Source organism: Coloeus monedula (genome assembly GCF_965178545.1).
Source record: "Coloeus monedula genome assembly, chromosome: 17".
Taxonomy (NCBI): domain Eukaryota; kingdom Metazoa; phylum Chordata; class Aves; order Passeriformes; family Corvidae; genus Coloeus; species Coloeus monedula.
In genome coordinates this window covers 3,928,962-3,986,680 of record NC_138797.1, presented here as the reverse complement: position 1 = coordinate 3,986,680, position 57,719 = coordinate 3,928,962, and the positions used below count along the sequence as shown (strand labels likewise).

At 45.9% G+C, this 57,719-nt stretch overlaps 2 protein-coding genes across 3 annotated transcripts; one reads left to right on the top strand and one right to left on the bottom strand.

Moving 5' to 3' along the window:
- Window positions 1–232: 232 nt before the first annotated feature.
- On the bottom strand, window positions 233–9,221 carry ACTR5 (actin related protein 5). Of its 2 annotated transcripts, none has more exons than XM_082292727.1 (9): window positions 8,832–9,221; window positions 7,890–8,119; window positions 6,895–7,064; window positions 5,889–6,106; window positions 5,370–5,552; window positions 3,311–3,433; window positions 2,635–2,774; window positions 1,614–1,746; window positions 233–1,139 (listed from the first exon to the last, which is right to left on the bottom strand). In XM_082292727.1, exons 1-9 carry the CDS (start codon window positions 9,213–9,215, stop codon window positions 888–890), a joined length of 1,833 nt encoding a protein of 610 aa, XP_082148853.1. In that variant the 5' UTR covers window positions 9,216–9,221; the 3' UTR covers window positions 233–887. The 2 variants fall into 2 exon arrangements, with proteins under 2 accessions (XP_082148853.1, XP_082148854.1); XM_082292728.1 differs by having other exon boundaries at window positions 961–1,139; window positions 1,614–1,765.
- A 20,288-nt stretch (window positions 9,222–29,509) lies between these two features.
- ARHGAP40 (Rho GTPase activating protein 40) lies at window positions 29,510–51,948 on the top strand (the record flags this gene model as incomplete). The annotated part of the gene is made up of 15 exons (XM_082292598.1): window positions 29,510–29,628; window positions 38,789–38,991; window positions 44,005–44,225; window positions 44,769–44,844; window positions 45,641–45,792; window positions 46,404–46,569; window positions 46,916–47,007; window positions 47,125–47,202; window positions 47,460–47,619; window positions 48,300–48,382; window positions 48,928–49,134; window positions 49,404–49,544; window positions 50,461–50,621; window positions 51,444–51,499; window positions 51,842–51,948. The coding sequence occupies exons 1-15, from the start codon at window positions 29,519–29,521 to the stop codon at window positions 51,946–51,948; spliced, it is 2,013 nt and encodes a 670-aa protein (XP_082148724.1). The 5' UTR covers window positions 29,510–29,518.
- Between the last annotated feature and the right edge of the window lie 5,771 nt (window positions 51,949–57,719).

Here is a 57,719-nt window from a genome sequence, read left to right as displayed (position 1 = left end):
TAGGTTCAGCATTCAGTATGGATTATTCTTTTGAGAAAGCAACAAGTTGATCAGTGTAACAGCTGAATCCCCAGTCGAATTTAAGCTGGAACGTATTGTACAGCAGGACAGCAGCCTGGCTGCAAACCTGTGTTTTTAAGCAAGGTACAACCAATCAAATCCATCCTTATTGCTCTAAAGAGGTGAAATCACTGAAACAGGTAAGTTAGTGGTAAAGCAAAAAGCTCTGCTTTATTGCTAAAACAACTTTTGATCCAAAAGTCCCATCAAAGAGCTGCCCTGCTCAGCGTGGAGAACCACTCAAGGGCTGCACAAAGCTCGCAGCGCCTCTGGACTGTGCTTTATGGAGGGTTGTATCTTCATGTGCCCAGCTCTCCAGTTTCAACCTCAGCATCGATATCTCTGACACTAATAGAGACAAGAAGTACCCACTGCGTATTTGGTGGTGGTTTAGCAGAACGAGCGTAGCAGGAGGGAAATGGAACAGAGGCCTCGGGAAGCGAGGCTGAGCTCAGCCCCTCTGGTGCCCGGCAGCACGAGCTGCCCGACATGTCCCGACAGACGACTTGAGACGAGCAAGGGGGACCCCTGCTGGCCTTGCTACAGCCCAGCCGCAGTACCAGCCATGTAAAACCAGGACATTTCATTACATTTTCAAAAGCTCCAAAACCCCTGAGCCTTACTACGCCAGTCTCTAAGAGGGTGCTTTCCTCTCCCCGAGCTGCTGTGTGTGAGCAGCACTGAGCGCTCCGGCCGTGCCAGCGTGTCCCATCCTTCTTGGCCAAGGGCCTGGATGGGATCTCAGTGCTCCTGAGCAGCCAGCGAGGCTCTGCCCTGCTGCACAGCAGGAACTCTTCCCTGCAGCTTTGTGGGTGCCAAGGGCAGGGCTATGCCTGCTCACTGGGGTTCCCTGTGCCCGAGGCTCTGCTGGGAGCCGACGCTTCGGCCGCCCGTGGGGCCTGCTTGGGAAGGCGAATGGGAACATAGACGTTGGAAGCACAGTGCTCCTTGAGGTATTCCCCCCCTTTCTCCTCATAGTCCTTCCTGGTTATCCAGCCTTCCTCACGGTTCGTGTATTCCACTGCCCAGTCCCTAGCCCCGTACCAGGCATCCAAGACAGGGCTGGAAGCAAGGTGAACCTGGATGGAAGGAAAACAGAAGAACAATGTCCATTCAGCACAGGAGATAAAAGCCCTTTTTACTCTGATTACAGTGGTATGTGACACAAACAACTGAATTTCAGAAATTTGAGCTGATTAGTCAGTGTCTCTCAGAAAGAGTAATGTTAGGAATGGGTTCAAGTGTGTTTTCACCTTGTTATCAATTCCTAAGCAATCAATCTGCAAATTTCCAGCCAAACACGCTTGGGTGTGCACGATCCTTTAGCAGAAGCAGACTTTCCTTTTTTAAGGCATCGTCCCTACTCTCTATGGAAGAGCAACCATATCTTTGTTTAACCTGCACCTTCTCAGGCCAAAGAGCTGTTTGCAGAGTCTTGTCTTAAAACCCTCTCCATGCCCATGCTCTAAGTAGCTCTGTTCTGCACCTCACCCAATTACACCTGAACACAGAAGTGCAGGCTGTTCACACAAGCATCATGGCAATACACACACCTGAAAGGATGACTGGAACGGCCTCATTTCCAGGAGTTCCTTCTGGATTCTGGCTTTCAGTCCAGGGTACATCGTATTTCCACCAGTGAGGAAAACATTCTGGACAAGAAGAGCCTGTTGCTCCTTTGAATACCTGTGAAGAACGAGAACAACTTGAGCCTTTCTCAAGGACATCTGCCCTACGAACTGGAACAGCTGTGGGGAATACTGATACCTTGTTCAACGATTCACTTGGAGAAGCTCTCTTCATCTTCCTAGCACCAAAAACTTTTGTTTGTTTTCTGGAAATTCAAGGGGTGGCAGAAAAAATCCTGAAAGCACTCAGTACCCCGTAAATCAACAACTGGATTTCTCCCTTCTTTCCAGGGCTGGAATTCTTACCTTTCAGAAAATGTGATCTCCTACGTTCATACAGTTCAGGGGTGACATTTCATTAATGCTAATTTGTCTGGAAATGGCCAGCAAATGTGCCTATATCATAACTTTAAAATGTTACCCCTGATTTTGGTCTCTCAAAACCAGAGACAGCCAGCCCTGGTGCAAGGGTTTGTTGTTTCCCTCAATAACAAGTTGGACCAGGGATTTCTAAAGTGGAGTGTGTGCAAAATAATCCAGTGGGGTGCAGGAAGATAAATTGATAAATACATTTAAATAGTGTTTACTTCACCTTTATCTCATCATTTTTTAAATTCTATTTTTCTATATGTTTTAAAATGTTTGTAATGCATTTGTTTAGTAGTAGCTGTAATTTATAAGTATGCATATATTGGAGGGGTGTGCTCAAAAAGTTCTCATTGATGGGGCAATTGATCAAAAAACTTTGTAGATCCATTGACTTAAAACAAGCAGAGTTACACATGGCTTTCAGAACAGGAAGGCAAGTCTAACCTGCAATGCTTGACCCCAGCAAAAAGAATTATTCCAACATATTTTCTCAAATTATTGTTAAACCCCCAGCATTTCAAAAGCTGGTATCAAATGAAGAATAGCTTGTCTGGCATAAATAGTTTTGTAAACTCACCTCTCAAGGACATACTGCATGGTTTCTGCTATACCAGCCTGGTCCTCTCCTATCAGGGAGGGCTGGAAAACAATCTCTGGAGCCCTGATTCTTTCAGTGCCAAGGAAAAGCTGATGGTACTCTGCCAGGTTAAACACGGGCTTTAAAAACATTGAGAAGTAGTGGGCAATTATGTTAAAGAACAGTAATATTCTAGAATAAGCAAAGTTTCCAAACAATTCTGTACGAAACCCAGATGGTAATGCTCTCATGGAGAAACAGCACGATGCTAAAGGTTCAAAAAGGTCAGGGAGGCTGGACTTCTCCTAGGATTTATTCTGCTTGGAGCCCCCCAATTCTAAGGCTCAACCTCACAAGTTGAAAGCTGTGTCCACTGGGATGAGATACCAGGTATGGATCACAGACAAAAAAAACTTGAGCAGGACTTTTTTTCCTTAAAAACACAGCACTGCTACACCAGGCACTGCCTGCAGAGTGAGCCAAGTGGGAATATTGTCCTTTTAAACCACCAGCTAAGATTGCCAGGACTTCTCCTCTCTTAATGTCCTGTTCAGGTAGTTTAAGCATCTCTTCCAAGAGCAGGCAAACAAAGTTTGCATGAGGAGAAATGTCAGCAGACTGGCTGGACAACTGGGATGCAAAGCCCTGGCACGAGGTGTAAATACAGAAACCAAACCTGCACTGCAGCAACAGGCTTCTCAACTTCAGGCTGCTCCTCAGCAAATAAAGGTTCAAACTCATTAATGCTTTCCACATCCTCCAGGGACTGTTCACTGCCCAGTGGATCCAAGTCAGGAGTCTGGAAACAGAGCAGGAATGTTATGGTAGGTTAGCTCAGGTGTGACTTCAATTCTGGTGACATGGCTGGAAAATTCAGTTTCTTCAAATCCCAACTTTTTAACATGCCTGAAAGCAAATATGCCCAGAAAATAGAAAGACAAACATTCACTCAAAGCACAAAAATCAAACACTTCCAATAAATTTATCCCAATACCAGGTCAGAAATCCAGGCCTCAGTCACCAGGCTGACTGCCAGGATCCCAGGCAGCCATGCCCTAAGCATAACAGCATATTAAAACTTAGTAAAATAGCTTTTTATATTGGTTAAAACTTGGTGCCCTCCCAGCACATCTAACTGCTCTATAATTACCATAAAATTCCCTATTTTGCTTGTGTGGGACTGGAAAACAAATATTTGCTAGTTACAAAGCCAGCACACAATGTTTGAGAGTTTCAACTGTCTAGTATTTGCTCACAGGATGCATCAAACCCCCTATTATTTTACACAGACGTGAAGCTCTTTCCTAATGAAAAGCATCACTCAAAATCCTACAAGACTCCTGTTGTGAGGTAGGAGCAGCATTGTAATTATTTTTTGTGTTACACTGTTACACTGGGATTTTGTTGCTAAACATTTGTTGTGGTTATTTTAAACTTGAAACATTTGTTGCAATGCCAGGATGAGCTAAAACTACCTTCTTCAAACATTCTTAAGTATCTATTTTATATCTACTTAACTGCAATTACTCAAGCTGAAGTTTAGCAGTGTTCGTCGTTTACAGCAAAAAATGCAGTAAGGTGAAGTTCTGTTAAATCCATTTCTATCTTAAAAAAAAAGACAAAACCAGAAACACACAGAACTCAGCTCAACACTTGTTCTGACAAATGGATTCTGTGACAATTGTAGATGTTCTCTCAAGGCATCGACCACACAATAAGGCTTGTGGATTCATTCTGAGGTCTGAGATTGCACCTAGCAAAGAGCAGGAGTGTGGGAGATGTTGGAATTTAGGCACAGTCACTGAGAAAAATCACAGGTAGCTGCTAATCTTTCAATTCTCTTTTTTTTAGAGTATCTTCTTTTTACAGAAGGCAGAAAGATTCTTTACCACAATAAGCCCATCATCTCCTTGAATTTTGCTGAAGCACAATCATTCTGATTCTTGCACTGATAATCACAGAATCATGGAATGGTTTGGGTTGGAAGGGGCCTCAAAAGCTCATCCAGTTCCACCCACTGCCATGGGCAGCGACACCTTCCACTAAACCAGGTTGCTCCAAGCTGGCCTTGAACAGGGATGGGGCAGCCACAGCTTCTCTGGGCAACCTAAATAAGTTTCTCCCCTCTGTGCTTCAGTTTTCTGGTTTTCTCTCTACCTTTTCCCTGAACAGAGGCTGATAAAACTAAAAAAGCTCTGTCTTTTGTGACTTGAAAGGCAATTAAAGCACGTGCACAACCAGCCTTAGAGCACCACTTAGCAGCAGCTGCTGTGTGCTGGGCCTGTGTTAGTCTGGCAAAGTAGACAAGGAGCTTCTCATCTTCAAGACAACTCCAACAACCAAGTGTAGCAATTAATCTTTCATTAAGGAACCAAAACAGAACATGCTGCTTAATTGCACCAAAAATAGACAGAATGAAGGCAGGGTTGGTTGTTTACCATAAAGTTCTCTGCACCTGAAGGGGAAGAACAGAAAGGAAAACAAACACCGTTTTTAACAAAAAGATTGATGGGTTCCTCTGTATCTTTAACAGAAGGCTACTGAAGATTCAGGATGGTTGTCTCAGGACATTCTCTCTGAAAAGAGAGAAGCAGTTGCCAACTTAAGAATGACTTGCAGTGTGTTAAAGAAAAAGCTTAGTTCATCAATGGAAGTCTGAAGGGACACATTTTCAAGCACAGAAGCTTAATTCCTTCAGAGATAAAATGAGCATTAAGTTGGTGAAAACATCCTACCTCTGGCTTGCTGTCCACAACATCTACTTCAATATTGACTTCTGACTGTAGGATCTTCTGCTTCGTTTGTTCAACAGACAGACTCAGTTTGTTGATGTAAGACTGAAGCTCTTCTGCAGAGTCCATGTTCAGCTCCACCAGAGCTTTGTGGAATTGATCCATCTGACCATCTTCTAAAAGTTCCTGCAGACAGATCAGAGTTGGCTGTGATGAACAAAACAGGGCAATCACAGCTGTCAGCACTGCATGTACAGACACTCTGCTTGCATTACTAGACACTATGATGTGCACACTTTGACAGCATTTGAAGTATTTCCCAAAAGAAGTGCTGTTCAGGAGCTGAAAACATCCCCTGCATCAATAATCTCTGTTATCTTGCAAGTAACCTTGGAAAGCTCCTATCAGAGAACACCCAGGACAGTCGCAGCTTCTTTACCACGATTTGTGACCTTCTGATAAAGCTCTGAGGGCAGCCTGCCCTCCTCCCAAGATACCACACTGAAACTTTGCCCTGATTACCTGCACATACAGCAACCTGTCCAGCCTCTCCTGGTCCAGCTGCAGTTTCTCCTCTCGGCGCCGTGCGTTGAGCTCCTGAAGCCGCCGCAGTTGCTGCTGCCTCTTCTCCTGCTTCTCCTCGGATGCCACAGTGCTGCCCAGCAGCTTGTTGGAGAAAGGCAGCTGCATCTTGTGCACATTGTTCTCATAGTACTCTGGGCACCGCCACTTCTGCAGCTCTGGAGGTTTGGAAAGCAAAGTAACTTTTAATTCTGTCGGCCCAAAACAATGATTTGTGCGTTGTGCGCACCCCACGTGAAGGATGAAAGGTGAGGAAAGAAGGCAAAAATAGTCCAGCACAGAATTGTGCCGCCTCTTGGCAGCTGTCCCCAAGCTTGGTTGCCCCCTCTGAGCACTGCCTTCAGGTCACACACCCAGTGCAGGTGGCTCTGAGTGCTCTGACCTCTGGGAAACACCAAGTACTACAAAGTGCAAGTGCACACTGAAGTCTCTCTGTCCAAGAGGAGGGAGAGCTCTCACACATTTCTAAGGAAGGCCCATTCACAAGTGACAAATTTAAAAAACCACTTTTCCTCAGCTGCTACTTCAGATAACATTTGCCATGGAAATTATAAACCTTATTTAATTCACACAAAGTCATGAGAAATGTCCTGTGCAACTTTGGAAACCTTAGATACGAAACACAGAAATCCTAACCAACTTAGAGGTTTTGTTGACGTATAAAGGAAATAATAAGCTAATTTCAAATTCTTTTCTGCTGAAACCATCCCAATTTTTATGTACAGCATAATACAGGGGTTTTTTGTAATAGTAGTAGTTAAATTTTATTTCTGTCTTAATTTTAAATGTTAAACCATTGCTAAGCACGAGGCAGGTTTCCACAAAGAAAGCAAAACAGCAGCAGAAAATTTCTGGAAGAATTCGAGCCAACTCCAAAACAAGAGGCCGAGAGGACAAACTCAGAGTGGGTGAGCATTATCTGGGGGTGAATTAGAGCTGGCTTTACCTTCTGTGTAGTCCTCTGCGATGTAGCTGTGCTCATGCAGGATCTCCTCCATGCGGCTGAGGGTGATGGCTGCGAAATGCCCGGGGTACTTCAGCTGCAGCAGCCGCTGCAGGTACACGGCAGCCTGGCACCCGCCCAGGTTAATGCGCTTGCAGTTCTTGGCATCCAGCCTCAAAATGCAACCAGACACAGCTCAGACTGGGGGAATCCACAGGAAAGCAAGCACAGCTCCTGCTTTCCCTCGAATTATTTGGTTTCCATAGATGAATATTCACAGATAAATATTTCAAGGTTCAGTTGCCAGAGAATCTAACCCACCTGCTTTTCTCAGGCAACAGCACAATCACTGCTTTGTTTACTATGGTTTATTCTGAAAGGCTCTGTTCTGCCTTAAAAAAAACCGCCAAATACTAAGTAATTTTGGCTACAGCAAGGAGATGTTCTAACAAGAGAAGTGAAGGTTAGTGGTGCTAAAAGTAGTTTTTTAACCTTTGTAACACTTCATGGTTGGATGGGTGTAAACCTTGAAAATTTGAAGCATTTATCAGATGTAATAAAGCCATTTCCTGCAGTAAGGATTAAAAAAGAGAAAAAAAAGTAAAAAGAGAAAGTAGAGCAATGTAGCAGAATAACTGGAATGATAAAAGCCTCAAGCACTGCACAAGTCCCACACACAGAGCACTTCATTTTGTCCCAAAGTTGCTTTAAAACCTAACATATGTTTTTTAATGCCCAGTTTCACCTGGGGCAGATACTCCCTTCTCCCTTTGAAAGTACACATCGAGGCATGAATAGCAACTAAAACACAACATTTACAAGAGCAGCACTGCTTCTTCAATTCAAAACTCAACAGAACTTAGCAAAATCTGCAGACCTGGTTTGAACTCATCAGTCTAAATTAATACAAGAGTTAATAGTGCAGGGCTGGAGGAACAGGTATTTGCATCACTTGAAAAGTCAGTGGCTGCACCAGACTTAAGACACCCAGAACTCACCTGCCTTCTAAGACTGGCAAAATGTGTGTACACTGGTACCCTGAGGATATCACCAAGCCACTGCAGGGCCAGCTCTGCCTTCTGCTGTGATAAAAACTGTACAGGCTGTCCACGCCATAGGACACTTTTGGCACTTGGTAGCATTCAAAGAGGAGCTCAGACATCATTTGCCTTGAGTACAGAGGATTGCAAACTGCTTCAGTCAGAACAATTGGGTGATCCACACAACCCTGGGAGAGACAAGGGGAAAGAACAGTAACAAAAGTATGAAGGGAAAATCCAGGGTTAGTTATCCTTGCTTCTTCTTTTAAGCACCAGCAAAAACTCCTCCAAAATGGCCACGAGAAAGCATTTTATGTGCAGACTATTAATCATGAAAGTTAAAGTATATCTAGTGTTTAAGGGGGTAAAAAAAATGTTAATGTTAATTCAACCAAAGAATAAACTCATAATGCTGGAGGAGAACGGGCTTTTAAAGGCATATATAAATTATAAAAAAATCTAAGTAACCAAAACCAATGCAATGAGGAGGTGAGTGAAAACCAGGGGCAGTTTAGCTCCACTCTGGGTAAAGCTTACAAACTGGTGTTGTCACGCAGGCAAAGGGCTCCATGGTCTGAGAAGCAACTCTCAACACAGCTGGGTATACAGATGGTCAGTAAACACTACTGATAAGAGCATTAACCAACAGTAAGTTGAAGGCAGATTAGACATTAAGAAAAGATTCCTCCCTGTGAGAGTGGTGGGGCACTGGAACAGGTTGCCCAGGGAAGCTGTGGCCACCCCATCCCTGGAAGTGTCCGAGGCCAGGCTGCATGGAAATCTGAGCAACCTGGTGCAGTGGGAAGTGTCCCTGCCATGGCAGGGGGTGCAGCGAGATGGTCTTTAACGCCCCTTCCAGCCCAAACCACTCTGGGCGGCTCAGCCCCGGCCCGGCGGTACCTGCGAGGAGACGCCGAGGCGCTGGAAGACGTGGTCGAGGAGCAGCTCCTGCAGCTCCAGCTGGACGGGCACGTTGCGGTCGAAGGGCGAGCGCAGCAGCCACCGCAGGGGCTCGGGGCTGCCCAGGTCGTTCCCCACCTGCGTCTCCGCGCCGGCCCCGCCGCGGGCCCCGCGGCTCCGCGCCGCCAGCGAGCGGAACCGCAGCAGCGGCTCGGCGGGGACGGCGGGGTCGGGGCAGGCCCATCCCGCCCGCGTCTGGAAGGAGCCGTTGTCGATGACCAGCGGCACCGGGTGCGGGCTCCGCACGGCCGCGCTCGGCGCCAGCACCGGGTCCGGGGCCCAGCGCGCGTCCCGGAACGCGAACACCCGCGTGGGCGCCGCCATGGCGGGCGCGCCTCCCGCCCGCGTCCGGCCGGGAACGCGGGTGCGCACGGGGGTTCCGGGGGAAAGCGAGGTTGTCCTAAGTGAGCGCGTTCTGTGACGGGAGATCTTTGTGTGCTCCCGGGCCTAACCGGCAGGAGAGCTGACCTAACCGGTGGGACAGGCAGCAGTCGGCATAGAATCGCAGAACGGACCTTAAAGATCTCATTCCAGCCCCTGCCATGGGCAGGGACACCTCCCACTATCCCAGGTTGCTCCAAGCCCCGTCCAGCCTGGCCTTGGACACTGCCAGGGATCCAGGGGCAGCCACAGCTTCTCTGGGCACCCTGTGCCAGGGCCTCAGCACCCTCACAGTAAAAAAAATTCTTCCTAAGAGCCAACCTAAATTTCCCCTCTTTCAATTTGTACCCATTACTCCTTGTCCTGTCACTACAGCTCCTGAGGAAGAGTCATTCCCCAGCTTCCCTCTAGCCCCTCACACACTGGAGAGATGCTGTGAGGTCTCCACACAACCTTCTCCAGCTTGAACATCCCCAGCTCTCTCAGCCTGTCTCTGCAGAGAAGGTGGTCCAGTGCCCTCAGCAGCTTCGTGGCCTCCTCTGGACTTGCTGCAGCAGTTCCATGTCCATCTGATGTTGGAGACACCAAAACTGTGTGCAGTATTTGAGGTGGGATCTCACTAGAGCAGAGTAGAGGGGGACAGTCGTCTATTCCCATCTGCTATCATCCCTTAGAGAATCATTTGGGTTAGAAAAGACCTCTGAGATCATCGACTCCAACCTGTGACCCAGCACAATCTTGTCAATTAGAGCAGAGCCTCATCCAGTCTTGGATATTGTCCTTCCTGAATCGAGGGGCCCAGAACTGGACACAGGACTCGAGGTGACCCTCACTGGTGCCCAGCACAGGGGAGAAATCACTTTCCTGGTCCTACTGGTCACATTATTCCTAAGACAGGCCAGGATGCCATTGAATTTCTTGGCCCCCTGGGCACACCTGGCTCGTGTTCAGCCACTGTCCACCAGCACCCCCAGGGTGGAACCTGTCAAGATTATTTTAAATCAGGATGTTCTTTGATGTAAGACCTTTGTATGCTTTCAAGCCTAATGAGCAAGAAAGGAGACCTCATCAGTGGAACACGGTGCAGGATCATCCCTTAGTCAAGGACATCCTGAAGCTTTAAGGATGTAGTAAATGAAGTTAATTCAACCAAACAACAAACTCATAATGGTGGAGGAGAACGAACAAGCTTTAAGGATGTCGTAAATGAAGATGTTGATGTAGATCTATGTATATATTATATATTGCTAACCTCAAGGTCCTTGTGTTCTAGGGCTGAACATGTTCATTATAATACTAAAAAAAGACTCTTCCCCTGAGAATGCACAGAAATTGGCTGGGCTGACATAACTTGAATGGAAATTACTGAGCAATCCTAACAGAGGGGCTGTGTTGGCAAAGTCACTAACTCTGAATTTCTGTGTATAAATAGCAGGGAAAGTCCATGGGGGTGTGCTGGATTTGTGGAATACCACTGAGAATGCAGGCTGGGGCAGCTCTGAAGTAAACAATCCTTGTCTCTCTCGAGTGTGTCATTATTGGCTTGTTGCACACCAGGTAACAAATCCAATTTTTTGGGTATCACCATCAGCCTGGGGGCTCGGCTCCCCTGTCCTTTAAACTTGGGCTGTGAAACCTCCCCAAGGACTGTGGCTCGTGTGGAGGTGAAACCCCACAGCCCTGGGCCATGCCACTTGCCCAGGAGGTCACTGACACAGCCCAGGCATCTCCCACTCCGGTGCCCCCAGCCCCTCTGGAGATATGGGAAATGGGGAGGGCCTTTCCCCCTTATTTCAATCCCCCATTCCCTGGGGAGATGGGTTCCAGGGGGGATCCATCCTGCCACAGCAACAAGGAGGCCCCAGGCTGGCTCAGCTCGGTGAGAGCCAGCGCGGACTCCAAGGGCTTCCAGTGATGTGACTGAGAGACACAATTTGTCATTAAAATTAAACAGATCACAGCTTCAGTTCCTTGCCATCCCTCTCAGCACTGCATCTGTAGGCAAGCTATCAACAGCCTGATTTCCAGAGGTGCCCCCAACCTGCCACCCCCACTGTGTGAAAGGGGGACTCAAATATTGAGTATCCTTGAAGCTCAGGGCATTAATGGCTTTTCTCACTTGTTTACTCAAAGCACAGAGCAGGGCTAATAGCTTTCTTTTATCATGCAGAGGTGCTATTAATGTGAATTAATAAGAATTTGCAGAGTTCATTTAGATCTTGGGATTAAAAGGCTCATTTCAAGGGGCTGCTACTACATAAAAACAAACACACGCTCATGAGCAAGAGCATTAAGTGCAGGCAATCATTTGTAACTTTACATCACTGCTCTCTTCTCCTGAGAGCTACACAAACAATTAACCTAGCCAAACAACACTCTGTGAAGTAAGCAATAGATTGTGGCTTTATTTTATTGAAGGAGGAACTCACAGCATGATGAATATCAAGTTATCAAGTACATATCTGGCTCCTTCTTTGATGACTACTGAACTCCTTTACTCTTAAGCAATACTTTTATTGACACACGTCCTATGAAATCTGCTAGTCACCTTTCTTGCAGGGGAGACAGGAGGGCAGTTGAAATATAAAGGTTTATTTCCCTAAAGGATTAACTAATAGATGAGGATATACAGAGTAGGTTAAAAATAGAGTCAATACAGGACGTATTTGTGCTCTACATTGAATAAGAGCCTGGGAGAAGTAGCTTGTAGCTGCTCATCCCCTACACATCTCTGGAGGGTTGAATCTGTTTTACTGCTATCCACTTCTCAGTCATATCCACTTCTTTTATGCTAGTTTATAGCAGGCACAAGTGAAAAGTAGCTGCTGATTAATATAGTTGCTTCTTAAGAGCTAATTAGTTAAAATTAAACACTTGTAAAGGCCTTTTATTGTCTAGTTTGGTTTGAAAATCCTTTATTTCAGATGGAAAAAGTTCAGAGGAGTCTTGTCTTACTGCTTTCTCAGCAGCAACCCTGGCTACTCAGTCTCAAAGTGGCCGAAGCACTTGGTTATCTCCCCTCTATCCAAAGACAAGAACTAACTCTAACTACAGTTTTAACATAAGCTGGTTTAACATAAGCCTCAAAAGCTTCCTAACCTGTATTTATCCTTTAAATAGCAGCTCAAGAAAACATCTGACTTGATTGGCCGCTCTCAGTTGTTCTTATCCCATATTAATCCCTATTGCTCCCTCCCCAGCACGGGGCTGCCCCCTTTGCTGTGATATCTCTGCTCTTCTTGTGACCACCAGCGCTGCAATGAGAGTCATTAAAAGGCTGTTAGAAAGGGGAGCAGCCGAGCTGTTCTAAACTTAGCGTAACCTGAAGCAAGCCATGAGGTATCCCCTGGTTCCTCTGGTCAATGAGCTGACCTTTCCTCTGCTCTTCTTCTGGTTCTGTTTGCCTTTTGTAATGCTGCTGATCGTCGTGATTATCTGGCTACAGCTGCTGCTTAATGAAGGTAAGTTTGGCAGTTGATCAGATAAAGTGCCGCTGCATAAAGTTAACTTCATCTTTAAAGCACTCTGCTGGCTATTTTTAGGGTAATGCCACTCGTCACAGGAGGAAAGTAGAGGTTTGTTAGTGCTAGTGGTAGTATATAGAAAAACCAAACAAATTGTTATGCGTTTCTGTTGAAAATGTTCACAAGACAACCAAGCTGCCACCTACCCTTCCTACACTCTCCCTTCATCTCAGAGGTAATTTGGTTTAAGAAAGGCAAAGACAAGTAATTTTTATAGGTTTCTGTTTTAAAAATCTCCCAGAAAGCAAGCCTAATCCTCTAATTTGGTACACTTTAAATTGTGGCCTCACAGATCTCTTGCACCTCTCCTTTTTGGGAGGGCATGGGGAAGTTGGTAAGAGATTCTTTCATGCTGAGGCTGATAGAAAGTTTTGAAGGGAGCAAGACGTGCATTTTCATTTATTTGTGTAATTTGCCAGTTTGTTTTTCCTATCCATTCCTGATTCTTTCCTCTAACTTGTCAGCAACCAATAACAGGCTTTGGTTTAGTCTAATAATAAGCTCATTGTTGCACTCATGAGGATAAAGTCTTGCTACTGTGCTCTAATGCTGGAGAAAAAAATCTAATCCTAGATGAGGAAGTCCAAAATCAGTCACAAAATACCTATTTTACATAGCTGTGCCACATCCATATGCTGCAGTTGAGTGCTCAAGTTTTTGTCTGGACAGAGTAATTCTCTTGATGCCTTGAATGAGATTTTCAGGTTATTCTTGCTACATTTACAGCCACAATTTCTGGCCCTGTAGTGACAGTTGTTAGCACCAGGCCTCCAACTGTTTCCACAAATGCTCTAAATTGCATTTTAACAAGTAAGACATTACTAAATTTTTACATACCAGCATATTTACAGAATTAGAACATTAAAGCTTTTCTCAGTTACTAAGAGATAAAAATAAAAGTGCTCTTTTTAATATTTTCCTAACTGCTATCCACTTCTCAGTCATATCCACTTTTATGCTAGTTTATAGCAGGCACAAGTGAAAAGTAGTTGCTGATTAATATAGTTGCTTCTTAAGAGCTAATTAGTTAAAATTAAACACTTGTAAAGGCCTTTTATGTCTAGTTTGGTTTGAAAATCCTTTATTTCAGACGGAAAAAGTTCAGAGGAATCTTGTCCAGCTCCTAGATGGAATGTGCAAGGCTTGCAGCCAGGGAGAAAAAGTCCCATACAGGTGTTTTACATGTTCTTTTTAAACCTGCTTCTAGCACAGATGCCCAGCACAGAAATGATTAAGAAAGAATCTCCTGATGAGCCTGATTCTGACTCTGAAGATGAACTAACAGAGGAAGAATACCAGAGTGATGCATCCAGTACAGAGATGCAAGAGGAGTCACAATCCAGTGGACCTGTGGGAAGACTGAGGCCCAAGCCTGCTTATCTGAGCTCAAATCCAAAAAGCCAAAAGCAAAGTCTTCTTGCTGTGGCCTCGAACAGCTGGTCCCAGAGGCAGAAGATAAGATATTCCCATGCTGGAAAGAGCATTTTCTGTAACATCATGATGGTGAGTAGGGGGACCAGGCTGCCTCCTTGCATATCTGCTGCTTTTGTGCCTCAGCTCTGACTTTTTCCACCTCTGCCTGACTCACAGGCCTCTTGGGTAACACAAAGCTTCAAGGTTGGTTTCTGCCTGGTTAATGACTAACAGGAGGTTTTATTTTCTGCCTTCCCTGTTTGTAATGACTCCTGTTGTAAACAAGGTAAAGGTAACATAGAATTGTGCAGAATGACTGTCATGAATATGTGTGTGTATATGTATTTAAATGTATGTATGCATATTTTAAAAGTCCTCGAGAGATGCATTTAAAATGGCAACATTTGCTACTTATTCCTCTAAGATAAGAAGTTAAGCTCAACCATGTGTAGAAATTCTCCTGGTATTTATGGCTGATATTACATCCTTTTAAAAGTTGCTTCAGATTTCCTACAGCGGAGCATGTGACTGAAAATAAAATGTATTTCACTTGCTCAATAAGCACTGAGGCCAGAAGTCTCTTTGCAAACACAGCAACCCTAATCCTTTCAGGCTTTACACAAATCCCAAAAGATAAATTTCAAGCAGTGGAAGAGCTTCATGTCTTGTGTGTCTTCTCTTTCCCTGTTCCTTGACTGTTCCTTTGCAGAAGGGGCTCACAAGGGAAAGCTGCTCTGTGCCTCCACTCTCACTATTCCCAGTCCTGTCTGCTCAGTTACATTGCTGGGATTTTTGAATTGCAGCAACCGAGGTACTCACTCCTGTTTCCTTCCACCAGTTCTGGGGCAGTGCTAACTTTGGTTAGGCTGGACTAGCCAAGGACTGGAATAATCTTAAACTGCTGCAGTTATTTGACTAACACACCCTGAAGCTGAGCTTTCGCATGAACAATACCTCAGGTGAAAGCATTTTTAAGACCATTAACACCACCAAGGCAGTACCAAGTCAGTGTAGTAACCATTTATTTAACATTAATTAATTTCATACTTTTTTCAAAGGCTAACAATGAGCTTGGTCTTGTCTAGGGCACCATTTGGTTCTCCTAGAGCTCTTTATATGTACAACTGTTGACTTGAACACAGCAGCTTGAGCTTGTCTCTTGTAGGACATCATATTTGTTGGTTGTGTTGGGTGGATGAGGGAAGGGAACAAGCACTGGTGGTTTCAAAATCCTGTATATCCCACTGAAAATGGAACCTCTTCCAAAAGCATCACTGCAGTGACAATTCTGTTCTTCCTTTTCTTCCCCAGCTGTTGTGCACCTTGCTTTCTTCTCTCACCTGGAATTTTGTCTGCCTGTTGCTCCAGACCTTTAACATCCTGAGGACTCTACTGCTGCCATCCTATCTGGTTACCTACATGGCTCAGCTGTTGGTTTTGCTGGGTGAAAAAGCTGGGAAAATCCTGGGCTCCCTGAGGCTGGAGAGCAGAGGACTGTTGCTTTCAGTCCTGAGGGGGAAACTGGAGCTGAGTCAAGCTTGGAGATCCTGCCTCAGGGTGAAAATAAAGCAGTGAGTCCCATGGCAATCCAGGTCAGCATCAGTGACAGCTGCTGCAGAACAGCAGAGGGAGGGGAATTGTCTGAAAAAGAAACCACTCAAGACTAAGTCAGCACCTACTCAGATCACCACAGCTGCTTTCAGAGTGTCGACTGCCTAAATATGAAAAGGATGACAGCAGCCAGTTTCTTGTCCACTCTGCTCCCCTCCCACCTCAGAGGGATAAGCTCCTTTTTTATAAGGACCACGCACTCCACCAGCACCAGTGATAGTTTCTGCTCACCTACACTAATCTTTGATTTCAAATAAATAAGATCAAGGCAATTTCTCTCTGTAGCAGTTCTTACTGGGTTTTAAACGCAGTTCAGCCCAGGGATTATTATACTCATAGTCCAAATAGCACTTTTCTGATCTGCAACTTGGCAGTTCTCAAAGTAGGAAACTACTTTTCAACATTTGGGTCTAACAAATGAACCAAGCCTGCTCCAATTAACAATAAATAATTAAGCCCTCAGCAGATCCTGAGCATGCATGTCCCTGATTTCCGTTCAGGCTTTGCTTCTCAGCACAGCTGGCAGGCTGATGTAAGGCAGGTTACAGCCTAGAGAGGCACTCACCAACAGCTTGATTTAAGCAGTTATTGTAACTACAAGGAGGGTGACGAGCCTGAGATGAGATTTTGTAGCCTAAGGGTTTATCCAGGTGCCGGGCTGTGAACGGAACAGCTGTGTGCTCTTGTGTTGATGCACACGTTCAACACACTCCTTTGTTTTAAAGAGGACCTGAAATACGAAGTCCCGTCCCAATGAATGCGCTGGGGCTTGTGAAAACCATTGTTTCTGCTGCCCATGGGCGGTGCCCGTCTCTCCAGAGCCTTACACGGGCACACCGTGCAACACCAGCCCGCAGCAACGATGAACCCTGCCCTGCTTGCGTTCGCCTTTCCCTCCCCATCCCCTGAGCTCCGCGTGGCCAAATATTTATCCGCGCTCTTAAACAAAACTTGTCTGTCCGCATCTTTATTTTCTCAGCTCCTTTCTTTAGAAAGGAAAACGAAAAGAAAAACAAAAGCTGTTTGCCGATGACATCCCCCTCTCCCGGGAGGGAGCTTCGGGGGTCTTCTCCAGCGGGGTTCCCCCGTTTCTTCCCCCGCCTGCCAGCGGCGAGCAGGAAGGGTTGGATGCTCCCGGTAGGTGAGGAGGGAGCGGGGCGAGCTCCGGAGGGGCGGGACGGGGGCGGAGGGAAGCGGGGGCTCCTCTCCTGGCCTCGCCTCCGCCGAGCTCCGCGCCCGGTCCTGGGTGGCTCTGGCCAGAGGGTGCTGAGTCGCGGGGTCGGGAGAGCCCCCCGCTCTCTGCTCCTCGTCTTCTCCCTCCTCTCCCTGCTCTCCCTCTCCTCCGGCCGTTGTCCGCAGCGCTGGCCGCTCCAGGTAGGCGCTGACCGCTCCAGGTAGGCGCTGGCCGCTCCAGGTAGGCTGATGCTCGGCGCTGGTGGGGGGCTCCGGCCGTGCCCCGCGGGTCTGGATGCCATAACGTCGTGCAGTGCTGAATTGCCGCTTTTCTCCCAGAATTTGGCTTCTGCCCCGTTGGGGAATGGGTTTATTGTCTCGGCTGTGCTGACATCTCAAAGCTGTCTTCCCTGAGCCAGCGGGAAGGGCATTTGCTATATTCTCAAGGTTTATCTCTTTACCTTTTCTATCGTATGCACTTAAAACGTGTTGGCAAGAAAGGCTTGATCTTGCAGCAGCATCGTTGAGGCTGCCTCTAATACTGCAGCTGAACCCCTGGGGATGATACCTCCTGTCTCTATGGGATTTCACTTGTTTAGGCTACTTGGGTATTTTAGACTCCCTGTTAACCTCACCTCATAAAGAAACCCTGCTATCTCGAGGCAGTTGCCAAAATGCCACAGCTTAGGTTAAAAATGTTATACTGGGATCATCACTGCAAAGAAGTAGATGAACTGAGGTGAGTAAATAAACAATCTAAAGGTCTAGGAGAATATTGCTTCTTGTACTGCATGGTGATGTTCTAAAGCCTGGGGCTACCAAAGTATATGCTTTGTGTAGTTTTTAGTCTGTGTAAATACACTCGGAATAGCTTTAGCTTGGCTGGGCTGGCTGTCCCTGGCAGTGTCACTGTAATAGCAGGGAGCTTGGTGCCAGCTTGCAAAAACCTGCTTGAGAAAGCTACTTTGAGGACTCCTAGTTCCTGCAGAGTTCCCCAGTACCACAGCTATGCTGATGGCACTAGTGGTTTAAACCTGGTTTTCCTGTCTCTGAGCTATGAGAAATAATGCACAAATAAATACTTGGCTGTTAAGAATAGGACTTTTGTGTGTGAAGTCAGCTAAAAGTAGTATGGAAAGGGCATTTTGGTTCTGCTGTGGGTCCGTGCCTCTTACAAGAGGTTGGTGCTGTAGGAACGTGGCCTGGAGAACTGACACAGACCTACAGATGAGGGGTCTCAGTTTGAACCCTGTAGACTTCGTATTGTGATCCACATTTGTTAGAATGTTTCCTTTCCCTGAATCTGGCCGTAGTGCCTGCCCCTGTGCCTGTCTTTGCTGAGCATTTGGAGTTCACAGCATGAATGTAGCATGACCTTGCAGCTGCCTCGTAGTTTCCAAGTGCTTGAACAGCATCCATGAGTTTGTACTTTAATTTCCTTTTGCTGTTGTGTGCAAAAGCTGTTTCCTGGGCATCAGCAAGAGAACTTGCAGCCTTGGATGCTGTAGTAGAGCTCCTGCCAGTGTGGTTGTTTACAGTGACTGCGAATAGTTTTGGATTTAATTCACCTGAGGGTCTCTTGTTCACCTGGTGCATCATTTCTCATGTGCGTCCAGCAGCCTCTGTCCCAGAGCCCTTCCATACTGCAGCAAGCAGCTATTTTTCTCAGCTGAAAAGATACCAAAACCCGGACTGAACCTTTTGGAGCACAGCATTAGTGAGAGTTGTAATTTGGTAGTTCCTTTTGGCTGAAGTTAAGCCTCCTGGGAGGTGGAGGATGCATTTCTGTGTGCCAAACTGTGCTGTACTGCTTTGTGACCTTTTGCACATCACTTAATCTCTCTTTTTTCCCCCTTCTTATTTGTAAAGCCTTTCCTTTGCAAGCATGTTGCAGGGGTGGGTCTGTTAAACATTAAGACTCCGTTGGGAAGCGTTGTATGTATAAAAACAGAGATAACAATTTCTTTCTCCTCTGAGCTCAAAACTCTAGAAGAAGTTGGTAAAAAGACCCGAACTCTAATATGGTGTAAACTGAAGTGACCTAACATGTTTTGGTGGATTTAAGTGATAAATGAATTTCAAGTCACTATGTCAGAGCATTTTGAAGGTCTTGCAGCCTGTGGGGATCCCTAACTTGTCAGCAGGGCCTCTCTGAGTAACAGCTGGGTGAGCTGTGGCTGTTTACATCCTTCTCCTGCAGGAGTCATAGGATGATTTAACTTGGTTGACATCTGTTTCCAGTAAAGAGGAATTGGGGTTCTTGGGTCCAAGCTGCGTGAAGAAAAATAACACTGAAGGTTTGGCTCAAGCTCCCAAGATAGCACAGCAGCTGAGCTCTTGGGTTAATCAAGACGCATTTTTGAAGTCAGGTTTTTAATACTGAAAGGAAAAAACCATAACTGCTGTTTCCCACTTCCCAGCATCTTTGGTTGGTTGGATAGAGAGCCATGTTACTTGTCAAAGCTTTATAAACTGAAATGGGTGAGTGTCCAGCTTGCCTTAAGGGTAATATCACTCACTGGAGTGCTGAAATGGGAGCCCACAGAGGTGCTGGCACCTCAGTTCTTTACAAGACCCAACAGGCCAAAACCTTCAGAATCCTGCTCTGGCTTGTGCTTGACCCTGCTTTAAGCAGGGGGCTGGCTGAGGTGGTGACCTGAGAGCCTCTCACATGTGCTTGTGATGGTGCAAACTGCTCCAGCAACAGTGCCCTTCCCTGTCTGCAGGGCAAAGGAGCCCCCACCCCTTCAGGGCCTCCTTAAAAATCACTGTGTGATTGCATTGGGATCGTCTCTTTTGGGTAAGGAGGCCACTAGCGCGTACGTGCAATACACTCTAAGCTTTTTATGTACTTTAAAAGTTAAACTACCATCCCTGACCAAGAATGTGGTCTATTTTAGCTTCATATAGCTTTTAGGCTCCTAGTTCAGCAAAGTATTTTCTTAATTGGGGATGTTATGGCCCATATGCTTCTATTCCAAGCAGCTTAAATGCTTTCAGTTGGAGACATAAAAATATCTTAGTTGTGACATGATGCTTGAGCCTTCCTGCTGCGGATGCAAAATCCATATGGCAATGAGGCTTAATTGAAACCTGCTGGAGTTACTTCTCTCCTGCAACATATTATATGAAATATGCAGCTGGCCTGAAAGGGCTACCCTCAATTAGATATCTCTAATCAATTAGTGCTTTTGGAAATTCTGCTCTTTTCCAAGACTCATGATTTTGTTTTATGCGAAGTCCTTCAATTTGATGAACTACCTATCAATTACAGCCTGTGTGATTTATTCATTATTTTATTCCACAGACTTTAGGTGTTAGTCATCCACCACAGCATTGTCGATTGTGTGGGTAAGTCCTTCCAGGTGTGTTGTGTAGTGAAAACCTTGTCTGAAATCAGAACTTGTTGCTTGAAGAGTTGGGTCTCTAAATTGGTTTGAGATTCAGATGTTTATAATATTTCCTGGTATTTGTTGCTGTTTGGTCAGACCGTTGGGTCAGTTTGCAGGGGAATATGTTTTGTGATTGCAATTAAGATTGGAGAAAGAAATACAAAAGTTGATGTAGCTTAAAGCATACTCCCCGAAGTAGATTACTCCAAGAGTATGGAATGTGTTGGTGGGAGGCTTCAGTTTGAGTGAGATGTTGCTCCATGCATGCAGGAGTCCTTCCCTTCCTAAATAATTGTTTCCATCTGCATGGCTTATTCCATCAGCCCCCAGGGCTGCCAGTGCCTGGACTGCTGAGCTATTAAAATCCATGTGTCTTGTAAAAATGAGGATCTTTCTCACTAAATCCTCTGTGCCAGCTGTGTGCAAAGGGAATTTTGCTCTGGTCATGCAGAAAAATAATAGGGTAACCCCCACTGGGGACCTTTTAAAATAAACAATGTTCTGGTATTTCTTAAAATTTTTAGCGGGAGAAGTTTCAGGACCCTCGAATCTTCCTGCTTGCAATCTTCTGGCAAGCCCATTATTAATTCACTAGTTCTCTGAGGGCTGTCTTGTTGTTCTATAATATGGAATTTTGGCCATCTGGATATCTTGCAGGGTCTCTGGCTACTTGAATTGAAGGTTGTGGCTTCTGGTCTGTGCAGTGTCCTCGTGAACATACACACTCCCATCATATGGTGGAGCCTGAGCACAGGAAGTGACACGAGCCTGCTTGGCCATTACACACTGGTGGTTCAGCAGTAGCAGACTGGGCAGCCTGGGCATGGATGAAGCACTGAGAGGAGGCTGCTGGCCAAGAGTTATTTTATATTTCTCAGTTACCTCTGCCTGGGGCACCTAGGGAAGTGTGGAAGATGTACCATTGTAACTAAGAAACATTGGAAAGGCACAGATCTGGAGTACTCTTCTCTCCCTTGCCTCTGCACTTTTCTCTCTGAAGGGTCTCATTTCTGAGTTAGATTTCAAGAGATGAACACTGGAAATAAAGGTGGAATTCCTTGTGTGTAAGCCCTTGAGCAAAGGGGAGCCTGGAACTCTTGTGAAGTCCATAGCAGGTGGCCAATATATAATGGAACTGGAAGGATATCCTCTTTAGGCAGCAAATAAATACAGCTTTGCTGATGAAAGTTGTTTTTCTCAGTCAAGGTAAAGCTGGGACAATGTTCCTGTTTGAAAACAGCAGGGCTGACACAGTGGAAGGAAATCCCTGTGTGTCTCCCAGCGGAAGCTGAGGCATGCAGGGCAGTATATACATCCCTGCAGCTGATCTCCCAGCCCCTCATTTGGGGCAAACATTCCACAATCCTGGCCTCCCTCCAGCTTGTGCACAAGCAGGGTAAAACTAGATAAAGGTAACAGCTGTATTTAGCTGCAGTGTTACCTTTGCCTAAGGGGAGAGGAAGGATCCCTCTGGGAGCAGCCCTGCGGATTATATCCCTCATCCAGGAGTTTCAGAGTTCATTCACCCCGCGCTTCCTCCGCTGCCTTGGCCAGCGCAGAGCAGGCGTGAGGCTGCCGGATGTTTGCAGGCCAGGAAGGGTTTGGAGCAAGCTCGGAGCTGCCAGGTCCCTTAGGAGAATCCAAGGCTTGATGAAATACCAGCACTCACCGAGGAAAAAGCTTTTTTGGAGAATGGCTTTTTGCAAGGTTTATTCTAGCTGCAACAACATCTTAGATGGAAGGAAACGTAACTGGGGGGTGCAGCTGATAAAAATGATCAAGGAATTGCTGCTTGAAGCATTCCTGTCATTTCTGCTCGCGTGGTCTGTGCAGTTTTGTAAAGGATTAGCATCACCACATTGCTCACTAAGCAGATGGCAAAGGAAAAACAGTCTCTGTAAAGGTAATGAAGCTGCTAGCTGGGGGTCAATGAATATCATTTAACCCCATAAAAGTTCTTTTTCTGACACTGGTACTGAGTCAGGCATCACAGTTCATTTGGAGCTCTCAGAGTTCCAGAAGGATGTGCACTGTGAAACCAACTTCATTATGTGAGCTCATCAGATAAAAAATTCCAACAAAGGCTCTGTCCCCTCTCAGTGGGATAGTGTAGCTTGCTAATTCTCTAATTAATTGGTTAATTGACAAATTCCCTAATTCCCATGCTTATGAGGAAGCCAGATTCCCAGCTGATGGTGAGAATGCTCATCCCTCCCCCTCTAGCATGGTGCAAGTATCAGTGGGTAGCCTGGGAGCCTCAGCACTGCAGATAGTGTTGGGTCAGCTTGAAAGCTTTTTGGGAAAGGTGATGTATTTACAACTTCCATCATGGAAGCTTGATTTCTTCCACTCCTGTGGGTTGTTCCAGTTATTTCTGAAGAGTTTTTCTTATCAGAAGCTGCCCAAGAGTTGCTTTTGCAGAGCTGCAAGACCAGCAGCTCTCCTCTCCTCCTCTGCTTTGTCTCTGCCATATGTGTAGCTCTTGCTTCAGCCCAGTGGCTGCTCCCAGCATAGATCAGGCTGAGCTGTATCACCACTTTTTGGGCCAAAACCTGAGTAGGAGTTAGGTCAGCAGCCACAGCCAGGTGATGCCTGTGTCAGAAAATGGCCACTGTACAGAAGCTTGGCTGCTTACAGCAGGGTTAAAATGTGTTTCTGAAGTTAGTTGGGTTAAAGAGTTTTATTCATCCAACTTACTGGCACTGTAAGGTAAAACAGAGTTGCTTTAGTTCCCCTGCTTGTGTGTTTTTAGGTTTATTTTCTGAAGTCTTTGTACTTTTCAACTCACCTGTGAGTCCAAGTTGAATTTCTGCTTCTTTCACTTGTTTGTTTTGACTGTGGTTTTTCAGTGGCTGATCTATTTGATGTCTGCTTTGGCCTTGGCACCCAGCACTGCATCACTCTGACCTTGCACAGCAGGTGCAAACTGAACAATAAAAATCAGTCTTGCACCACTTGACACTGATACCCGAGACTTTGTGTCCCATCTCCTCTCTGGCCCTCCAGTTAGAGCAGTGGATTTTACCCAGTAAACAGCACGTGGGGATTTATAGACACTGCTCTAATCCCTGACTGACCTTTGAGATGATCTTACACCACCAGCCTCCCCTTCCCTGAGTTCTTCCTGTAAATTCTGCACTACAAAGCTGTTTGGGAATGTCTGTAGCAAGCTCCTCCATCCCCTCTTTGGCCCCCAAGCTAGATCATGTCTGACATCTTCCAGTCCTGGTTTTCATGAAGACTCCTGTAATTTGTCATTAAAATTTTGGAAAAACAAGCCCTCTTCTAATGAGTTAACAGGCTCTTGACTACTAATGGCTCTGTAAGAGCTGTGAGCTGTATTGTGCAATCAGGTTCAGCATCTCAACCAGTTTTGTTCCAGCTGTTGCATCGTTTATAGATGAAACCAGTACAGACAAGCTCTGTGTGGTGACTTCAGAGCCAGGCGCCAGCAGAGCAAAAATAGTGGATGCTGACTTTTTTTTTTTTTTTTCACTTCTGAGCCTTTAAACAGCTCTCTTCTCGAGGACAAATGAGGAGAATGCCCATAAATATAAATTACAGGCCACTTGTGATCTCTCCCCACACAGAGAAGTTTGGATTCTTCCTGATGGACTTGTTACAGCTGGAGAGATGACAAAGTGGAACAGAAGCCTGTTAGGATAAGTGATGGTGCTTTGGAGTACAACAGAACTGTTGCTTATGAGTGGGATAATTGGCACTTAAAACTGCCTGGCTGCTAAATAAGAGCTTCTGCTGCCTGACTGTATTAAATCTTCTTTTTATTTTGGAAATAACTGATTGAGCAATTGGGATCTGTGAAAATGCAACTCCTTTGGAGAGGGGGGTGTCTTTCTGTTCCCCTGCTTGGAGTCTGGTGGATCTCCTACCCACAGATGGGCACGGTGGCATTTCATTCCCAAGTAAACTCCCCATTCCCCTGTGTGTAGAGACAATGTGTGGGGACCTGCCTGGTAATTATTTTTCTCTGAATCTTAGAGTATTTAGGTGAGTGGATTTAGGTTTTAATGTAATCATTCAACATGACAAACTTCAATAAGGGGGGCGGGGGTGGATCCAGCCTAATTTCTGAAGTAGTTTCAGCTAGTCTGGCCCAATATAAAAACTTAGGAGGAGATTTTTAAAACCATAATATACTAAAATCTGTTAAACAAACAAACCCTCCTAAATGAGACATTGCTTTGAAAACTCTATTTGTGCTTAGTCCATGCTCTGGTCTTCAGGTGTTACACTTTTAATCTTAACAAATAGCTTAGCTGTGTAGCTATGAGCAGGTCACTCCTACTTTTCTCCTCCCCTTTTCTTACCATCCTTGCTAAAACTCCAACTTATCAGCAGCTATCAGTAGATGTTGTTGAGCTGTCTCATAACCTTGGTAGCTGCACTGATTGTGGGGCTGTGCCATGGGCATGACTTCTCCCAGGAGTGGATGTTTGGCATTCTTTGGGCAGCAGCTCTTGTGGGATGCCCGAAAACAGACTGACTCATGGTGAGTTCAGCCCAGCGAGCCCATCCCGCTGCTGTGATTATGCTGCAGGAAATAAACAAGATGACAACCTAATCTATCACATCTTTGGACTGAGAACTGGGGCACCAGAGTAAGAAAGTCCATTTCTGGCACTCTCTCTCTCTCTTTGTAGCTCTGTTGCCCCATCCCTTTCCCAGAAGGGAACAGAAACGTGCAAAACTCAAAACGAGGTTTGTGAAATCTGCTGGGGTGTGAGTTTGGGAACTGCAGCTTTTGCATATTCTTCTTCTGTGAAAATTAAGGAGGTGCAAAGTGCTCCGTGGAGGTGGTGCTGGGGATGAGCTGCACAGTGTGGAGCCTGGAGAATTCCTGTGTGTGCTCAGCTGGCACAGCTGGGCTGGCACAAAGTGCTGGTCACTCAGTGCAGCTGGAGAGGGGACTGACCACTGGTCCCTGGTCCCACTGGCCTCTCCTCCAGTGTGATGTGTGGCTCTCTGTCACCTGGCTGCAGGGATGATAGGTCCCTGTGCTTGGAGGAAGTGAGCAAGCAGCTTGCTGGTCATTACTCTGGTGCCTGTCACTTCTTTCTGCCTTCAGTGTCCAGAAGGAGAGCGATTTTTTGCAAGGCACAGCCCCCTGTAGATGTCAGGCATGTGTTTGAGCGGGAAGGTAAACGAGGTCATCCTTTGAAACCCACTAAGACTTCTAATTTTACACAGTCTTAAATGCCCAGGAGGCAGAGGCATATTCAATTTACATTAATAAGTAAGTCTTGGATATTCATCAGAATAAGTGTTTTTGAGTGTTAAGAATAGCTACTATCTTAGTGCTTCCTCCTATTGTTACAGCTCTTCCTTGAGCAGTGGAAATGTTTTGGGTGATTTAAATTACATTTACAGTAGTAATTAGGTTTAAGCAACTTTGCAGTTGACTTATCTGAACACACATCTGTGTCTAAAGAGAGTAGGACTTTTTTTCCCCCCTCCCCTTTCTTCTTCATTCTCCCAAGCTGTGACATTATCAAACAGGGTGGGCAACTGGAGATACTGATATTTATTGATATTGATATATTGATACCTTGCCTCTCGTGGGCATGCCTGTATCTCTCCCAGTAGAGTGACAAGTTAGCTCTTGTCTCATTCAGTCAAGTTGTGAGTGGAAGCCCTTGGTAGGGTCTGAGTGTTGCTGGGGCTGTTTCTTGGCAGCTCTTTTCCTGAGAGCTGCTGGTTTTCTCTCCTGGCTCAGGGCAGAGCAGAACCAGATGTGTTGCAGGCCCAGCTGCTGGGAGCTGCTGCTTTACCTAGACCTAGACTAGATTGCAGTTCCTGCTGTGCCCCAGGCCACAGCGTGGCTGCTGCTCCCTGCCAGACTGGGAAGAAGCTGGGGCTTGGATAATCTCACCAGTTTAGTGACTTCAGAAACTGTATTAATCTCTTAATCTCAATGGGTCAGTGTGATGGGTAGGTAAGACCACTTGAGGATTTTCATGTGTGGTGAGATTGAGGGGGGATAAATGATTTTCAGGCTTCCCTAATGCTATGTACCCTAAAAATGAACCTGCTGGAGAAAAAGAATCTCATGTCACAGGTTTGGGTTACATCCAGGTTTTTCCACCCCACATTGCAGTGCGTCACTTGCATTCATTTTTCAGGGTAATAAATTAATTTGCAGGTGCTTGAAAAATGTGATGCTGTCATAAGATCTCACAATGCAGCCTGTGGATGTTCTATTCCAGCTGATCTGAAGGCTCTGATGCCCAGCTCTGTTGGGCACCATGCAGAGTCAGCTCTCCCAGGCTACAGAGAGTTCCTGCAGTCTTTAGGTCTAGCCTGCTGAAATTCCTGACTATACAAAAGCGCTTTGGATGTTTTTCCACCTCCTTTTGATCCTGAAAAAGTCAGGCCAAGTCATGTCAGCTTGGCAGGATGTGTGGATACCTTCAGAAATAACTTGTGCACTAAAGTGGTGACGGTAACAGCGCTGGGTCTGTTCCCGTGATTCATTTGAACTAATTGGCTGCTGAGAGCATCATATGGCTCTTTGTCTCCGTATTTGAGTAAGATTCAGCTCCTGTGATCCGGATAATCTCATCCTAGTGAGCTTATCTCATCTCTAATGATGCCAGGAAGACTGTCCTGGAGCGTGAAACATGCTGGAGAGCTCAAAACCAGAGTTGGAATATTTACCCTGATTCACTCTGTCTGAAAAAGCAGACTCAGCTGGCCTCTATTCCTCCACCTTTTTTCCTCACAAGCACAATCTAGGAGATAAACTTACTGATTACTCCTCTCAAATACCATGAATAACTGAAGGGCAGACAGGAGTGAAGACGTGAGAGGCTGTAGTGCAGCTGTTATTATCCACAGCGATCAGAAACTTTCAGCAGTGCTTGTGTACTCTTTGTGTGAGTAATCAAAGCTGAATGTTCTCTTAAAGAATTCTGTCTTCATCTGGATGTTTTAAATTTGCCTCAGTTGTGCAACAAGCCTGGATGAGTTATTACCACTGCATGAGAAACCTGTGAGGATGAAACTGCCTGGTACGAGTGTCTGGGAGCCTCTGTCTCTAAACTGACCCATTAAAAAGGATGATCAGCTAGCTGCTGAAGTTATTAAAAGAAACTTAATGACAAGGAACACCACTGAGGGACAAAAGAAATATAGTTATGGGCTGTTGGGCCCATCTGCTTGCAGTGCTGGCAGGTTAGAGGTAATTTTATGTCCAGGAGAAGGAATGGCCTGAAACCCAACCCCTTGTTTCAGGTCGAGGTGTACTCAGTGGGGAGTGGTTTGGAAAGGCTGGGTGGTCCCTGGGGAGAAAAAAATGCTTTTCAAAATTTGTAAAAACAGCAAGTGAAGAGCAGCCACCTCTTCTCTCACAGAGGTTTGTGTTATCATCCCTCCTTGCTCTCCCCTCCCATGTCTCACATCCTGAGCAGTGTGTGTGGTCACACATGATGGTGACGCTTCTGCAGCAGCTGTTGTCTGTGTGTCTGCATTAAAAGCATGAGAAATCTTTAATTTGCTTTCTGTGTGCTCCTACAGTCTTCATTAGTGGATGAATTTTATGATTGGCTGCTACAAAGAAATTGGTCCCTGTGAGGGTGGGGAGGTCCTGGCACAGGTTCCCCGGAGAAGCTGCCCCATCCCTGGGAGTGTCCAAGGCCAGTTTGGACAAGGCTTGGAGCAGCCTGGGCTAGTGGAAGGTGTCCCTGCCTGTGGCAGGGGGTTGGAACTGGGTGGTCCTTAAGGTCCCTTCCAACCCATTCTGTGATGTGCTGCCTGTGAATTATTCTGTGGTGCTATAAAACCTGTGGTCTGTGTGTTTTGGTTATTAACTGTGAACTTCACAAGCTGGGACTTTCTGTGGTGGATCTTGGTTTGGGGCTGATGTAGGAGGAGCTAGGTGGATAAAGCTGAGTTTTGAATTATGGGTGGAGGAATAAGTTTTACAGGAATTGTGGGTAAGGGGGGGAAGAGAGGAAATTCCCATTAATACTTTTGCATAGGGAGTGTGGGGAGTTGCAAATGTCCCAGACCAAACACCTTCCCAGTGCGAGCCCTGGGTCTGAAGCTGGGGTGTGGGGCAGTGTTCCTTCAGCAGCAGGGTGGGGTGAAAGCAGCTGGGCTCAGCAGTGGCTGGAAAAATAGCTGTGTGAGTAGGAACAAAACCAAGATGGGCTCTTTTATGCTGAGGGATGTCTCTAAAATAGCTGCTGCTGCCCTTTAAACTGTTGGAGGCAAAGCAGGCTGAGCTGTAGATCCTGCCTTACTGGGAATATGGGAAACACAGAGTGGAATTAGTACTTGTGCTGGAGGAGCTTTGCGTGCCCTCACTAAAAAACTTAAGTTACTCATCCCTTTAACTTCGGGATTATGAATAATAAATGTTAGAAGAAAGGAGAGTTACTGTAACACTGTGGAGACAATAACAAGGAAAGAACAAAACCTGTCAGGAATGGCGGCAAGGAATCCGATTGCTTTAACCCTTTGCTCACTTGTGCATTGATTGTTGATGAGATTTTTAAAGAATAATCTGGATCTTGCAAAATATTCTCTGTGGGTGTTACGAGTTTACACTGCTCTTTCAACGCCAGTGCCTTACATCCAGCTGGGGTTTACTCACTGCTCAGCTATGGCAAGAAATGCTGAATCGCTTTTTTAATAGGCACTCGCGGGGAGGGGGGGGGGGGGTCCTGCCCTCCCCACGTCCCTGGGCAGATATTTTGCGCTTTTCTCGACGTTCTCTTAAGCACAACTTTAAGGAGCGAATAGGCTGCTTGACTCCTCCTTCCTCGGGAGTTGCTCTTCCACGTGGGCTGAGCCTTACGTTAATGTTTAGCAAGCCCGAGCTGCAGCCCAGCCTTGGGAAGAGCTCCGTGCTGTTTTCTGCTCTCTCTGGGTGCTGGCTGGGGGCTGTGTCCCCGGCGTGGGCGGCTCAGCCTCGGGCACCGCTGCCCGGAGGGCTCAGCCGGATTTGCGGTCACTCCTGCCGGGGCAGGGGGACACAGGGAGGGAGGAGAGGATGCTCCTCCAGTGGGCACCTCGTGGGTGACAAGGAGCAGCTCTTGGGTCCCAGCCGGGGTGCTCCGCAGCGGGTGGACAGGCACGGATGGACTGACTGTCCCCCTCCTCCCGGCTGGACATGGACAAGCGCGGCACGTGTGGCTCCAGGATGGCCAGAAGTGCGATGGCCAGGCCCCGGGTGGTGCTGGCACCTGCCCGGGCAGCCAGCTGTGCCCAGCTCCTCAGCAGGTACGGAGCGTTCCCGTGGGATCCGGGCTGGTCCCGGCTGCTCCGCTCCCTAAAGCGGGACACCGGGGCGAGGCAGCCCCTGGGGCGGGGTAGGTGGAAGCAAGGTGAATTTCTAGAGGTGAGCAGGCTGTTGTATGCTCTTAAAATAGTGCTTTGAGTGCATTGATCCTGAACGGAAAGCTGTGGAAATTCCCTTTCTTTTGCTTATCCTAAGCCTACGAAAATCCCTGCTCTTTTTTCTCGTACTCACTCTATAATTGGGCTGAGTGCAGCAAGCTGGGGAAGTGGGACCTGGGGGGCTGAAATGCTTCCTTGTGATACAGAGATAACCTGTCTTGGGGTTTGAGGGCTGTTCGGGGGTTTGTGGATCTACATGAAGGTAAGAACTGCTGATTTGTCATGCAAGTAGTAGAGGATAGAACTGAAATTTGAACTGCTCTGCTTGGCAAACACCATTCTGCTTGTGTGTTTACTGGATATTATACGGTTAAGAATTCATCTAGTGTGTATTTGCATCAGCTTAGGAGTTTGCATAGAGTTTTAGACTGTTGACTTGCTGTAGTGATCAAAATCTCTTGGTTTTGTGTGAATGTACTGACAGTGATTTTACTTCTAGTCACAGCTCACATTTTCATGTGTCAGAGCTCTCATTTTTTCTCGACTGATTTGACTAGATTGTGTGTTCAAAGCAGACAGGAAATCTTTAGAAAGACCCCCGGCAAAATTTGAGTTGTGAAAAAAAAAAATAATCGTAGGGGGACTGAGAGAGGAGTAATATGGTAAATTACTTTAAAATTAGCCACGTGTGAGAGATTAAAACCTGCAGCATTGCGGGGTTTCTTTGATAAAAATTGAAATATTCGTTAACAACTTAAGGCTTTTGCCAAACGAGTCCATTGAGTTCCAGTGTCTGTGCTGGTGCCAGAACACCTCTGTGGCCAGCTCTGAAGAGGTGCTACAGCAGGAACCTCAAACTTGCTCACCAACTTTGCCTGAAATGTTGAACTCCAGCCAAGTGACACTTCCCACCTGCTCGCTCAGGGCTCACCACAGGCGAGAGGTGTCTGTGTGTATATGTGGAACTAAGCCTCTTTCCTAGGATTGACCTAAAACCCACCTGTACTATAGGGCAAGGGTATGCCACCCTGGTCTTCTAATTAATTGACCTAATTAATTGTTTATTTTTGATCAGCAACTCTGCCATGCTCACTGAGTTCCCAGTAAGACTCCTACTGGCTTGAAAGGGGCTGGTGGTGCTGTCATGGCTCCAAAACAGCACTGAGCAAAAGCATTGAGCCAGCTGTGCCTCCCTCCCACTCCTCCTCTCGGTGTTGTGAAGCTCATGGTACCTGAGGTGGCTCCCAGACAGGGCTGGTGGCCTTGGGCTGGCTGGTGACACTCCTGTTACAGAATTGGTTATAAATCCCAGCCCAGGGTTTCCATGGCAGGCTAACAGCCAAGCACCTCATGTTATGTGTAATAACTCTGCCCTGAGAAATCCACGTGAGGAGCCTGTGACTCCTCCCTGTCTTCCTGCATCCCTAAAGCTCTCATGAGTGAAGCATAGCTGGATTCCAGCACACCTCTCCACTCCTGCTTCCCTTGTGCTGGTCAGCAAATCACTCTTGTGACTTCTCCAGCATCTCTGGGCTGTTCTCATGCAGCTGAGCAACAACTCGCAGTTACTCATTCTGTGCTCTAATGGAGGTACAGCTGGTAGATTGGGCTGCAAGAAGAAATAAGGACAAGTTCTACCATCCTGATTTACTCCAAGTTCAACATTTAAGAAGCTGCAGGACAAGTGTTTAGTATGTGTGAACCTGCTCTAGTAAAAAGCCTTTGGGTTAATGAAAAATCAAAAAGAAATAAATTCACAGCCTTTTTATAGTGGATTCAAACACGCTGGCAGCCTTTCCTCTGGAAGCCAAGTGGTCCCTCAGCCTTTTGTCCCTCAGCTGGGTGCCTGAGGTGTGCACAGGCTGAGCATCTCACCTGAAGTCCCAGCAGTGATGGCAATAAAGTGAAGGTGCCTCAGCTGAGGTAACGGTAGCGTGTTTTGAGGCTGTGTTTAGTGACTGGGAGGTATTGACTCATTCTGGCCTCAGCAAAATCCCTGGCAGTGTGTGCTCAGGACTGTGACAGCAAGGTCACCAAAGGGCAGCGATTCCTGGCCTGCTGCTTTCCTCATGGGCTCCTGTGCACGGGCTCAGCCCGGGGCAGCTTCTGTGTGGCGGAGAGGGGAGTGGGTGAGGACAAGATGTGGGAGCTACTGGGCTGTGGGGTTTGTAGCCCCACGCCAGCTGGGCTGACGGGTTTGGGATCCTGGTGCCATACCGATGGGTGGAATTGGAATGGCAGACCAGGTCCTTGTGGAACTGGATGGACAAAGCTGCTGATGTATTTAAATGGATGTGGATTCAGTGGAGATGGAAGTAGGGTTAGGAATGCCACCTTTTAATTAATGACGGTCATCTAATCACCCTGTAGATCAGCTTTATCAATTCACAATCACATTAAAGATCCCAGTACTACTAAAGATTTGTTTTGCCAGGTACCCATTTCTCCCAGCAGGATTTCCCTTTGGATAAAAGCCCTTTCCTGTTTGGCTTACCCTGCTAATGCAGGGAAAGTGAACAACAGGCTCGTCTGCAGAGACCTTACACTCAAACACAAAACCATGCACAGAGAGGGTGTCTTGTGAGGCCAAAACAAACCCTAGTGTGATGGACAGACACCCAGCTAATAGTCTGAGCTAAACATGGCTTTGAATATTTTTAATTTGGCTGTATCTGCATGGGGTTATCAGTCCTGTGTTTGTTCTGCTCTGAGTTTCTGTCTGAGATGCCTCCAGGCAGATCTGTAATTAAAGGCAACTTTCTCTATTCCTTGGCTTGCTTATTTAGCCCCTTACTACACTGAGTGAGGACAAATCTATTCCAGATGAAGGTCTGAGACAAAGAAGATGAGATGGAGTTTCTTTGCCCTTAAATACTTTGATAGAGGCACTTATCGTCAGGGAAGTTACAGCCTGTGCTTTAGTTGAGATCTGATGCTGTGGTGGAGGTAACATAGTTCCAGAATCATGGAATGGTTTGGGTTGGAAGGGACCTTAAAGATCATAAAGTTCCAAACTGGTCCATGGGAAGGGATGCCCATGATCAGATCAGGTTGCTCCAAGCCCTGTCCAATCTGGCCCTGGACACTTCCAGGGATCCAGGGGCAGCCACAGCTTCTCTGGGCACCCTGTGCCAGGGCCTCAGCACCCTCTGGACTTTTTGTCTGGCACAGAAATTGCTGGAGGTGCTAAGCTGAAGCCCTATGATACACACACATCTTAGGAGTCACATCTTTCTCTCCACACAGTCCTGGCCAAAGGATTGCTGTTTGCCTTTTCTGGTGCCACAGAGGATGCCAGGCAGGAGGTGAGCTTGTGCCTTCTTGCTGTTGGAAGGGGGGAAAGCTGGAGCTGGCAGGAATTACTCCACACACAGAGCACGATCTGGCACGTCCTCTTTATCACTTGCAGAACAGGCTTCTTCAAAACAACCTGAAATGACGCTGCTCCCCGAGCTGCTTGCTTAATGGAAGTTCTTGATGAGCTGATTGCTGTGTTACTGAAAACAAGCTGTAATCTTATTAGCAAATTGTGGCAGTGACATCTTCGCTATTCTCGCTGGTGCTGTAGAGACAGACCTTCAACTGTGCCATCCCCCATGTGCAAAGTCCTTGATAAAATGCCTTAATAGGAACACAAGTGGTGGTTGGCAGCAGTGCTGGATAAAATAGCCTGGGCTAAAGGCATTGTGACTTCTCACAGGGGATGCTCTCAGTGAAACTATTGAGTATGTGAGCAAATCTCTGGTCAGAGATATGCAGATGTACATCAGACTGCTGCTAAAATTGCTTTAATTCTGGCTCTTTAGCTGCTTTGGTTGAGTTAAACCAGGGAAAGGAAAGTGTGGTAAGAGTCTGTTTGGTAAGTTACTGTTCATTGCCACCACAGTAATTTGATAATTAATCTCTCTTTGCTTTTATGGTCTGGTCTGAGGAATCTGAACCAGCCACGTGCTTTCCATTTTCTCCTAAGAGCAAGCTTTAGTAGTTCTTTCCTGCATATTGGTGTGTGGAGAAAGGAGGAATTGGTAGTGGTGCTTGTGTACAACATTTGGGGGATTTTAGGTGTAACTAATCCAATCCAGGCATTAAAAATTTGCAGCAGAGCTTTCTTCTGGTTTAGACCTTTGGTAAAAAAGTTGTGGAATTCTTGTTCATGAGGCATCTCCTGCATAACTTTTCTCTCCATGGTGGGAATAGAATTTTGTGTAGTTCTGTGTGTCTGAATGAAATAGTTGATCATGTGTATTTCATGTAAGGCTTTGATAAGCAGTACATTGATTTCTTCCATACAGGAGCCTGTTTTTATACTTGCATTGATAATTTTGATAGACTGAGATTTAAACCTCCAATACTGAGAATATCTACAGCTATATCTATGTTAAAAAAAAAAAAAAACAAACAAAAAAAACCCCAACCAAAACATATATATATATATATGTGAGTTACTGCTTCAGGATTTTCTCAGTTTTTCAGATACTCCTGTCTGCTGCTATTCCTGGATGCCTTTATCCCACTACGTGATTTTAAACAAGAAAACCTAGTGAACATGAACTGTGATGTGCTTGCTTTAGGTGACTTTTTTTCCTCTTCAGAATTCACTACACAGTTCATCATTTAGGTTTGAACTGCTTGCTTAGGGTAAGAACCTGGAAGCAATGTGAGAAGAGCCTGCATGGACTTTTTGGTTGTTCCTTTCAGTTTTTTGTTTTTGTACTCATCTGTTGTTTTTGGCCTTGAAGTAAACTGCAAGCAGGTAAGATGTGTGTGGTTTGACATTAATGTAGTTTTGTTCTCTGACTAAGGGTCTTTATCTGTCAAAATATTGCAACCAGTTGATAGCCTCATCTCCCCTTTTTTTCCTGCAAGATACTTGCATTTCATGCTCATGGTCTGGATTGTTATGAATGGTGCTGTGGCTTGGTGTGCTGCTCCAAACTTGCTCTTGAGGTTAATTCAGACTTTCTGTCTCTTTCGTTGTTCCATGTGGGCCTTTGTGCTTGCTCCAGATCTTTGGGGATGTCTTTAAAGACTGGGTGCTGCTTGTGTGGCAGGACTGCCTTGTCTGCCTGAGTTCTTCTGTTCTTGTTGCCTTTTTCTCATCTTAGCTTTTCTGGAAGCAGTCTTAAAGGAATTCCATTTTTTTGGCTTGCACTTGTTTCCTCCTGGTCTGTTTGAAATGCTTGAGAAGGAACCTTTTTATTTATTCATCTGCTAGAGAGGGATTTCAATGAGGGAGGGATGTTGAGCAAGCAGAAAAGTAGCCCAGGCAGCTCCAGGTCCTTTGAGAAGCTCTCTCATGGGAGTGATTCAAGCCTGCGGTGAACATAGCAACAGAGTTTATTGTATTTTGCCATTCAAGAGGGTGAAGAATTACATGAGTGTTTGCAACATATTTGCGGTGTGCTGACAGTATTTAGGAGCAGATCAAAAACTGCTCTGAGAGTGCATTTTCCAGCCCAGGATCAGTGAGCCCTCAGCGCTGAGCCAGGCAGGCAGAGTTTCCAGGGATCCACACGGAGGGGACATGGAGAAGAAACAGTCAGAAAATGAACTCTGTAAGGTCTGATTTCTCATAGCTGTGCTATTAATGCTGTGAAGTCAGGCTTAGACTGAAGCTGCCAGGTGAATCTTGAGCCTTGTTAAAACTGGCTGTGCTCTTAAACAAGAGGAGGAGGCTGGATTAAGGTGCTCAGTCTCCCCACAGAGCCCTTCGTTTATGGTTGTCCCTAACAAGATCTTTCTGACAGTCTCCTTTTTGTTGGGTTAATTTTTAAAGCTTCATAATCTGCTGCTTTTTGTTATATTGACAGTGCAGTGGAGTGAACTTGATTATTCCACCTACTCTTTGCCCAGTTGCACTGAGCCATTAGCATTTTAAGCCAACAATCTCTGCTTTCAATCTCAACTGTTGCTGTGCTTGCACGTCACAGGTTGCCCTCCAGTTGACTTGGGAATGCAATGAGGAAGAACAATCCTTTAGGTGCACTGAAGCTAAAATTAGCCTTCCACCTGGGCAGCTGGATCTGCAAAGCACCGTGCACTGAGTTCAAGGAAAAAAAAGAACTTAGACCAGAAAATAAAACGTTTTCTAAATGTGAAGGCCTGAGTTTTCTGTTGTCCTGTGAGACAGGAGCAACAGCTCTAGTTTAGCACTTGCAGAGCTGGGCTTTGGGTCCTGCTGCCCCTCTGTAGTGCTTCTGTGTGATATTAGCATCCTGCAACTTGGTGAAATCAAGCTTAGTGCATCAGTAAATGGGCCAATTGAGTAAAAAATTAGGATGGCTTTTGTTTGACACAAAAGTAGTTCAGCTATGGCTTTCCTAGAGTAGGTTTATAGTGTGATTGGTGGGCTTTTGGTGCGAGCAGTCCGAGAACATCTGTATTTCCAGCTGTGGAAAGAAGCAAAGTAACTGTGGGTGATGTGGAAGCACCAGTTGGAGTGGGATGAGGTGCAGCAGTTCCCTGTTGTCTGGCAAAACTCTGTCCTTGCACCAGGACCCTGTGTAGGAGTCTTGAGATGGACTGAAAGCAGATCAGACCCAGCTGCTGGCAAGGGCATAGCCTGAAACCTGGGCTGTAGGGACATTGTGACCCTCCTCAGGTGTGCTTCAGGAATGTGCCCTAGTGCCTTGCACAAATAATACTCCACTTGCAGTAATATCTCCTGGACTGAAACCAGCATTCAGAGCCTGGTGTCTGGGTAAGTCATGCAGAAGATCTAAGTCAAGAGCCACCCTTTGGAAAGAGCTGAAGATTTTATTTATGTTGGCTTAAAAATGTGTTGTTTTTTCCAGGCAGGCATGGGGAAGGGATTGTCACAGAGCACATCTGCTGGGTGCAAGCTGCTGGGCAGGTCTGGGGCAGGTCCTCCTGGAGCTGCAAACCTAAATTCTGTTTTGGTGTTGATCCATGGAGATTTCTGGGGTGTTAAGAGCCAGCTCCAAACCAAGCTGAGCACAAAGGAAAGGTACATTTCAGAGCTGCTTTAATCTGTATAACCTGGATCCCACAGGAGTATAGGGCAGTAACTTAAGGCAAGAAGAGTTGCCTTGTGCCTGTTGAAAGCCTGTAGTAGAGCAATTAGGAGAGCTCCAAGATGGTTCCTGAGTGTTGTGCACTGGGAGACTTCTTCAGTGCAAGTTTCTCTTCCAGTGTTCCTGATACGGACAAAACCAACTCCCTCAAAATAATCTGAATTCCTCCTTCCACTTAGTTTCACGTTGCAAGTGATGAGTTCTGTTGATTGGTTCATAACCAAATCCTAGCAAGGTATTGAACAGCTTTTTTTGATGCTAGCAAGGTGTCTTTGTTTAAATCTACTCTTATATGAGATGGTTGTCAGCAAATGTGAGAAAATGGAGAGCAGTATTAGGATGAAGAGTTCATGTGAGGGATGCAACCAAAGTTTTTGACTCTTAAAATGGGTAAAGATAGAAGTAAAAGGTAGAAAAGAGAAAAAATAAATTGGGTTAGTAGCTGCAATGGAACTGAGAGAGTTGGACACGAACTGTGCAGGTAAAAAAAAATAAATCTTAGATTTATTTAAGTGCTCCATCAGGCTATAAATCAGTATCTTGTGTGTTACTTGGATATCCAGAAATAGGAAAGTGAGGATGGGGCTAAACAAGCAGACTACTTATGTCCTTGCCTGTCGTGTGGCAGACTAGCTCAACTCAGTCTTTCAGTTTTGTGTTCCTCTAAAACAAACAAACCCCTCTTATTCTTGCTCTCAATGCTGTGGCTGTCTCCAGATGTTCCTGGATGGTTATCACTGTGCTTCTGACCCCCAGAAGAGAGGGGCTGCCTGTGTGTGCCAGAGTCAGGTGTGACTGTGATGTGCATGCACGTGTGTAAATACAAGTGCAGAATGGCCTACAACATTTGTCTCTTAGTTGTTAGATCTTCCAATTTAGCTTTTTAAAATTTGAGATGCTTCTCATAACTGAAGCAAACTAGTGCCAGAACTGCTAATAAGGACTTTCTGGAATGAAAGGGGCTAAAACTTTCCAGATATTTCGCCATCTATAACTTTTGGCTCCTATGGCCAGGAGGCTAAAGAGCATTTTGTGGGTGTTTTGTTGTCATGGTTTTCAAGGTGTAAGGCTTAGACTTGATCCTTTTTTTTTTTTTTTTTTTTTATGACACTAGAAAGGAATTTTGGCCTGCTTGGTGGTGGTGGCTGTTCATGGGTGTTTCTCAAACCACCCACATCCATCTCCTTAATTTTTTATTCATAAGTGGAACTACTGAGGTGTTCTCATAAGTGTGTTCCACTTATCCCATTTTTTTGGTAAGTCTTTGAAAAAATATGTGTAACAGGGCTTAAATGGCTTGGAACTCTTTGAAGACAATTATAGCTCCTTTTAGGAGAGGCACTGTTTTATGAAGTGGGGAGAACCTCACAGCACAGGGGCTGAAAGCTGAACGAGGCCAGTCTGGGACTTCGGCTGCGCGTGAATGAATCAGCAGGGTGGCAAGAAAATTCCATATGCTTGGCTTTCCCAGGATGCTTCGTGTTGTTTCACAGCTGAAAAATCTGGTCTGGGCAGGAAAGGGGGGCCTCAGCCCTGTGAGTTGTTTGTTGTGTGAGCTGAAGTGCCGGAGACGGAGCTGTGCTGGTTTTTGCATAGGGAGCACAAACCTGCTGGGTTTGGGCTGCTGTGGTGGGAGCTGCCAGGCTCCTGTCTGTGCCAGGTCCTTGGAGAACACGTGCACCGAGCTTGGAACATCCTGGGTGGCTGTGAATGCAGAGGGTGTCTGTGCTAACTTGCAGGGAAGGTGGTGTGTTGGAGGTCACTGGAGGGACAGCACTGAAAAGACTGTGTTGATCCTGTGTCCTCTCGCATGTTTGGACAGCAGTTTTCCCCATTCTCCAGGGGATTTAGTCCCAACCTTGTCTGTATTGCTAAACACTCAGCAAAGGAAGTTCAGCACTTACCTCTGTTTGGCTCTGCTGCAGTCATTAATCAGTGAAGGCTGGATGTGAATGCCGTATGTAATACGTGTAGCTTAATCTCTCTCTCCTTATCTCTTCCTCTCTCAGCACCAGACATTGCCCTTGGAAAATGAACCAGCTTCCTCCGAAGAGCCCTGTGGCATCCCCGGTGTCAGAGAGCACGAATTCCAGGGTAGAGGCTTTGGACAACTTGTCAATGGACAGTTTTTGGCTGGAAGTAGAGAACATTAAGCAGAGCGCTGAAGCCGAGCAGGAGGAATGCAGCCTTGCAGATGTCAAAACACAGGAGGGTAGGTTGCCAAAAATGTTGGGAGTGAGGAGAGGAATGTGAACATCTGAAACAGAAGGTTGGCTTAGGCACCTGAACGATTCAGAAGCCTGTTGGAGTATGGTTAGAATATTATCTGTCAATCAGAGATAGAGATATTATTTTAATTGGGTGGTGGATAATGCCCTGCAGAAGGGGAGGGGAGCGTTGGCCTGGCCTGGTTTCGGCTTCTGAAGCAAAGCTGACTCCAAAGGTCAGTCCCAGGAGCACGTTCAAGGCTCTGGGTTTTTCAAGCAGCCACACCAAGGGTGGGGGCTCTTAGTCCGGTTCAGGTGGTGTATGGTAAACACTCTGTGAGAGCTGGGGCTGCTCTGGAAGCCTTGTTTGTGTGCATGGTTCTGAGATTCATCATAGTGGCTTTCATGGGAGCTGCTTCTGTGGAAGGCAGACTGTTCCCTCCCTAATTCACTGTTCAAGAAACCACAGTAAACATCCAGAAAGCCTTGAGTCCAGCCACACAAGGTTTTTCCTGCACATCCTTTTTTCTTTCTTTGGAAGAAATGTGCATGGGGTGTTTCTAATGTACTTTCTGTATTGCTGATGTTATCCAGTGCTTTGGAATAATTGGAACCTGGGCTAGTTATTCCAAAATTTTTTTAATACATTTTCCTGCTATAGAATCATAAAATCACAGAATGGTTTAGGTTGGAAGGGACCTTAAAGCCCATCCAGTCCCACCCCTGCCATAGGCAGGGACACCTTCCCCTATCCCAGGTTGCTCCAAGCCCCGTCCAGCCTGGCCTTGGACACTTCCAGGGATCCAGGGGCAGCCACAGCTTCTCTGGGCACCCTGTGCCAGGGCCTCCCCACCCTCACAGGGAACAATTTCTTCCCAATATCTAACACAAATTTCCCCTCTTTCAGTGTGAACCCATTACTCCTTGTCCTGTCACTGCAGTTCCTGATGAGCAGTCCCTTTACACATGTGAAGTACGAGACCCTGGGCTGCTGGAGGGGGGATAAATGGTCATAAACACCCAGTGATCCCACGGTGGGGATCACACCTTTCCTGGGCCCATTTTGAAGAAACTGAGGCAGTTTGCTGTACATCCCCTTGAGCACAGGTCTGCAGCCTGCACAGCTGCTGTGCTGCCTGATACTGAGAATGGTCTGTGTCCTGGGGAAATGTTTGTGTGACAGTGCCAGTGTCTGCTGTGCTTGGGAAGGGCCAACAGCTCTTCTGGGGGCAGAGAGGCTCTGGAGAGCAGGGTGGGAAGATCATCATCCCTGTCTGCCATCGTTGGTGGGACATGGTCAATGTGAAGGTCTGCTGTTAATGTCCCTTTATAAAGGACGTAAGTTTGATTTTTAGAACTGGAAGAGATGCAAAGTGATTCAGAAAATGAGTGCACCAGGAAGGAGACTGGAAAAGAGACCATGCCATGAGATGAAAGACTGTCTGGGATACCCTAAAGACTGATATGCTGGAGGCCATTTGATTACTGTGTGTAAGCAGGGACACAAGGAAAAGTGTCTTTTAATGCTGTAGATTAATCTAGCAGGCGGGAGCTGAGTGCTTCATTGGCCAATGAAACCAGACAGACTTGAAATGATGCTCCAAGTAGTGAAGTCTTCCCAGCAGGCTGGGGAAGGAGGTGGGGCAGGCTCAGGCTCCTGGTGCCTTCTCTGGAGGAGCTTAGGCAAATAAACCTCGTGCTGGGAGTGTTGGTGGCAAGGGGAAGCTTTGGATGGTGTGCAGGGTTTGGCTTTCACATCTCTGCAGCTCCTGCTTAGAGCATGGAGGCTGTGGGGCTCCTCGGAGCCAGAGGCACCTTCGCTCTTTGCATAAATCCTGGGAAGCTACACTTGGGCTGTCTGGAGACAGCGTGGCCCAGCCTGGGAGATGGCTGGTGATAACCACGGCTCAGGGACAGCGGGGAGGCAGATAAGGCACTGCAAAAACGCTGACCCAGCTGGGAACACCAGTCCCCTGTGCCAGCCCTGGGTGAGGGGTGGTGTCCTGGGAAGCTGCTGGTGACCTGGTGGCAGCAGGAGGCCAGCGTGTGGCTGCAGGTCTGGGGCAGCTGAAAGGTGCTGAGAGTACTGGTGGCCTTGCTAACAGCTGGTGGGAGCAGGAAGTAGCTTTTTCCTGAAATTCAGTGTTGTGCTGTCCTTGCTGTCACTGTTTCCCCAGCTCTCTCTAGGGCCCAGCAGCACAGCCATCTGAGGACACAGGCACTCTGCCACTAAAATACCTGTTTGTGACCTTACAGCATGTAACCATGGCTGAGAACTGTCTGCAAAGCACGATTCTTCACCTTCAAAAACTAGAAAGGAAGCTGTGCTTAATGTTTAGTCTGAAATCGTAGGATGCTGTAGCTGTCCTTTAAATATTTGGGAAGTGATTACTTTATTATGAATGTTATTTTTGGCTAGGTTACGTTTCAAATAAGTTTGTGGAGCTGGTTTTCTTAGTTTTGCAAAATCATTCCTAACTGTGCTCTCCCGAAATGCTGCTAGCCTGGAACTCACAAGGCAAATCTCAGCAGCTCCTCCTGGCTTGAACCTGTAGCTCAGCTTCTGTGGATCTCTCTGTTCTGACCTGTTTCTCTCCCATTTTTCCCTTTTGCCCATAAATAACCCATTTTGCTGGCTTCCTTTTGTGTTACTGGCAAACATAACGGGGCTAAAATAGTAAATAGAGGAATTACAATCGGTGCTTTGGCATCAGATGGGGCAGCAGGCTCACACGGATGTCCGATGGAAGGGTTGCTGTTTGGTATTGTCTATAAGATTTGTTTCCTGTTATGACTGGAATTGGCTATTTTCAAAATTTGCAAGCAATACACTTCACTTCCTCTAGTTCCCAAAGGCAAAATAAACCAGGGGCGTTTTGTGTGTTGTTCTGCTGCGAAACCACAGATGTAGGACAAGAAGGGGTTTGGTGAGGAGCTCAGGGGATGCTGTTACTTGTTAACTTCTGTAAACCAGACATGGGAAAAGACCAAAATTTAAGACCGTGTAGGAAAACCACACAATTTGCTAGAAGATTCACTTGGGGAAATACTTGACTTCAAGTTCAGCTCTATTTGTTGTGGAGTGATGATGAAAACAATTCTGTTTCATTATGACACCTAAAATCTCAAAGACCATGCTCTGAAGGCTATTTTAATTGTGTCACAACATGTGTTTGCAAGCTGCATGAACATGAGGTGCCTCCAAAAAAATTACATTCTTTCATCTCTCAAGGAGAGCTGCATGGCTGCTTTTTATTGATGCAGCAGTGATAGCTGAGGAGGTGGATGTTTGCATAGGACAGGAAGAGTGGGAATGAGCTGCTCCGTGCCAATCAGATCAGTTGTGATTTTTCTTTTTCCCAGTATAACCTTTGCTAGGGCTGCACTGGAGCTGCCTGCAGCAAATGAACGTGGTAGATGGAATTAAAAATATAAAGGCTTTGTGGTGTTTGCTGTGTTGAGGTTAAAGTCACCTGCTAAGTTGTTTCTTTCATCTTTGAATTTCAAGTAGCTGCCTTGCTCAGGGCGCTTTCTCACTTGCACTTCCTTATGAGTGTATCCCATCAGAAAAAGAAATTGTGTTCTGTGTTTGAAGTGCAACTTTATATATATTGAAGAATGAAGTGGAATTGAGCTTGTTTGAGTAATGCTGCTGTACTGTCTCCAGGCTTCTCACACTTCCTTCTGGAACTGGAATGGTCTTTAATTTTAGTGATATTTTGAATAGGCCCAGACATAAAAGGAATGCACAGAGTAAAAGTAACATTTTTGCTTTAGTTGAGTGTATGGATACCAATCCACTTAAAAAAATTAAAAGAGTAGGGATGATGCAGACAAATAGTTCAGCAAGTATATTAAGTAAAATATATTTGAACCTACCAGGTCAGGATCTGGATATTTAAAAAAAAATTGTTGATACCTAGACATGCATATAGATAAATAAAAAGTAATAGAAGCAACCAAGTCATTTGGAAAAGTACAAAAGCCAAATATGCAGTGATGTGTGTTGTGGCTTCTCACAGACCTTTTGTCCATTCTCAAAGCTGTTGAAAGATCAGGTGGGATCCAGGGAAGCCCTGCCATTCCTTCTGGGGTAGCTGTGTGCTGCTGCCAGAGCTCCCCTTTGCACAGGCAGCCCACAGAAAGGCAGATTTATCAAGCCCACCTGACTTCCCTCCCATATCCTGACACAATCCCTGTCTAAATAGCACCCAGAGTCACACTTGTGCCCTCTTTTTCCCAGCTTCTGTGGGAGCCTGAGTTTTTGTGCCTCCACAGTTTTTTCTTCTCCTTTTTCCTCACCTGGGGTGAGCAATAAGGACTGTGTGGGCAGCTACACCTGCCCAGAGAGCTGTGTGTCCCCTGGTGTCATCCCCATACCCAGCTGGGCACTTGGGAATAGGGTTGAAATTTTGAGAACAGCCACGGCTTCAGAACAAAGCCATGCCTCCCTCTTGGTGATGTCCCATGGCCACCCCACACAGGGAACCTCTCAGGCTCCTGTCTTCTGCCCCTGAAGCATTGCAAGTGTTGCAATTATTAAAGGATCAGGGGCATGGATCATTGATAGAATTGTGGGATCAATAAAAGAACTGTAGCAAGAGCCTGCAAGCAAAAGGCCTGTGTGAGAAAAAGGCCTGGGAAACAAAGAGGGAGTTTTGAAACGATGCAGCTGTGCTGATAAGATGTGCTAACCGGGAGAGAAGGGAGGTGACCTCTGAATTCTTTTAATCATAACATAACTGTAGAAGCTTGCCAATGTAAGTCCAATTAGGTAGAAGTAGAAATTTGCCTTGATAAGCTTTAAGCCACTTAAGAGTTAACAAGCTGGTATACTATATAAGTGCCTTTGGACTGTTAATAAACGGAGTTTTGCTCTTATCAACCATACTGGTTTTGGACTGCAAATTCCTCCTCCCGCCGGAGTCCCCGGGCTTCTCTCTTTTTACAATTCCAACATGCAAGCACCCGGATCGCTGCTCTCTGCTCACTCTACCTTCTCATGCCCCGCTTGGCAGAGGGAGAAGCCGAAGCCGAGTGGCTGCAGGACACGGGGCTGTCCGAGCTCCTCGGGGACCCGGGCTCGGACAAGGACAACCTGGTGCTGCTGTCCACGCTGACCAAGACGCAGGCGGCGGCCGTGCAGCGCCGGCTGGACACCTACTCGCGCTCCCGGCGCAGGAAGAACAAGCACCCCGTGCGCGACGTCCGCGACATCTTCGGAGTGGTCAGCTCGGAGGTTTGTTGCTTTAGTGGGGTCTCCTAAAAGAGCTTCTTGCCTCCTGGGAGCTGACTTGGCTTTCTGGGTCTGGAGCGCCTGTTATGTCTCTATCTCTTGAGCTGAAAGGATGCAGAGATTGGAGAAGTCCTGGTTGCAGTGCTGAGAAGTTTTTGCAGAACCTGCAGATCCAGAGCCTTCCCGGACTGGAATAACATTCTTGTTGGAATGCTTCGGTATGGTGCCGACAGCAGGGCAGTCTCATGGAGCACTGGCATCTTTGGAGCCTTTTTGTGTTTTCTTTGTTCCAGTGACATGTTAAAGCACCATTAACCCAAACAAGAGAGCTTCCCAAATTCCATTCTGATAAGCTGACCTTGTGGAGCTGGAAATCCTGGAGAAAGACTAACACTGCCTTTTTGGGGGCGGGGGGGGGGTTTGGTTGGTTTATTTAGATTTTTTTTTTTTCTTGGTAGAGAACTCATAACCACTGGCTTTTCTGCTGTTTTCCTGCAGTTCTGCTCTTTTGGTTGTGGCTAAAAAAACTTCTTTCCTGTTTTTCAGGACACAGCAGCAGAGAAAGAGGAGTCCAGCCCAGATCCACTGTGGCACAATCTGCGGACTTCAAACACCCAGAGAAGTAAGGAGGAAATTTTTAAATGCAGAGTAGGACTGAGTGGGGAGCGGGGTCTGATGAAGGGCTGGAACTGGAAGGAAAGCCACACACTCACATGTATAAGTATATACAGGTTCTGAAACATGGACCTTGTTTGTACTGGGGTTTGGGGATTTTTACATGATTATTCACACCTGTGGATTGATAAACTTTCCCAGGCTCCAGCGTTGTTAGGATTGCCACTCAAGCTGATCATTGTAACTTTCTGATAAAGCAATGGAAAGATGAAAATTAAATCAGTCTAGTAAAGATGATGAAGTGAAATCTTATAAATGCCATGTGCAGTTGTGTAAAGAGATGTCAGCCATAGGTGTGTCCTTTAATTTAAGGCTGTGGTTGTGTCTTACCAGTGACCTGGTGATTTTAACAATAATGTTATGACTTCGTACTAATCACAGAATCATTAAACTTGGAACAGACCTCTCAAGTCATCAAGTCCAACCACTAACTCAGCACCAGTTTGTTTGTCACTAAACCATGTCCCCAGGTGCCACATCTGCATTATTTTTGAACACTTCCAGGGATGGTGACTCCACCATGTCCCTTGGCAGCCTGTTCCAATGTTCTGATGCTTGACCACCCTTCCAGGGAAGACCCTATTGGTCACTCTGTGCTGCGGGGACACTGTTTTCATGGGTTACTGCAGGATTTTTTACAAGCAATGGTACCAAACCTGTCTCAAACTGCATTTTTAGCACGTTTGCTTTCGAAGCTTTACCCTCCTGGCTTGCAGAAATTCAAGACAATTTCTCCTCTGCAGCAGAAACCCAGGATTACTCCTGCACAGTTCGGAACCCTGGGAAAGAGGAGGTGTTCAACATGGATGTTGCCTACTCGGAGCAAGCAGCTGTCCTCCTCAAGGGATCGTTCCTGTCTGAATCCAGGAAGTTAAAGGATGGAAATGCCCTAATTGTAAGCACTGAAGGAATTTTTCCTGTTAGAATTTGTTAGTCTCAGCTTGTCAAGAGGGCACAAGACCCTTTGATTGTATGATCAGCTCTTGGAAACTTCTTCTATGGTCGCTGTTGTGATGGGTTTGTGTTAGGCAGGTATTTGTGGGCAGGTAGCACTGGTATCCTTGCAGTGTTGGGCAAGGATAGACATTGTGTGGTGGAGGGTCAAGAGAAGTAAGGTTTCTGTGTGAAACTAGTTATTGTAATACAGATTTGGGTTGTTTCCACTGAAAAATTATTAATAACTGGTCTTTCTTACTCTCAACTCTGACAGTTTTCTTCCCCACAATTGTACTGGATTCCTTCCAAAGTTCTGTTAGATTAGGATGTGTATCAGACTGTCTTTAACTTAGAGAAATTGAGATCTTCAGTATGATTATTGAAAAGGGAAAAGATTTATTAAACTGGTGGTTGAGTAGGAGTCGTTTTGGGCATACGTCTGGTCTTGAACACAGCAGGAAGAATAGATGCCTGGTTATGACAAAGAATAATAAAAATACAGCAGAAGTTTTCACTAGGGGGATTAATAGTGATAACTTGAACTGAACTTTTTGTGTCTCTTTCCCTTAGAGATATAAGATCCCTAAGGGCAGACTAGGAGTGACCAGGATTGGAGATCTCTCAGCTCAGGATATGAAGAAGATCCCTACACTGGCCCTCATTGAACTTACAGCTCTCTGTGATATCCTGGGCTTTGAGCTGAAGAGAAACAAAGCAACAAAACTGAAAACAACAGGTTAGTTTCACTTTTTTTTTTGGTGCCTTTTTTTTTTTTTTACACTCATCTTCTCATCATACACTCATCAGTTGTGTTTCAAATGTTAGAACAGAGGGTCTTTGATAAGAAACCTTGTGACAGGTGTGTTTTCCTTGGGCAGGATTTCTCCTGGAAGTCAGTGGATCATGACATCAAGACCTATTACCACATTTATGTCTGGCTGCACTTGTCCTGTTTAACTATTCCTCTCCTTCTCCAGGATCTGTGCTTACAGAAGTGCCTTCCTAGTCTGCAGTGGGGGGGTTTATCTCTTACACCTGTATTAGAGCTGATATGGGCTTACACACTGTTGTTTCTATTGTAGAGAAAAGGCTCTTTGGAGTTCCACTCAACACCCTGCTGGAAAATGACCAAAAGTTGCTGCCCAACACCAAGGTCCCTCTGCTACTCCAGGCAGTAAGTTCTGTGCTGGTTTCATTCACACCTCTGGTCCTCAGAGTCAGGAGCCTGTGATAAGGATGGGCTGACTCCTCATCCTCAGTGCCTAAGAGCTTTCTGTCTCCCCCTTTATAGCTGCTGTCCTGCCTGGAGAAGAGAGGGCTTGAAACAGAGGGCATCCTGAGAATTTCTGGGTCCCAGACCAGAATCAAGGTATGAGTTCCTTAGCAGTGTTTGAAAGTGTCAGAGGTGATCAGGGAGCATTTGCTGAAGCAAGTGCTTAAATGACCTAAATTGTCTTGTCCCCTTCCCAGTGCAACGAGAAACCTCTATTGCTGGGAACTCCAGGAGTGTGTCCTGAGGGTCTCTGCACTCTTTTGACTCGATGCGTTGCCTTCCCAGTGCTCAGCTATAAAATTTATCTCACATTTGCTTATTAAAGTGTGTGACAAGTTCCATCTTTTTCATAGAGCCTGGAACAGAAGCTGGAAAGGGACTTCTACAGCGGCCTGTTCCGCTGGGACGAGGTTCACCAGAACGACGTGTCCGGGCTGCTGAAGAGATTCATCCGAGAGCTGCCGGCCCCGCTGCTGACAGCAGAGTACCTGCCTGCCTTTGCTGCTGTCCAGAGTGAGTCCCTGCTCTGCCTGGCTAGCACCAGGCTGATTTGTGCAGAGATCCACTGGTCCTGGGCTCTCCTGTCAGGTGTGTTGTGAGCCAGTGGATCCGATGGGGACACGGAGCACAGCTGGGAGTTGTAGTCACTGGTGCTTGGTTGAATACGTGCTTGTGTAGCTGCACTGTCCTGGGGTCTTCAGTTATGTGTCACTTGAGGCTGCAAGGCTGCTGCCATCAGTTAGGACAAATTGATCAATCATGACACCCAGACTGAGCTGTGGTGATTGTCCAGGGCGCACAGTCTTGGCTTGTCTGTGGGTAATTTGATGTTCTACAAGCACCTTTCTTTGAGGTTGGTGCCTCAGTAGGTAGTTTGGGTGTGTTAAGCTGTTTGAGTGCACAACTTTTTTGTTCAAAAAGTGGGGAATTATGGGTTCTTCTGCTGCCCTTCGAGGACATCAGAGTTGCTGGCAGACAGTGTACTCTAGAGGAAATGAGCCAGGCTTCAAAACATGGGTAGTTCACTTCATAAGGAGAGTATGAGTTTGAGTCACTTCTGTGAAACAAGGTCTCAGATTCTAGATGCCAAACAATTCAATAAGTAATTGTCTTATTCCTTGGAGGATTCCTGTGCTCAGAAAGAACAGTATCAGAAGCCTGAATCCTCTGTCCTGTTGTTATTCTCCTTCTAGATATTCCAGACCTGAAGCAAAGATTGCAAGCTCTAAACCTCCTGATCCTGATTCTGCCAGAGCCCAACAGAAACACTCTGAAGGTAACTGCTTGATTTTTTTTTTTTCCTCCTTAAGTAGTTCAGTTCCCAGGTATTAAAGGTAAGGCTGACTTAGCACCCTGCACACTCCATTTAGAGCACTGGAATATATAATCCAGTCAAGGATGATCTGTCATGGCTCTAGTGGAGGCGTGAGGTGAAAGAGATAATCCAAAAGGGTTTGTTTTTCCACATCTGGGAATGGCTTTGAGGGGACACTGAAGGAAAACAGGGGATTCATCTTTGGATCCAGTGACTTTTACAGCTAGACTTTGTAAATTACCACCTGCCAAGGAGCTAGAACTCATCTGTTTCTCACAGAGACTGTCTTTCCTGATTCATAAATGCTGGATAAACCTCTCTTGGTGTGGTTATTTGTTGCTATCCTAGTGTTAGAAATTGGTCACTGTACTTCCTGACTGGAGAAAAAGGATTTGCTGACGTATATCAAGAAAAAGTGCTAATTAATGATCTCTCCAGCAATTGCCATGGTAGTTTTTTGAGTAATAGTAATAATGGATGGCTTAAGTCTCTTTCCCTCTCTTCAGGCCCTGCTTGAGTTTCTCAGCAAAGTGGTTGCCAGGGAGAACAGCAACAAAATGAACCTCTGGAACGTTTCCACAGTCATGGCTCCAAACCTCTTCATGCACAAGGGGCTGCCAAACAAGATCCCTGAGGGGAAGGAGAAGCAGCTGGCGGAGGGGGCGGCTGACGTGGTGCGGATGATGATCCATTACCAGGATCTGCTCTGGACAGTAAGTTCCACAGGAATTATGTGCTGTGGTGTGGCAGTGTCTTGGTCTTGTTAGAATTGGGATGGGGGAAGGGGATGGACTTGGAAATTTCAGAGGAGTTAAACATCCTGTGTTGCCTGTAGGAAAAACCTCTTGTTGAACTCCAAGACTACCTGTCCTCAAGGTACACAGATATTTTTGCCTATTTAAGGAGCGAAAATGATGATCCTAAATTACATCGTCATCTCTGCTTGATTTAATTCCTGTTTTCACCCTTCTCCCCTGCCCAGGTCTCTTCTTTCTTGGTAGCTCAAGTGAGAAAGCTGAACGAGAGCAGCAGCAAAAGGTACCAGTTCTGCGACAAGAGAATTAAAAATTTGTTGCGGAAGATCCACGCTGATAAAGACAAGGTGGAAAAGAACCAGGGAGAGGTGAGTTAGGGCTTGGGAAAAAACCCAAACCCGTTCATGGCAGTGTAAAAGATTTTCCTGAGAACTCAGAAAGATGTAAGGGGTGATACTCTTGAAAAGAGTAAGAGGGACAAAAAAATGCAGAATAATAAGGAACGGTTTCCCAGACATTTTTGGCCAGGTTGTGGCAAAAACTGATCCCAAGAGCAAGAGCACTTTGAAATATTTGAAATACATCTCAGGCTACAAAAATCTTGGTTAAAAGCAGGTGAGGAGGGAAGAGATCAGGAGCAGAAATGTTTGTTTTGCCCCATGTGAAGAGCAAACTTCATATGGCTCTGAGTGTCCCATGTGTTGGCACAGATATGTCTGCTCTGATAGAGGCAGACTTATTTTCATGAACTTAAAGCATAAATTTAGGCTGTTGCCTAATTTTCTTTTGCTCCATAATGTCTGTTAAGGTGGCACATCACTTGGTGCTTCCTTTCTTTGGAAAGGACCTTTCTGGAATTCAATAGCCTGCAACCCAGATCTCTAAATTCCTTTCCGAGTAATTTAAATGAATTTCAGAGGAGTCGTTCACACTTGTGCAAAACAGTTCGTCAAAATTTCTTCTGACAAATGCTATTTTCATCCGAGCTGATGTCAGTGCTGGGTTTGAACAGCAGAGAGCACCAGCGCACGCTGATGGGGAGAGCACAGGGCCCCTCTCGTGGCCACAGCACCGGAACACTGATGATTTATTCATAATGCTCACCTTGGTGCTTCCATAAGCTTTGAGCCTGTAGTCCGTGTGTAAGAAAGAAGTCTAAATTCCCTGAACAGCTGCCTGGATAGTTTTAATTCTTCATACTCTCCAATCTGTTTTGAAACTTGATGTTTTGGCTGATACGAGTCTTTCTTTAAGCACTTTTTTCTTTTTGCCTGCCTTGTTCAGCCTTCCAAGATTGTGAAAGTCCACGCATCACTCCTCCTGAAGGACTCTCTGGAGGTGCACTTGAACAATGCAACCAGGGTTGCTGATGTCTTGAGGCAATTTCAGAAGAACCTGTGCCAGAATGGCTGGAATATTGTTAACACTGTCAACCTCCTCAAGTGGTAAATGGTTTTTTCTCTGCTTAAAAAAAAAGAAAAGAGGAAAAAAACTAAGTGGTCTAGCTGCTGTTTTCTGTCTTGAGGTAGAGGTGAGGTGGCAGCACAGTGAGTTGTGAGGAGAGACTGTTTTCTGCTCCTCTGTTCTAAGCTTAGGAAATGGTGTTGGATGGGGAAGGCAAATGTTAGCTCCTGAGTGATTCCACTCAGTGCTCAGGCTCTCAGGAGGTCAGTGGTCCCCTCTGAGCCGCTGTTCACCAAGTGAACTCCAGAATCCTTGCTGAAGGAAAGGGGAAAGGGCAGGAACATCGACCGTGATAAGCACCCCCCCTCCAGCTCTCCTGCAGAAAAGCATCACCTGTATCATTTGCCTGGAGTAGTAATTCCAGTGTGCTCATGTTAATGTCGGGATTTCCTAAAATAAACTCTGCGATTCCCTCCTGTGCTCCTGTGGTGAATTGCTGAACTAATCCAAAAAAGGAACAGAAGAGTTCCTGCCCCCCTCTGCCACAGTTCCTGCAGACTGTCTGAAGCAGGTCATGTGGCAGAGCCTCTCCTGTGTCCCAGGAGGTGTCCAGACAAGGAGGGTGGAGGGGAAGTTAGTGGATATGGGTCAGCTGCTGTCTCACCAACAGCTTGCCTTGTTTTCTCTTTCACCAGTTTTGGGTGCCCTGCACTGTGCAGGAGGATCAGCAAGGTCTCTTTACCATGGCCTCTTTGCTCATTGCTGGCCTCTGAACCATAAACAGTTCTTTTGGAAGAAATGCTACTAAACTACCTAACCTGTGTTTGCAGAGGTTTAACTTCGGTGTGGTTTTCTTTCTGCAGTAACAACTCCACAGAGTGCACAAACTTGCTCCTGTATGAAGTGGGAGGCAATATTGGTAAGTACAAGTGGTAGCTGACAATAAGGGTTGATACCCAGTTTTTATGCTTAGCTTCTTTTGGGAGAGAGTTAAAAAACTTCTCTGGGCAACTGTGCCTCACCACCCTCAGAGTGAAGAATTTCTTCTTAGTATCTAATGTACATCTACCCTCTTTCCTCTCAAAGCCATTACTTCAGATTTGTGGAAATGCTTTGAGCAGTTGTAATATTGAAATGAATGTGAACAACTCCTAGTTTTTAGGTGGGGGCAAAAGCAACCAAAAAAAAAAAAAATCTAGCAACTAAAGGAATAAGGATATAAAAAATATGGGGTTTTTTTCTGAATGTCTTGTTTTAACAGGTGAGCATTGCCTGGACCCAGACACTTACCTCTTGGACTTGTACCACATCAACCCCCATGCTGAGTGGATAATTAAGCAAAACCCATCTTATCCTCGGATGTTCTAAGGAACACATGAGCAAAACAAAGCACTCAGTTGCAGTTTTTGGAAGGTGTGGAAATAGAGACTTCCCTGCTGTAGTGTCAGAGCAGACACTGCTTGTTTCCTTGAAGGAAAAGCACCTTTATTAACTGCTCCCATGGCAGCTGGCAGTGAGAGCACAGTAGCTTCTGTGCTGACAGGGGTGTTGGAAACAAGCAGCAATTATCATTGTGTAGCAGAGTTTGCAGGGGGAATGACTGTTCCTAAACAAAATATCCCCCCTGAAGGCAAAGCTACAGTGGTTGTGCAACACAGATGGAATGGAAGAGAAGAAAGATCATCTTGAATAGGGTAGAAAGCACTTGTGTATTCTGGATTTGCTCTTTCTTTTGGAGAAGTGACAGTCAAATGCTGCAGTGGTACTAGGGACGTCCTTTTGGTAAGGTCCCTGGTTGCCTGTGGCACACCACCAGAAGAGTGTTTGATGCTGGGCTTCACTATTAAGCTCCCGTTATGTTCTTTGAAAAATAAAAAAGGATGTTTCCAAAAAGGCCAGATGGGATGTGACACTAACATCCTGTATTTCATGTCTGCAGTTAAATACCTACATGCAACACAAGAGAATAACTTTCCTTGGAAAAAGGTATGGAAAATACAGCAGCCTTTCAGACATGCAGTGTGACAGGAAAGATGCCTGTCCCATGCAGCTCTGCTGGTAATGCAAACCCACATTGCCCCTGATGAGGGTAAAACATGCATTTATTTTGATGGACAGCCTATATATCAACAGACAAGGAAGGAAATATCCTGAAGTTGCTAATCTGACCTGGCCACGTGAACTGAACTTATTTGTGGAAGATTCTGTGTGAATGTGTTTGTTCAAAAGTCAACAAATGTCCCCTGAGATGGGAGGTGGCTGAACTGAGCCGAGCCCTCACTGCTCTGGTGGCACATTTCCATCCCACTCAGCACAGTGTGGCCACTGTGGGCTGCAGGGGCTGAGGAGAGAGAACACTCACACCTTGCTGCATCATCATCATCATCATCACCACCCAGCCTTGGCTCCAAGAGGACTGTGCCTGTGGAGAGGAGTGCAGAAGTGTTGCTTTCCTCTGTGGTGATGCTGAAATACCTCATGTGAGGGACCCCACTGTGCAGTGCCGGGGTGGAACACTCAGCCTGTCTGGAAATCTGGACATCTTTCTCTAAATCCTGTTTTTAAGCACGGTTGGATATTTATTCATGCAGCAGAAGCAGGGCTGCCCTGCAAGTGCATACTCAAAGTATTTAATTTGCCAAATCCTAGCTGCACTAGTGACAATCTCCAGTATTATTTCTTTTGTTAAAGGAGTTTTTCCACTGCAGTCTGAATTTTCCCTCTTCTCCTTTTTTTCTCCCCAGGATGATGTGTAGTTTTCCTTATTCATTATCTCAGACTCCTAGATTCTGTTGTAAAGGTGCTTCACTCTGTAATTAGTCTGTCTGTGTGGTTAAATCCTCTTGGTGGTTAAGATCCTTGAGGAACAGGTGAGCCACAGTCCATATTCTTTCCAGCTTGTTGTGAGTACTGCGTGAGTGGTGGTGATATCTTAAAATTATCCTTATATTAGAGAGTCTGTCTATTCTTTTTGGTTGAGATGATGCAGATGCATTGACTGGTTGGATCACATTCATAGATGTCTTCTTAAGAACCTGTAATAGAACCTCCCAACCCTGACCCAGATGTCAATAATTCTTGAGGTGCCTCTTTTATAGGGCCTAAATTGTGCCTGAAAGAGCCTGGTTCTTTTCCTTGAGGATGGGTGATTTGTGTTGCTGGAAAGATCAAGCTGCTTTAAAACAGGGCATTAAAAACCAAAGGTACCTACAGAACATCCCTTCTGGAATTCTTTGTGGCAGTGATGGAGTAAAGATTGCGCAGAGAAAATGCCAGAGATGTGATACCCTGAGAAATACCCAACCCATAAAGGTGTTAGTGTGAGCTCAAAGGTCCTTTACAAGCTGAATTGCACCCTGCAGGATCACACGGTGCTGTGTTTTTTCCACCCCTCATATGCTGGTTTATTAAACATTCAGTCCATGTCTACTGAGGGGTCAAGCCTTACATCACTGCTGCTGTGAGCTATGGATGAGTGGGGCTTTTTGAACACCAAACAATGTGAATCAGTGCTGTGAAAAACAAAGTTAGTGCGAGATTCTCATGAGACAAATATCAGGTCTTCAATATGAAAGGAAATGTAAAAAATAAAACCAGAACAGCTTTTTTCAGATGATGGATATGCTTTTTAAATTTTTTTTTCCTATCTTTGTATCGAAAAGTAAGTGTAAATTTTTCAGTCACTGATCTGCAACCCACTTCTGAAGGCTGGCTTTTAATGCCTTTTATTTTTTACGAATTTTTAATTCCATATTTAAATTTCATTTATTCGGTGAAGCAATAAAAATACAGTAAAATCTCTTGGCTCCATTTTCATTAGTGCTTCAGAACAAAGTTAAATGGCACCACATCTCTGAATGCAGCAGGACTTGCTTCGTGCCTGAAGAGGGATGTACCTAGGGTCTGAGTGAGCTGGGCAAGAGTTTTGTGTTACAGCTTCAGGAGAAGTTCCTCTTGGGCTGATCCTGTGGATGATCCAGAAGGAGGAAGGGGGAGGTTGGTATTGGGTATAAAAGCCCAGAGAAAGGTGGGTGGGAGCTGAAGGTGAGCACCAAGGATTAGTGACTTCTGAAGGGAGAAGAGCAGTTGTTCAAGATTTGAGTGTGAGGATACGTGTCCATATCCCCTGAGAAATCCCCTTCCCATCCTCTCAGTCCTGCTCAGCTGAGCCCTGCTCAGTGACTTGGGTGCTGGACCAGCCACACTGGCCAAGAGTAACAGGAACCAGTCTGGATCTTTGGTTAAATCACGACTAAGACTTTAGTGTTCAATAGTGATGAAATGTGGCATAAATCCACTGTGAACTGTTAGAAACAGTGCAGCAGCCTGGCCAGCAGTGCTGGTGGAAAAGCAGGCCTTGCTCTCCTACCCAGACACAAAAAGAAAGGGGATGGAGGATCCAAGCAGCTTCAGAAAGCTTTCAGAGCAATTATCTGAGGAAAACACCAGTTTATCAAACTCATTCCAACCATTCATCTTCAGTAGTATCAAAGTGCTAATCTCTCCCATCCCCAAGGGCTTTTGTGATTGATCATCACACAGCTCTCCCCTGCTCAGAACAGAAGCCCAGGATTTATTCTGAATGCAACTGTATGTTGTACTGAGATAAGGGACAGAGCATAAAAGAATCTTGCAAGTGCTGGTTAGACATAGTTGTGGATGAAGTGGAACTGAAATATCCAAATAATAATAATAATTTAAAAGAAATAGTAGTTTGCCTTAGGAAAAAGTATTTGCAAAAATACAGAGTCTCCACAGGAGCAAGTGAAGCTTCAGCTCTTGGAGGGAAATGCCACAAGTAAATGCACTTCCTGGAGCAAAGTAGGTGACAGCAAGTATTGTTGTAAAGAAAATACAACTGCATTTGATTAAATCTATTTCTTTACCCCCATGCACTCCCCAGTGCTGGAAACAAGACAAATGACATCCATGGTTTTGCACGCTGAGAGAATGGAACTTTAAAGTTCTCTCCAAATCCTGTTTGCTCTTGTTTCCACATGAGGGCTGCACATGTCTTCACCTTGTGGGGGGGAAATAGAAGCTGGAGTTCAATATTAAGTCACTGGAAAAGAAGATGTACAAGCACTGATTTACCAGCTGGGAAATGGCCTGGGCAGTCTCTAGTCCCTCCAATCTCAGGTTTGTATGCTTTTTTTGTTGTTTGTGGTGGCAAACACCCTTTGTCAGAGCAGCTTTGTGTTTGTTGTCCTTCCCCAGGACAGCGAGGAATGGTGACCTCCCCTGCCAAAGTCCTTCTCCCCTGCCTGGCAGGACCCACTGAGCTCAAGGGGTTGAAGCCTTTCCCTCCACACTGAGCTCTGTTATCTAGGCCTGGCCAGGGCTGACCTGAAGAATGGGAGTGGAGGAAGGTATTCCTTTTCTCCTTAGTCCTTGGAAGGGAATTTGAAGTGGTGATGTTTTCATCTCTGTGACCACCTTGGCCATCTGCACTTTCTAGCTGGTGAAGTTGTAGGGGTAATTACCTAGGGGGTAAAGCAGGAAAAGAGGAAGAAATCCCACAGAAATGGAGGGTGTGAGTGTACCTATGTGGGTTGTGTGTCATTTTGTTTGTTTTTCAGCGTTTGGAAGAGACACAGATGCACATGAGCTCTGCTGCCCTCTCCTCACACATCCCAAACCTTGCTCTTGGCAGGCTGTAGCAGAAACCTGCTTCAGGAATTCCCTATCCTGTGCAGGATGAGGATGAAAGGTTGTTTCTCCCTTGCTTTCAGCTTCTGCTAGCTTTCTGTGCTGGAAGGGTGAGGTGAGCCCTCAGTACTGAATATACTTCTTGTTTGTCTGTGTGAGTGGATGGAAGCTGTAAGCTGAGCATGGACTGCTTGTGATTTGTGTTGAAACTTAATCTTTTAAGCCTTACCCAGAGTTTTAAAACTCCCAAGGAGGGTGGTTATCCATAACTTTCTGGTGTTACCTCCCACCTCAGCTTTTTGTATGTGCCCAGTCAGTGCAGGAGGAGAAGAGTCACTTTTACCTGTCTCGATGAGTCTGGTTAAGCCCTTCTCTGGACACAAGAGCAGCCACAAAGTGGAATAATTGCCTTTTACTTATAACAAACTGGCAGAGCTGTCTCAGGGTTTCAAGGAGACAATTAAAGATTTTACATTGTTTCTTTCAAAAGGAGAAATAGACCTGGGGGCTCCCTAATAGCCCTTCTGATTCTTTGCCGCGGTCTCGGAGCATGTTGTTGTGGGTTGCATTTATTATGAGCCGCTTATTATCCCTAATTATTGAGCAGGGGGTAGGGCTCTCGGTAACAGGCGGAGTTGTGACTTGATCAACACTCAGCTGTCTCTATTTAAGATAAAATTACTGTAATTAACAAATCGATCAACCCTACTTTCACTTTGCCTGGCTGGGACAGAACAAATGGGCTAAATGAGACCTATTTAGCACAAAAGTGGAGAAAGGGGTTTGCAGACCTCAGGATACACAGGCTCAGAGCTTTTTTTGTCACACTCTGCTTTTAATGGTAATGTCTCATAATTGTCTCTTGTTAGGCAATTTTGTCTCCAACAAAAAGCGCCCACGCTGCACTTTGTTCAGCTCAGCCCGGAGAGGCAGAGTCAGGGCGGGTGAGCAGTCAGGTGGGTTGTTTGGTTATAGCCTCCCCCTCGAGCAGGGCTGGCTTGGATTCCCTGTGTTCTGGGCTCACTTGTGACTCTTAGCAGGTTGTTTGCAGAATTTATGTCTTTGAGAGTAAGATTGATTCCTCAGGTTGTCTTTAGCTGGGCAGATGTTGCCTTCTCCAGCTTCCCAGCTGCTGCTCTTCGTGTTACTTTGCTGTCTGAAGGTACCCGTGCTTTTATCCCCAGGAATCCTCCCAGCTCGCTGGTGTGGGAAACACTTGTCCCCAGCTCTTCTTTCAGAGCCATGTGCTGTCTAAAAAGCATTTGGCTACAGGAATTTGTCCCTCTTGAAGCTTGTGTGGTGTGTCCGTGCTCTCTGGCAAGCTGACACTGCATGTGTTGTCACCGACCTTCCCTGCCTGGCCACGCCAGGATCGTGTCACATCCCCAGATGTATGGAGGGTGATCCCATGAAGGAGATGAGGTGCTGGAGGGCCCAGGAAATGCTCTGTTTCACTGTGTTCTGCCCTCCTGGGAAATGAGCTGGGAAAG

Coding starts and splice junctions, on each gene's coding strand:
- ACTR5 (XM_082292727.1), bottom strand. CDS start 9,215: ATGGCGGCGCCCACGCGGGTGTTCGCGTTCCGGGACGCGCGCTGGGCC. Junction 2,775..3,310: donor AGCCTGTTGCTGCAGTGCAG/GTTTGGTTTCTG, acceptor ATGTTTTTAAAG/CCCGTGTTTAACCTGGCAGA. Junction 1,140..1,613: donor CGTTCCAGTCATCCTTTCAG/GTGTGTGTATTG, acceptor CCTTCCATCCAG/GTTCACCTTGCTTCCAGCCC.